Genomic DNA, 72,089 nt, shown 5'->3' with positions numbered 1-72,089 from the left:
TGAGAAGCACAGCTTTCCATTTACAAAATGCTTGTTATTGCAGTGTTTAAGGTACAAATCTTGCTTTTGTTGTTTCAGATCAAGAACCATGTTGTGTTACATGGCCTTCCATGTAGAAAAGAGCTTCATTCTCTGTCACTGTTATTACATACACATAAAATTGCCTCTTTCCATTTCTTGTTTCCATCACAGCTCCTGTGTCCTTTATAAGAACCGAAGTTTTTCCTGGCATAGAAATGGACAGATACGGTAAGTTTTGCTTGTTTAACTTTGATGCATTAGACAGAGACTAAAACAGCTATGACTACAACACCTACAAGAAGCATGTTCACAGCAGTAAGTGAGTGTGAGAGAAAATATTTGGTTGTTTTGCTCATGTGCGCTTGCAGCAAAGCTTGGGAAAAGCACTTTATTGATCTATAACCATGCCTCTCAAGGATTCCCAGTAGAAGTACCCAGTGATCTATCAACATGAGGTCAGTAAATCTCCTCTGGATTTCCCACCCTGCTCCCCATGCAGCTCCAAGTCAAAAGGAGACCTGATGCTAAACCTCTGATCCCAAAATAGCAGCAGGAGGAAAACTAGCAGCACAATCAAAAGCTGATTCTTCTACTAAACAAAGGAAGAATGGATTTTAAAACTTTTGAAATGGCTGAGATGGATAAATCGCCTTCTTTGATCAAAGAGAAATCTTTGGACAATTTTTGAAAAGATTAGGAACCATTGTTATCTTTTACAAAGAAGAAAGAAAAAAAAGACAACTCTCATGAGATTTGGAGGCTGAGTTTTGTTGTGTAATTTTTAAACACAAGTTGACATTCTACTTGAGTAGTAATGAGAAATTTATTGTAAAGCTAGTTTGTGGACCCGGCAATGCCCTGAACTACAATTCCCAAAATTGTGGGTCAATCCTCTCCAAAGCCTGCCAGTATTCAAAGTTGGCCATTTTGGATCTGTGTACCAAGTGTGGTCCAGATCTGTCGTTGGCTGGTCATTGCCTGGCTGCAGTGCTCTCTGGATTGGGGTGAACTACTACAACTCCCAGATTTCCGGGGCAATTGTCCCGAAACATTTGTCAGTATCCACAGCAGGCAATGTTGAGTCTATGTGCCAAGTTTGGTCCAGGTCCGTTGTTGGCTGGGGCCAATGCTCTTTGGATGCAGGTGAACTACAATTCCCAAAATCAAGGCCCATTCCCACAAACCCCTGCAATATGTTCAGTTGGTCATGAGGCTTCTCTGTGCAAAGTTTGGTCCTGGCCCATTGTTGGTGGGGGTCACTGTTTTTCTGGATGCTGGTGAACTACAACTCCCTTTCCCCCTACTTGTCTAATATGTTATGTTGGTTATGGGGGCTCTGTGTGCGAAGTTTGGTCCTGGTCCATCATTGGTGGGGTTTGAGGTGCTCATTCATTGCAGGTAAACTATAAATCCCAGTACCGACTAATCCGAAATGTCCAGGCCAATTCCCCTCAAAACCCACCAGTATTCAAACCTCGGCATATCAGGTATGCAGTGCAAGTTTGGTCCAGAACCATCATTGTTTGGGTTCATAGGTGTATAGGTGTAGGTGAACTACAACTCCTCTAAATTCCCCAGTAGGAGTCATAGTGCTCTGACTTGATGCAGGGTAAATTACAACTTCCACCATGTGGAGTAAATCCCTCAAACTCCTCCAGTAAATTTAGTTTGTGCTCAGTTCTGCTGTATTTGTTATGTAGACAGATTTGAAAGGGGAGGGCAGTAGGCAGAGTCATGCAAATTTCACAGCAATGGAGAACCCTGGGATGCCTGCCTGTGGTGGAGGATAAGGCACAATCTAGGATGAAATGGTCCCCAAACGAAAGCATTCCTTGGGTGGTGGGCCATAGTGTTTGGGGAGGACATTGGCAGGGGCTAGGCCACATGTTCATGGCGCTCGCTGTAACCTGCTATGTCAGTAGAAGGGAGTGACTTGGTGGCTCCTTAGCACTGGGAACTATAGCCTGTTTGTGGAGGCCGGAGGCTGTCTGTGTAAGCAAACACCTGTGCCACATACACACATACAGGTTTTCACTTGTATTATGAATATAGATATAGATATATAGATATAGATATAGAAGTAAAGGTAAAGATTTTCCCCTGACATTAAGTCTAATCGTGTCTGACTCTGGGGGTTGATGCTCACCTCCATTGCTAAGCCGAAGAGCCAGCGTTGTCTGTAGACACCTCCAAGGTCATGTGGCTGGCATGACTGCATGGAACATCATTACCTTCCCGCCGGAGCGGTACCTATTAATCTACTCACATATGCATGTTTTCGAACTGCTGGGTTGGCAGAAGCTGGAACTAACAGCGGGAGCTCACCCGGCTCCCCAGATTTGAACCGCCAACCATTCGGTCAGCAAGTGGTGGGTTGAACTGCTGACCTGGTAAACTTGCTGACCGAAAGGTCGGCGGTTCAAATCTGGGGAGTGGGGTGAGCTCCTGCTGTTAGCCCCAGCTTCTGCCAACATAGTAGTTCGAACACATGCAAATGTGAGTAGATCAATAGGTGCTGCTTTGGTGGGAAGGTAACAGCGCTCCATGCAGTCATGTCGGCCACATGACCTTGGAGGTGTCTATGGACAATGCTGGCTCTTTGGCTTAGTAATGGAGATGAGCACACCCCGCCCTCCCCAGAGTCGAATATGACTAGACTTAGAACTTCATCACATTAAGAAATTAGCTGCGTAGAGCTCCATTTTCCTATGAAATGAGAGAATTGCTTACCCTTATCACACTTCAATGCAACTCAGTATGTATCAGCATTCTTTGAGTTAATTTCTCATCACATTACAGTTCTGAGGCCCCGCCCACCATCCCTCCCCCACATTATTTGTTGAATAAAATTCTCTTCACTTTGAAATCTCAGCTTCCCTCCATACGAATGTGAGATGCTGCTGAGAAGAGAGAAGGGAGGGAGGAAGAAAGAAAGAGCCAGGCTTTGATGTTGCAAGGCTTTTCAAAGCTAATCAAGGTCACCAATTGCTTTGTTCCCACTTACCTCTGATAAGTGGGTGCCCCATCTATACTATCATATAATCCAGATTCTGAATCCCAAAGATCTGAATACTTGCATCATTGCATCATTGCAGCCAGGCTTTGACATTGCAAGACTATTCAATGCTAATCAAAGTCGCCAATTGCATTATTCCCACTTCCTCTACAGTGCCATATAATCCATCTTCTGAATCCCAAAGATCTGGATACTTACATCATTGCATAATTGCAACCAGGCTTTGAAGCTGCAAGGCTCTTCAGTGCTAATCAAAGTGGCCAATTGCTACATTCCCACTTCCCACAGAGGATGCCTGCCACAAATGTGGGAGAAACATCAGGGGGATAATGCTTCTGGAACATGGCCAGATAGCACCTAAAGGGCGCTAGAGTTGTATAACATTTTTTACTCTTAGTACTTGCTCGGTGAGGAAAAGGTAATGGCGGCGACAGAACTCTTCCTAACGGATGGGTTTTTTTAGCTCCTCCCACAACTTCCCCTCCCACATTTTAAACTGGGAGCAACAAATGCCATTACATTACAGGAAAGGCTAAACTTCCAAATGATTTCAAAAAATCAATTTCCCCGCCACCTCCTGAAACATTGTAAAAGACTGCTGGCCTCCATGCTTAAAACTTCACAAAGAATGCTCTTGCCTACACTTGAGGCCAAATTAATATGATGGGAACAGAGGCTTCCTGAATTTTAAATGTAGCACTCAGTGGAATTTAGTCAATGTGATGAAGTGGTTAATGTCAGGGGGAAACCTTTACCTTCACCTACCATCCTCATATTAGCTCTCCTTAAGGGTCTAATTCTGATCCAAAGCATTCCCTTCCCAAGGTTTTCACACTGTGAACCTACCCTTCTACATTAAATTAATATACTGCCTTCTTACTTCAGAGAGAGGAAAAGTTAAACCACACTGTGAATAAGCAACTGTCATGGAGATGGGAATATAACAACCAGAAACCATCATAGGGTTGTGCATCATGGCTTCAGTGTTTATGTGTTCTGACTCCCTGCCTGCCTCATCGTATCCCTAAACAGCCCTGTGTGCAGGGGATGGAGTTTTATAGCTCTTCAGCATACTATAAATTAGTTTTAAAAGGTCAGTATACTTTTTTAAAGTGTAAAGAAATGATGCATAAAATGGGGCTAACAATTCCTCCAATGACGCCTTTTGTTCCGATCTTGTAAAGGACTGTGGACTCAGATTAGATATTAAAGCCACAGTAAAGCTAAATGAGTGGATAATGTTAGTAGAGCAAATATCAGGGGAATAAGTGGTGATTAGACACTTAGCATAAAGCTTAAATAGGAATATTTATCAGTACATGACTGTTGAATCTTTTGTGACATGATGGAGAAGGAGGGGAAGCTACTCACATTTCTGCAGTAAATATATGGGGCTCTATGTAGGATTGCCAGTTCTCAGGTCTGGCCCTCAATTTCTAGTTTTTGTGAGTCATCTCTTGGTGGGAGACAAGCATGTAAATTCTCCAGTTTGGGGGAAATTGGCACCAGACAAAAAGAAGACTCTGAATACAAATTGCCACCTCAGCTAAAACATAAGCTTGCTTCGATTTGCAAGGCTTAATTGATTTCTTGCTAGAGCTTGGCACCACTGACCATCCATTTGTGCAAGAACTTGTGATGTTGTCAAAGAAGTGTGGGGTCATATATTATCATGATGTAACTGGAATTTATGCAGCTGTTTTGTGGTCTTTTCTTATGGATAGCTTCTCAAGATTTCCAGAATGATTTGATGTAGTGGTCACAGCTCATTGTTGTCCCATGCTTGAGGAAATCATGCAGCCTCTTGTTTTTCAAATCAGCTGCTAATTGATGAGGAAGCCATGTAGCACACACCTTCATGTATACAAGGTTGTGGATAATCTGTTTAGTACTGTGACCATAGCAAAGTTCCTCCACAATCCCTTGGGCAGTCATATACTGGTCTGTGCAAATCATGTCATCCACACTGTTTGGATTTTCATCGGTGACTGCTGTCGGTGGCCCACACTGGTTTTGCTCTCTTTAAACTTTTTCACCCATCTTCAGAAGTTATTGTACTTTTATCAATTGTCACTTTACCATGCACATATCTGAGCCTTCTGTGGATGTCAGCAAGAGTAGATCCTTTTTTTGGTTAAGAATTCATGACTGTGCTCCATTCCTGCTTCTTATCCAGAAATTATGTCAGTTGTGCAGTAAGTATTACTCTATCTGATGGTGTAAAAGCATCACATTTGGATTAATGGCACACAGGCATTATTTTCAGTATGACCCTCATATTTACTTAGCTAGATACCTGTAGTTACTATAATGCTTTTTGTTCACCTACTGACTAGAAACAAGTAGGCTAGATCAGGAGTCCCCAAACTAAGGCTCACAGACTGGGTGCAGCCCTCCAAGGTCATTTACCCATCCCCTGCCCTAAACTTTAGACTCTGGGTTGCCCTAAGTTTGGAATGACTTGAAGGCACCCAACAACAATCCCAATTCACTTGACTATCTCATCAGCCAAAAGCAGGCCCACACTTCCCATTGAAACACTGGTAAGTTTATGTTGTTATTTTAAATAATGTATTGTTCTTTCATGTTTTTGCACTACAAATAAGATATTGGAAGATTGCATTGGAATTTGTTCATTTTTTTAAAACCCTGTAGTCCAGCCCCCCAACAGTTTGAGGGACCGTGAACTATCCCTCTGTTTAAAATATTTGAAGACTCTGGGTTGAATCAAAGCTTCTCAAACTGTGGGTCACAACACCCTTTGGGAACCCATAACTAAATCTGGGGGTCAGGACTGGCACCTCACCTCTGCTTCTGATTTTCGTTTCACAAAGAAGACCTAAAAGCAGGTAAGCAAAGTGGTGGAGAGCCAAGCAGCCAGCCCACTAGCCAAGGAGGCCTTGTCTTCCAGCCTTTCCTTCTCTCCCTCTTGCCTCCCTTCCTCTTTTCCCTTTTCCTTATCAACAATTCAGATCACATGCAAATTTCCACGCTTCCCTTCCTTATCTTTAATTGTTCTTGTTTCAATATTTCCCCCCCCTCTCCTTCCCATTCTAGCTCCCCCCCCCCTTTTTTTTTGTAATGGGGAGATGGAACATGTATTCTTCTAGCTACTGTTAGACTACAGCTCCTTTTCCCTTCCATCATAGACTATTCTTCCTAGTGCTGGTTGGAACAGGAGTCCAATAATACCCTGAGAGCCATATATTGCCACTGCTGCTCCATGGGGCTGGTAGGTATCCTGTTTTACCAAAGGCAGTCTTATACTTAAAGACCTGCGTTGGTCAAATCTACTTTAAAATTTAGAATCCTAAGAATCACCCAAACAGTAGAATGAGAAAATGTAATTGTCATCTGGTCACAATCTCTCCCCCCGCCCCATGATAAATTGTCTTGCTTCTTAAATTACAATAACTGTGGCTAATTTTGATTGCAATCCTATTCTTCTTGATCAGTGTATCTAAAGCTATTGGTTGGAGTACATCAGGAGCCCTCTCTTCCTCCGCTATGCCAGGAACAGCTATGGTTGGTATTTGTGTCCATTGGCTGCTGGCACAGTTTATGGAACACTGCTGCTCGATCTTTCTCCTTCCTAGCCCTCCTGAAAGCCACCATAAAAGCCTGTCATGTGTTTGGAGTGAAAGAAGTGTGTGTGCTGCTACTGAATAGGGTGCTGTAGAATGGCATGACCAGCCCACTACCCACCAGGGAACAAGGCTGCAAGAAGCAGAAGCAAAGAACCCTTCAGGGACCTGGACCTGTCACAATCTTTCTTCACACAGTGTCACTTTCTGGCAGGACGGGGCTGATTCTGCAGCATCCTGCTCACCACCAGATGACCTCCGTCACTTTGGATGGATGATTAGCTTTCAAGGTGGATTTCAAGGGCTAGTCGGATTGGTAAAGCATAGCTACCGCATAGTGGCTGTATGTCTGATGCAAGGTCTCAACCATTCTGTTTTCCTGCAGAGAAACTTTCTAAACTCTGCTCCTTCCTTCGACCTGTCTGTATGCATTCTAGGATTCCCACACTTCCATTTACAACAGCCACAGGTCCACTGTATGAAACAAAAGCCATCCCTTTAGTAATATTTCTGAATAATTTCAACTACAAGCTTGTGTGGTTCCTTCCTGCTCTTTCTCTGCTGACATTGCTGAGGCCTGGCATTGCACCAGCACTGCTACTTCCTTAGCCTCTCCCACACACCTGAGATTGATGGTGGAATGAAATCTGTTTGCTTGCTGAGATGTTGCCTGTACCTCAACTTCTTGCTCTGAGGCAGCTAATTTCCCCAAGGAGAGAGATTGATTTCTCCAGACACAAGATGGTTGTAATACACAGCATCCATCAGCCAGACTGCCAGTCAAAGGCATTCAGTGTCTCTGTGAACACCTTAATGGGACATTCCTTGTTATCCATTAGGCAGCAGTGGGACCCTAGAAGTCAGTTTTTGAGTATTAATAAATAAAATGGTGATATAAATATTGTCCAGGCAGGTCTCTCCTATATTTAGCTGCTCCACCTCCTTGTGACTTTGGAGGGTTACAATACAAAAATACAATGTTCTAAGCTAGTGGTTCTCTCAACCTGGGGTCCCCAGATGTTTTTGGCCTACAACTCCCAGAAATCCCAGCCAGTTTACCAGCTGTTGGGATTTCTGGGAGTTGAAGGCCAAACCATCTGGGGACCCACACACTGAGAACCACTGTTCTAAGCAATGATTCAATGCCTTGATTCTTCAAAGGTTTCACCCTCATTGAGAAACTGCTATACTATAGTCTTGTAAGCTTACTAAAAGGTTTCTCACACATTGTAAAAATTACTTTCTCATTACATTTGCCAGGAAGCTCGGAGCATGGAAATGTAACTCTTGGGAAATATAGCTCCCTCAAGCTACATGACTATGGACTATGAGACATTTTCCTAGTTCCATGTTGCAGTCTAAAAAGTAACTTTTCTGAACCTTAAAATTTCTATAAATATGTTTTCAGTAGGTTCTCTCCAAATCTTAGAGTTATAACTTGCAAACTGCAGGTAGTCTTGGGAAAGATATGTGAATAATATCATTGGCAAACATGCCCAGAAAAGAATGGCGCAATCATACACACACAGTGGGGGAGGGGTCCAGATGGTGGATTATCTAACTTATTAGACTTTGTTTCTGAGTGAAGATTTTTTAGAATTATGCAGTGTCGTTTTTCTTTCCAAAAACCAAGAACAATGAATTATATTAACCTAGATGTTAATCTGTGGCATCTTCAAGTCAAAGAAATGTGATGTCTTAAAACATTTGTAAGCTATAGTCCACTCTATGTATCTGATGGCATGACCTCTGTGCGATGAAGGCTTTCTCCCCACAATAAACTGGCTTAATCTCTTAAATCCTAACAGATGCTTTGTGCCACTGTTGTATGGGCAGCTTATGCCTATCTTCGTGGCAATTGAGTCCTTTCGTCTTCTCCCTGCTTGATGGGACATCTGTGTAACTTGCTTCTTCACCAAGATCCCCTGTGCTGAAGATTTCATATCCCTTTCATAACTGAATGGTATGAGAGTCCATTTCCCCTTCCTTGACACTATATTCCTCTTTGCTGGGGGTCATGCAGGAGTTGAAAGGCAGCTGGAAGTCATTGAACATCCACTCAGTCTGGATGTGCTGAGAGCACAAAACTACTCTGTGGAAACCAGTCTTTCACTCCCATGGGATCCTGCAAACTGCCACCTCCTTCCTGAAGGCTTTTTTTATGGAACACTTGACAAAGTGACCTCATTAATTAATTAAATGGGCTAACGCTCTGGCCATATACTTTAGTTAATTGCTCTTCTGTCATCTGGGGAGAATACTTTATGCTTCATTGATTATTCTGGGTTTTGCCTGATCGATAGTGCAATAAAGCATGGTTGCTTTAAAAAGCGATTAAAAAGATAAATACACGGGGCACTCTGAAGGAACTGGGAGGTGGCTCAGAGGTTGAATCCAAACTGCCAGGAGTCACCTCTCAGCCCCTGAGACAGGGATCTGAACATGGGCTCCCAAAAAGCCCAGTCTTGTTCCAAAGGACCCAAGCTGACCAGAGAGCACACACGTTTCTGTCTTAGCAAAGACATCACAACACTTCCCTGCGTGACAAGGCACTGCCTCGTGACACAGGAACAGACTTAACGACTAAATGATGTAATGTCTGTGTATAATTTGCACATAGCCAAATGTGTCTGTCTGCTGATTAGAACTGACAATAAATGAAAAACTGTCCTTCCCTTTTTTCCCCCCAGGAGCTCATCATGCCAACAATCAGAAGCAAATTTGCAGCTCACAGTTGCTTCCGCACCTATCTCATAACAAGAGAGAAATCCATCTTTATGACTTTCTTGCTAGGCATTCTCGGCCTATTGAATTCTAGGAATCTATGGCCTATGGCAGCATTGTGCTGGGCACCCCGCAATCTCAGGAACATGGTTTGTTTTTCTGTGATACATGTACTGAAAGTCTATCACTATGCTGTCTCCTTCATTCACAGAATTCTACACCTGGTCCAGAGGACTTGGAAACCTTTACATTTGTGGATGACAGATTTCAGAAAATTCTATGGGCATGGCAACTGGGGGATTCTGGAAGATGTAATCTGAAAAGTAATTTGTCAAGTTCAGGCCCTGGTCCCAGCCTCTCGTAGCTGCTTGGGCCCACCCTAGAATCCCATCCATTGACATTTGAATCTCACCCAGGGCCGGCCGGAGATAATTTTTAATGGGAAGCGGGGGTGCTGAAAAGCGCCCCCGCCACCGGCCCCGCCTCCCGCGCCCTGGCCCCGCCTCCCACGCTGCGTGGGAGGCGGGGCCATGGCGATTAGTGAGGGGGCGGGGCCACAGTTGGCCCCGCCCCCGCCCAGCGTGCCCTGGCCCCGCCTCCCACGCTGCGTGGGAGGCGGGGCCAGGGCACGCTGGGTGGGGGGGCGGGGCCAGAGTTGGCCCCGCCTCCCACGCTACTCCCACTCGCCCGTCTGGCCTTCCTAGCAGGCCAGAAAGCAGCGGAGGTCCCTCCAGGCCGCGATTGCGGCCTGGAGGGACCTCCGCTGCTTTCTGGCCTGGTAGGAAAGGCCAGACGGGCGAGCGGGAGTAGCGGAGGCGGAGCCAGCTCTGACGCCGCTCCCCCCCCGCCCAGCGTGCCTTGGCCCCGCCTCCCACGCTGCGTGGGAGGCAGGGCCAAGGCACGCTGGGCGGGGGGGGAGCGGCGTCAGAGCTGGCTCCGCCTCCCACGCTACTCCCGCTCGCCCGTCTGGCCTTCCTAGAAGGCCAGAAAGCAGCGGAGGTCCCTCCAGGCCGCGATTGCGGCCTGGAGGGACCTCCGCTGCTTTCTGGCCTGGTAGGAAAGGCCAGACGGGCGAGCGGGAGTAGCGGAGGCGGAGCCAGCTCTGACGCCGCTCCCCCCCGCCCAGCGTGCCTTGGCCCTGGCAGGGCCAAGGCACGCTGGGCGGGGGGGAGCGGCGTCAGAGCTGGCTCCGCCTCCGCTACTCCCGCTCGCCCGTCTGGCCTTTCCTACCAGGCCAGAAAGCAGCGGAGGTCCCTCCAGGCCGCAATCGCGGCCTGGAGGGACCTCCGCTGCTTTCTGGCCTTCTAGGAAGGCCAGACGGGCGAGCGGGAGTAGCGTGGGAGGCGGAGCCAGCTCTGACGCCGCTCCCCCCCCGCCCAGCGTGCCTTGGCCCTGCCTCCCACGCAGCGTGGGAGGCGGGGCCAAGGCACGCTGGGCGGGGGGGAGCGGCGTCAGAGCTGGCCCCGCCTCCCACGCTACTCCCGCTCGCCCGTCTGGCCTTTTCAAGCAGGCCAGACGGGCCAGGGCGCACTGGGCGGGAGGCGGGGCACCGTCAGGGCGGTGCCCCGCCTCCCGCCCAGCCTGACGGCGCCCCCCCGGGCCTGCGCCCGAGGCGGCGGCGTCAGCTGCCGCATGAGTGGGGCCGGCCCTGATCTCACCCAATGGACTGGTACTGAAACGGGTTTAATTTTAAATGAATATGTTGTACTAATAGTAATTTTGTTGATGTTTTATTATGGCCATGTTGTATGTTATGCTAATAGTAATTGTGTTGATGCTTTTATTATGGTTGTTTTTTATGTTTCTTGTTCTGGTAATTGAATGTTTTACCTATGATGGAAACTGCTCTGAGTTCCCTCAGGCAGATAGAACGGTATACAAATAAAGTTGTTGTTGTTGTTGTTGTTGTTATATTATGACACAGCAAACAAGATAGATATGCTGGATTTCGTATCACAAAATCACAAGTCGAACACTTCCCAAGTGTCTAGGACTGTGTGATGTATTTTCGGATGATGCGTGCAGATCCCAGTAGGGTGGCCTTTTGCAGTTGGCAGATCGTGATTTTGTCAATGTCTATTGTTTCCAAATGCCGGCTGAGATCTTTTAGCACGGCACCCAATGTGCCGATCCATCATCATCATCATCATCATCATCATTATTATTATTGGAATTGCAGTCCAAAACACATGGAGGGCTGAAATTTGCCCATGCCTGGTCTAGATACTGCTGGTTTCAATTGGTAACTTTCCCATTTTCCCATCCCATATATTTACCTGAAAAAAACTGCTAAATAAGAAAATATGGAATGCATAATATCATTTGACTGATGATGCCATAAATCCACAGCCTGAAAACAGCCTAATTTAAGTACGGGTGGAGTAAGCCCCATACGAGCAGTGAAAAACATCAAAGCCATAGGAGGCAGGATAATGGCGAGATCTGCATCCCGCATTTCCAGTAGTAGCAACACTTCCTAATCAAGTCGGTGTATTGCTCTGCGTAGCTAAAGCCACCACTGCAGCTGATGGAAAATCCATCACTCTCACTTGAAAGATAAGGAGCCCACCATGTTTGGAGGCTGTCAGCCAAAAACGTTTTATCTACTCGCAACAGATCTCAAATCTCGCTCTGTGGCTTCACTCAGTGATGATGGAAGAGGTTAAACCCCACATTTCATAAATGCAGGAATGGCAACATAGACTCTAAAAGCAGGACTGTAGAAAGCTGGCTTATAGAAATCAGAATACTGCTTGATAAAATGCAGTATTGTCATTCCAGGGCTTCAGACAGCAATCCTTTGCAACAATAAAACCTTTATTCATTGAATGGACTAGGAATCTGGCCAGGTTTTTAATCTTATCACAAAAAAAAAAAAAAGATTTTATCCCTTTCGGATACTGGAAGAGATAATACAAGTGTAAGCAAGAAAATTGCACTTGCTTAAATTCTTCACAATTTTTAAAGTTAGATTCCTCACCACTATTTTTTGTTAGCTGTGGATGATGGGAGTTCATAGAATTGGAATCTCTTCATTCACAGACCTGGTTATTAACTTTGAATCTTTAAAATTCTGCCGTAGGTTACCAAAAGAACTGCCTTCACTCAATTGTCTTCTGGCATTAGCAAAAACTCTGCTCATATACCTGCCAATCAGAACAGCTGGACCAGCTGGATAAGACTTTCTAAAGCTGGATCTACACTGCCCTATATCCCAGGATTGGATCCCAGATTATATGGCAGTGCAGACTCATATACAGTTTAAAGCAGATAATCTGGGATCAGATACTGGGATATAGTGCAGAATAGATCCAGCCTAAGTAGTTGTAGTCCCTAAAATGTGGGATTTCTGCTGTTTCTTCTTAAACTGGCCTTTTTTTGAGCGGTACTCTGTGTTCCACCCACAACCACACTCAAGATGACTTTGTTTCCTCATAATGATGATAACACAATTCCTACATAAGCTGCTTTCTGAGGAAACGGAACTGAAAAGACCTAAATGTATTGAATGAATGAATGTTATGCATGCACTGATTTGGTCTGCTTAAGTGATAAATAGGATAACCTTAAAGAGCCGATGATGTTCTCCTGCACTCAGGTTCGTTCCCAGTGTGCCAGCTCTGATGGTTTCTAATCAAGACACACAGAGATGAGGCAGAATCAGAGGTTTATTGCTTCACTGATCAAAGAAGTATGTCAAGGGGGATTTCCCAGATCTGTCATGCGTCACCTTTATAGACATTGACATTTTATAGACATTTGAAAATAATAGACATTGCTGTGATTGGTACAAATTATGATCCACAATCTTATTTGTTCAAAATACATTCGTTGCAAGGTTTACAGTTTATGATTGGTGTACAATATGGCGGGAAATTTTTTAAAAGCCTTTCATTGGAAAAATTATTGAGTTCACCATGTGACCCTTTTCTGCCCACAGGAGCTCATCAACATAAAAAGTTATTGTTTCAGGGGAAACAATATTTGCTAATGGATATCAGGACTGGGAAGGGGAAAGACTCCTTGATTAAACAAGAGATAGTAATTGATACAATGATATTCCCTGTAGTAACCTATGGATGCAAGAGCTGGACCATAAGGAAGGCTGAGGGAAGGAAGATAGATGCTTTTGAACTCTGGTGCTGGAGGAAAATTCTGAGAGTGCTTAGGACCGCAGGAAGATCTAACCAGTCCATCCTCCAGGAAATAATGCCCGGCTGCTCACTGGAGGGAAGGATATTAGAGGCAAAGATGAAGTACTTTGACCACATAATGAGAAGACAGGAAAGCTTAGAGAAGAGAATGATGCTGGGGGGAAAGGAAGGAAAAGGGAAGAGGGGCTTACCAACGGCCAGGTGGATGGATGGTATCCTTGAGGTGACTGGCTTGACCTTGAAGGAGCTGGGGGTGGCCACGGCCAACAGGGAGCTCTGTCGTACAGTCATAGAATCATAGAATCGTAGAGTTGGAAGAAACCTCATGGGCCATCCAGTCCAACCCCCTGCCAAGAAGCAGGAAATCGCATTCAAAGCACCCCAGATAGATGGCCATCCAGCCTCTGCTTAAAAGCCTCCAAAGAAGGAGCCTCCACCATGGCCCGGGGGAGAGAGTTCCACTGTCGAACAGCTCTCACAGTGAGGAGGTTCTTCCTGATGTTCAGGTGGAACTTCCTTTCCTGCAGTTTGAAGCCATTGTTCCGTGTCCTAGTCTGCAGGGCAGCAGAAAACAAGCTTGCTCCCTCCTCCCTATGACTTCCCTTCACATATTTGTACATGGCTATCATGTCTCCTCTCAGCCTTCTCTTCTGCAGGCTAAACATGCCTAGTTCTTTAAGCCACTCCTCATAGGGCTTGTTCTCCAGGCCCTTGATCATTTTAGTTGCCCTCCTCTGGACGCTTTCCAGCTTGTCAACATTTCCCTTCAATTGCGGTTCCCAGAATTGGACACTGTATTCCAGGTGTGGCCTGACCAAGGCAGAATAGAGGGGTAGCATGACTTCCCTGGATCTAGATGCTATAGCCCTATTTATGCAGGCCAGAATCCCATTGGTTTTTTTCGCTGCCGCATCACATTGTAGGCTCATATTTAACTTGTTGTCCACGAGGACTCCAAGATCTTTTTCACACGTACTGCTGTCGAGCCAGGAGTACCCCATTCTGTATCTTTGCATTCTATATCTTGCATTTGTCCCTGTTGAATTTCATTTTGTTAGTTTCGGCTCATCTTGATAATCTGTTAAGATTGTTTTGAATGCTGCTTCTGTCTTCTGGAGTGTTAGCTATCCCTCCCAGTTTGGTGTCATCTGCAAACTTGATGATCGTGCCTTCTAACCCTTCGTCTAAGTCGTTAATAAAGATGTTAAACAAAACCGGGCCCAGGATGGAGCCCTGTGGCACTCCACTCGTCACTTCTTTCCATGATGAAGACGACGCATTGGTGAGCACCCTTTGGGTTCGTTCGTTTAGCCAATTACAGATCCACCTAACCGTAGTTTTGTCTAGCCCACATTTTACTAGTTTGTTTGCCAGAAGGTTGTGGGGGACTTTGTCGAAGGCCTTACTGAAATCCAGGTACGCTACATCCACAGCGTTCCCTGTATCGACCCAACTCAACTCTATTGAAAAAAGAGATCAGATTAGTCTGGCATGACTTGTTTTTGGTAAATCCATGTTGGCTATTAGCAATGACTGCATTTGTTTCTAGATGTTCGCAGATGTTACAGTGCTAAACTTCTTTGTTTTCTCCTTCGCCAGCTTGCTTGAGGTTTTGTCTGTATCCATGAGGCCACCTTACTCCAGATGAATCTAGGTTATGAATTTGTGATTATAATCTGAATCTTGGTAGTCTCTGGCAATGAAAGAAATTTATTTTCTGTGGTGAAGAAAATAACCTTTGGTATTAATTTATCTGGTCTTCTCATTGCACGATCTCTTCGTTCGTCGGGGGAGGCCCTCCTCTCACTCCCACCTCCGTCACAAGCACAGTTGGTGGGGACGAGAGAGAGGGCCTTCTCCGTGGTGGCCCCCCGGCTCTGGAACTCGCTCCCCAGGGAAATCAGGCAAGCCCCCACCCTGGTAGCATTCAGAAAGAGCTTGAAAACCTGGCTCTTTACTCAGGCCTTTAGATAAAGATTGCTAATCCAGAAGCAATCTGTATCTGTGACCATTCTTGTACTGGTTTGCACTTTTTACCTCTGTCAACTCGATATAGACACAGGGTCTATTCCCATGCCAATTTGCACTTCCAAGAATTTGCAGCACTTTATCAGTCACCTCGTGTTTAAAATATTTATATGGTGCACCTTACCCAGTCTACTTTTACAATCTCTCCGTTTTAATCCATGTTTTTATTCGTTCTTGTTTTTTATTGGCTAATGTTTAATTTTTTTTATTGTGCATGTTTTTGTCTATTGCTGTGTTTTATACTGCTACTGTTTTTATTCGGGCTTGGCCCCATGTAAGTTGCCCTGAGTCCCCTTTGGGGAGATAGAGGCGGGGTATAAAAATAAAGTTATTATTATTATTATTATTATTATTATTATTATTATTATTATTATCTCTGTGTGTTTCCTGTATACATAAAATATCACAGGAAATGTCCTCTGATGAGGGGCAAACCAAGAATGGGCAATTTGGAAGTCCCTGAACAGACTCAGAAGCAGTGTTGGAAGATCAAAAGATCAGAATCCTCCACCTTGTGTGACTGTGGAGCAGAACAAAACTCCGCATCTGTATGCTTGCCCACAATGCCCTGCCTCATGCACAGAAGAAGAACAGTTTAAAGCTACAGACAATGTGGTCGCTGTTGACCGTTTTTGGTCTAAAACTATTTAGCAGGTTGTGATCCCTTTATTTTATCAGTTTTAAATGTATCTATTTATGCAATGCTTTTGGCACAAAATAAAAATAAATATTTATTTATCCAAAACTATTTATTCGAGAATGGCAGCAGCTCTCTGGAGTCTCTGGCAAAACCATAGCCAATTGCCTCCGTATCTTTTCAATAGAAGATGCTGTAGATTGAATCTGGCCACATCTAAATGCAAATGAGCTGCACCAGGATAGGCTCAGTTCAGACCAGCAGTACCAGCATCAGGGCAGCCTACCCCTGGTGGCGCAATGGGTTAAACCCTTGTGCCAGAAGGATTGCTGACTTGAAGGTTGGGCTATTGATATGAAGGTTGCTGTTTTGAATCCAGGGAGAGCAGGGATGAGCTCCCTCTGTCAAGTCCAGCTCCATGCGGGGACATGAGAGAAGCCTCCCACATGGATGGTAAAACATCAAACGTCCAGGCGTTCCCTGGGCAACATCTTTGCAGTTGCCAATTCTGTTACACCAAAAAGCGACTTGCAATTTCTCAAGTCACTCCTGACACGCACACAAAAAAATCGTTATGGCTTGAGAAAGTCAGTTCTACCAGGCTGAACCTTAACTTGATCATAAACCTCCCAGTAGAGCAACACTGCCACCTAGTGGCTACATGAGGCATACATATTTCATAGTCTTGCTTTCCTTGTTCTCCTTTATTCAAGGGTCACTTCACATTTTATCAGAAATACAAAACTGCTGCTCTACTTGTTATCAAGCCATAAATTTTTGAATAGCTACTCCAATGTGAATAGCATGCCTTTCTGCTCACTGTTCTTCCAGATGGTTGTTTCTGTTTGCAGGTAGTATTTTGTATTTAATAGGAGAATGTATCTTGCAAAAGAATTGGATGGATCCCATCTGTGGTGCAGAACTTCCCAGATTCTTTCTTGATGATTCTGTCTCACTGTCATAACTGCTTTCAGATGGGAGTCACAAAAGCTTGTTCATGATTTTATTTCCCATAGTTGGCCTATCCATACTATAGAATTGTAATCCCACTATCATGATCAAGGTTCTACCTTATGGAATTCTGGGACTTATAGTTTAAAATAGCACTGATCATCCTCTGAAAAAGTACTCTTGTGCTGTAGTTCATGGGAGTGCCATGGAAAATTCTAAGTTTTTCAGCAAACTGCAGAATGCAGATGATTACACAAGAAATCAGTTTGAGACTTGGATGATGATGACACCATAGAGCATGAATGCACATTAAGGGCTTTCGTTTACATGCTTTTATGGGAGTTTGTTGTCTGGCTGCCGCAGTTTGAAACTAACTTTGAACTGCATTGAAGGGTCAGTCTAGGTTGGGCCTGAATGAGTAGAGAATTTACATATTTTTAGCTACAGTCACCTAACAGTCTTTCCAGCTATCATTTCAAAGTCAGATCTTTGGCAGTCTTCCAGCATTTAGCTAAGAATCCAGGAAGATCATGTAGTCAATACCTATAGTGAGGATGGAAAACATGAGAGGACAAGGATGAAGACATTAGCAGTCCTTTTATTACTCTGGTTTTTACTACTTTTTCTGTCCTCAGCAGACCCAGGTTCAATGGGGGCTGGGTTGGTGAGTCCAATTTCATAGATTTCTATCCTTCTTCTCAAACCATTGTAAGACAAGATGTAGACTAAAGTGTCTCTCCCCCTGCTTTCCCCTGCAAAAATCTTTGATGAATAAAGTAGAGCAGAGCAGAGCAAATCGGAAGTAAAAAAATCTGATGAAAAAAGGGTTGGACTTTGGAATTTGTTGATAGCATGGTTATCCCTGCATTGAGATGGCCTCAAAGGAGGACTGGGTGGCTTTGGGAACTACAGTAACAGTAAAATGTCATAAGAAACACTGCACTAAAAGATTTGCCACACGAGGCTCTTCTCCTGCTATAAACGTGTTGTCCATAGAAATCTTTTTTCATTTCTCTCCTTGCACCTTGATTCCCCTGAGGGGTGAGAAAGACAGGGTATAAATGAAGTAAGTAAATAAATAAATATTTTAATTAATATAAAAATACATCATAACATTTAAACAGCAACATATGACATATTACAGACCATACACACCCGAAACCCCTATCCCACACAAAATAAAACCTCTTCCCCACACCCGTGCACCCTTCACCATGACTGAAGCATTACTAAGCCTTTAAGCCAATTTATCTATCCTTGTGCATAGCCTAATGATAAATTCCTAAGGGAGCTCCTCTGTGTCATGACTCTCCGCTCAGATATGCCATGGATTACTTCCACTTTTCCAAAAAGTCCTCATTACTTTTGTTCCTCCTATTATTGGTTAATTTGGCCATTAGCATATATTCCCACATTCTTTCCCTTCAATCCTTTTTAGTTAAACCTTTTCCCCCTTTCCAATCTTTGGCTATGGTTAATCTTGCAACGGCAAAGCTATATTGGTATATTTCTTTGTCCTTTTGATTATTGATTATTGTTTACTCTATGTAAACCTAATAGACAATCCTGGCCTTTTTATCTTATCATGTAGCATTCTATTTGTCTCCTTAGGTATGTTATCCCAAAATACCTGCATGATCTCACGGGTCCACCACATATGTAAGAATGTCCCTTTCTGTTTCCTAAAGCTCCAGCAAATACCTTGTTGTGATTTATTTATTTTTGCCAATGTTGCTGGGGTGATATAGCATCTTTAAAACATTGTATAAAGATTCTCCCTAATTGATCCAGTTAGTGTAAATTTGAATCCTTTATTCCACAGGTATTCACAGTTGTCCAATTCTATTGGTCTACCTTGATCTTTGGCCCAGGATATCATTACTGTCTTGACTCTATTGTCTTCCATGTTATAACTTAATATGTATTTGTATAATCTGGAGATTAGCCCTTTGTTTCCCTTTTCCCGTATTCTTTCCAGTTCTGATGTTTTGATTGCGAATCCCACCCTAACATTTTTTATATCTTTGATACAGTTGGTGATAGCAAAACCTATTTCTCTCCTTGCACAACTTTGAAATCATCCTGTGACTTGGGAGGGGCTTTTAAACTGTCTAGGTGAAGAGATCCTGGGCCTCACTAAACTGCAAACTTCAGAATTCTTCAGGAGGCAGAAACTGGATTTAAATTTATTTATTTATTTCCAGAATTTATACCCCGCCCTTCTCACCCGGGTGGACTCAGGGCGGCTTACACAGTTGGCAACATTTAATGCCAAGAACATAATAATAAAACAAAAACAGTACATATAATCAATTAAAACTATAAAAATACATCATTAAAATACATTATAAAAATTAAATCATATGTAAATTAGATCCATTTGTCTAAAAACCTCATGCTTCAGCCTTTAATCGGACCATGTCGACGTTATCATATTACTCGTTAAAAGCTTGTGCACACAGCCATGTTTTCACAGCCTTTCTGAAACCCAGAAGAGTTGGGGCTTGTCAGATATTTGTGGGGAGGGTGTTCCACAGCTGGGGAGCCACCACCGAGAAGGCCCTGTCCCTTGTTCCCACCAGCCGCGCCTGCGAGGCAGGTGGGACCGAGAGCAGGGCCTCTCCAGATGATCTTAGGGATCTAGCTGGCTCATATGAGGAGATACATTAAAGTGTATCCATGCACTAGTGTGATGAGGCTGTCAGTCTTTGGGTGTGTCAGAATGCCAACCTGTTAGTGCCTTCAGGTTCATTTTTACCCTTTTGCATGATGCTCTAGCTGACCGCATGGGATTTCTCTCTTTTGTTTCGCCATGAGAGAGGAAATCCTATTTCATTCCTCATTTTATTAGACTTATATTTTCTACCCGAATCTGATCTACCTAAACAAGTTTTTGAGCCTGTGTGATGACTTACACAAGTTTCTGTAAGTAAAGTTCTTCTTTAAGTCTCATCAATTTGGTTGATGTTGTTTTATTTTGAACCTTGATACATTTACTAGTGAATGTTATTTGCTGTTGTTTTACCAATAGGAGGAAAGGGAGATGCTGGGACCTTTTAAAGCTTTTTCTATATAAAGTCAACCATTTTAACTTTGTGGTTCTCCACTACTCTGCTAATTTATGCCAAATGAAGAGGATGTTCTTAGATTCAAATGAATTAAAGGCAGTCTTGATCAAATAGCCAGAAATGTTTGCCCTAGGCATAAGTAAACTCCAATAACCCAAACCAAATTAACAATGACATCCCAGGCAACAATGAGCCACCGGTGGTGCAGTGGGTTAAACCCTTGTGCCAGCAAGACTGATGACTTGGGTTGGGTTGCTAACCTGAAGGTTGTCAGTTCAAATCCAACCCAGAGAGAGTGTGGATGAGCTCCCTATCAGCTCCATGCGGGGTCATGAGAGAAGCCTCCCAAAAGGATGGTAAAAACATCAAAACAAATGGGCGTCCCCTGGGCAATGTCCTTGCAGATGGCCAATTCTCTCACACCAGAAGTAACTTGCAGTTTCTCAAGTCACTCCTGACACATGAAAAAAATCCCAGGCAACAATCTACTGGCCATATCTTGGATATCATAACAGAAGTGATTTGTAATTTCTCAAGTTGCTTCTGACACACACACACACACACAAATCCCAGGCAACAACCTACTAAACTTATCTTGGAAGCAGAGCCGGCCCTAGGTATTTTTCAAGTGTAGGCGAACAGAATTTTGGTGCCCCCCCCCAAACCAATCACTGAAAAATAAAAGCGTTGGATAAGCGAAAATGTTGGATAATAAGGAGGGATTAAGAAAAAGCCTATTAAACATCAAATTACATTAAGATTTTACAAATGAAGCACCAAAACATCATGTTTAACAACAAATCAACAGAAAAAGCAGTCTCGACTGCGCCCCCGTATGTTTTGCGCCCGAAGCAACCGCTTAATTCGCCTCATTGTTGGACCGGCTCAGCTTGGAAGCCCCTCAAAGTGGGGAAGAGGGAGTGGCTCCAACCTCCCTTTCTTCCCTGCCTCTCCCCTCTACCTCCCCTCTACCCCCTCCCCCCCAAAGAATTAGCACAGAATGGTGTTGTACCATTATGGCAAAAGGAATACTAGAAAGGGTATGTAAAGTACACATTCATTGATCACCCAAAATCAGTGTAACAGTAAGGTTGAACGACATATAGGAAATCATGACAAAAGTGGGAAAGGAGGCCAATAACAGTTCTTTGTGTGTGTGTGTGTGTGTGTGTGTGTATGTTAGTAAAAAGAACTGCTTTTAATATGGCCCTCCAAAGCAACAAAAGAAGAGCAACAATGTCATGCCATAAACCACAACAAGAGATATTATCCTGGCACTATTGCACCCTACTGCCTTATGTTATAAAGCTGTATAGCTTTGTCCTGGCTAGCTCAGGAATATAACTGATGATCAATTACATAAAAACTGGGCAAAGGGAGTAAGGTGTTGCTTCATGCAGTTTGAACTGAAAAGCACAACATCATTATTTTTTCTCCTCTGAGTAATGAGCATATAGGGGATGTAGCAAGCTACAGAAGAGGACAGTGAAAGAAGCAGCAACCCAGACTTCTGAAGTTCAATATAAGAGTCTTCACTATAGAGTACATGTGTGTGTGTTTGTGTGTGCAAGACAGAGACAGAAGAAAGAATGGATCTTGGAGACTCTAGCCAACCAGTACCCCTTTCTAAAAAAAAAAAAACCCTCACTATTTAGTTAGTAAAACAAGCTGCAGGAATACAGAGCAGATTGGGTCAGAGGGCAGGAATGTGAAGACCAGCCTATCCGCTGCCAGCAAAACACTTCTGTGGTTTAGTACAATCTGAGCATATTGAATGACATGAATACATCAGAAAAAGGTTCACAATGCTAAAAATCTACTTTCTCAAAGCTCTATTTCTGCAAGAATACTGTTCATCACAATCAATGCTGCTACGTAGCCACTGCCACCTCCTCTTCCTATTCTACACCAAAGACCAAGCTCATTTGGGATGTGGGAATGAGAGTTCAGTGTAATCAGCTGTGAATGTCATAGGTTTCCCAGTCAATATCTAAGACATGTTGCTGCTGGAGTATGGATGCTCCCTTTCTGACCAGCAGAAGGGAGAAAAAAATAAATAGCAGGAAAAAGGAAATGCCTTGTTACCTAGTCTGTTTGTCTAACTGTCCATTGAGCCTTCCTTCTCTCTCTCTCTCTCTTTCTCTCTCTCTCTCTCTTTTTCCTTCTCTTCCCCTTCCCGTTTTTCCCATTTCCATTCCACAGTGTTTGCATTGCTATATTCACAGCTGTTTTTCACCTCAGGAGTGGGAAGCATGTGTCCCTTCAAATGTTCCTAAACTGAACTTCAGGCATTCCTCACGATTAGCTATGCTGGCTGGGGCTTTGGGGAGTCGCTGTCCAACCACAAGATTTCCTGTTGGTTGTTTTAAGCATCCTGGACTGGGTTTTCCAATTGCTAGCTATGAAGCTGTAACTTTACATAAAATTTGGATGTAATAGCCTAGGTGCAAGTGTAGCGCTCACATGTATTATTAAAAAGAACTACCATTTACATAGAAAAACCATTGTGGGGAAGACAGAGACTGGATGACCAATGTATAGCTGCTCGGTCTGCTGCTGTCCCAGTGACAAATGTTGAAGAGCAACATCAAGGCTCATCCTTTGAATACTAAACCAGATTTTCACTGAAGCCACATTAAAAGCTATAGCACTTTACTACCACTTGAAATTCCATTGCTATGTCCTGTGGCCTGGCAAAATGTACTAAGCATTTTCTATTATTGGATTCTTTATGCAATCCCCACAACTACTGCACTAGATCTCTCTAAACAAATATTTCTAACTAGTCCTCTGCAAACTACAAATGTCAAGGTAGCGCACAGCAGATGTGGTAGCAAAGTGAAGCTGCATTTTGTAGTAGGGGTGCAGTTCTTCACCACTTTCCTTCCCAAAGGAAGCTACAAGTAATTTCAGCAATTTTCCTCTTGCTCTGGTATAATCTTTGAAAACTTTTCAGTTTCTGGTTGGTCTTTGCGTTTTGAGGTTTATTCTTCACAAAATGTGCATGTGGTTTTTATGCCGGGAAAGCAGCATATCTCTGTGGAAAATAACATTTTCTGTCATGAAAATCTTTTCTACAGAGAAATTTATTTTTTCTTTGCAAATAGTCAAATAGAGTAAGGTTGCTTCCACACAGATATCATACTGCAGTTCAAAGCCATCTCGAGGGTGAGGTGTCTACAAAATGCATTAAGCCAGAAACAGCACAGTAAAATTTAAGTAAAAAAACATGTATTTTCTTTTTTTAAAAAAAACTCACCACAAAGTCTGGAAAAAAGCCAAAAAGCACTGAAGTCAGAGTATATACCATGCAAAACTTGAATCCAAGACCAAGAATATGCAGAGCACTTGTCATGACACAGCTAGTCCTGAAGCACTAAAATTGTGAAACACAGTTGGCAGAAGGTAAACAATTACTCCTTTGGGATATGAAACCACAGTATTCTCATGGGAATGCTTGCTTTCCTTCCCTTTGTCCTCATTTCTTGTGCTCAACCACAGCTTAGTGCTTATCTTGAATGGACATGGATCTTGGTGTCACTGAAAAAAGAACCTCACATTTTCTAGTAGCTGTCTAGCCGTGGATAATGTAGTTTTTAGGTCCAGTTCCAATCCATATTCAGGGGATATTATAACCCCTGTCCCAGCCCCAAACTAGTTCCTAGAGTCTTTGTGTAGGTTCTGCACAGCAAAACCGGTTTAATTTGATTCACCTCCAAATTGCAATACAATTTCTGTGTAGAAGCAGCTTAGGTTCTGAACTGCAAACCATACAGGAACAAATGCTCAGTCTCTAATCAGAGCCTATTCAATTTCCATGTTCTTTCATGTTGTTTCATTTCTCACCACGAGATGGTAGCAGCAGTCCAAACCAGCCACAGGAAGAAACTATGTGACTAAGGTGCTGCATGGCATGGCCATCATGAGGCAGTAAATTGTCAAAGGCTCTTCTTTCTCTGACACTGCTTGAATGGTTGAAGCTTTCTGTCTTGGAAGTCAAGAATGATTTATTGCCATAGTCGTGGAGTGTCCAGAGGAGCAGGAGAAAGCTCTTGCCCTCAAGTCTTGCTTATGGTGCTAGCTGGCATCGCCTATATCAATGGGGCAGTGAATCTACTCTGGAATTTAGTTTGAGGTGTTCAAGGTGCTGAACTCTGTTTGTGGCTAGGATTAATCTTATTGAATAGCTCCTTTCACTTCTGAGCTAAGATCTGCTGAAGGCACCAACCCCCTATTTGCTTGTAGGCTTCCTAATAGCATTTGACCAGCTGCTGTGGGAAATACGATAGTGGATTAGATGAGACACCCAACATGAGCCAAACAGGGATGATTTTCATATTAGTTGAACAGATAGATTTAACAAGGAAATATATGCAAAACACATTGCAATATATATTGCAAGCCCTGGATCTGGTTCGGGGGCCAGGTGGTGTTTACAGGTACTGCAGAGGCTGACCTTGAACTGATTCCAGGATACACAGTATCTGTAGCTTGATATACATGGAAAACACAGTGTTGTTTTTCAACTCCCCTGCTATAATACACATGTGTGGATCACCAGGGTGTTTTGGATATCCACATATCAATTCTCATTCTGTGGAATTGCTTTTGCCATGGTTAGAACACACAGATGCACACTAAGAGCTCAGTTTAGGAGTATCCTGACTTTCCTTATCCTAATTTAAAGATGCTGCAGTGCGTGTTCTCAGTGTGCTTTGTATAACCACTGCGCTGTCAATCTTCTTTCAAACTGCATTAAATGGTCAATGTAGAGGTGCCCCCTGTGATACATAAGAGGATGAGAACACTTATCTGGTCAAAAATCCTATTTCCATCATGGTCCACCAGCTGCCTACTGGAAGTTCACAAACACAACAGCACCTCTGGCTCGTGTCATCTGGCAGCTAGTATTCAGGAGCAAATCACCTCTCTGATATTAGAAATAATGTAAAGCTAGAAAAAAAATAACAGCCACTTATAGTAGAAGGAGAAACATGGGTAAAAATAAAGGAGGTACAAAAAAAATTAATGTTATTTTCCATCAATATACATAAGCATTGTACTTTTACTTATAGGTCAAAAAACAAAAAAATCTTGAAAGAACTGGCTTTGTTTAGCTCAGAGGGGAAGTTTTGGGTGGAGATGTATGCAAGCATCTTGTTATAATCCCCCAGTTCCAAGTCACCTATTTGAAATTCAGAGAAGGGAGGGAGATGCAAAGAGAGCAGAGTGCAGTCTCTTCTTTCATTCTTGTCCATACCTCCCAGACTTCTTTGTAAGCAGAACACCATTGGAGTTGTTGATCTCTCTCTCCCTTCCCCCCCCCTCTCTCTTTCTCCCTTTACCCCCACAATGAGGAAAGGTGACATGTGAGTCTCCAGCCTTTATTAGACTACAGCATCCATCATCCCTGACTAATAGCCATGATAGCTGGTGCTGAAGGGATTAATGATGTTTGGAAAGCCACATGTTTCTCACCTCTGCTATAGAAACAAGTAGAATGCTGAACCTCAACGTTCTTTGTTGCTTATAGAGGATGGATTAAGTTTGTATAAAGCAAAATTAAAAAAGAGAGGAGTGAATATCACCAGAAGCATTTGCAATACTAACTGTTCATTGTATTAGGGAAGGCAGCCAAATGTCCACTGTCTCCTATGTCTGCTGTCCCCCATTCAGTTCCAAATCCCTCCTTGATTCTAAAGAATGTGCTGCTAAATTGTGTACCCTAAACCACCCACTATTTGGGTTCTTGTAAAGGACATCCTTTGCTTATCCCCTCACATAATTTGGGGAAGGGGGGAGAGAGATGGAAGAAAAAATAAAAAGGTTGCCCCATCCTGATGTCTAAGAGATTATTCTCTAACTGTCAATCATTGAGATCTTTTTAACTCAGCACATTAACACCATAGAACTATTTTACTATAATGCATTAGGACCTTTTTGGGCCCATCCAGACAGGGCCCAAAATGTGTGAGCTCTTGCACTTTTACCAGAGACATCCAAATGATGTTTCTGGTAAAAGCAAATTAATTCAAGACAAAGCAGGAAAACCCATTTTGTCCCACATTGCTGTCTGCATGGATGCCCAAAAGACATGGGCCATGCACTGTCCCCATTGTAGCGCAGTAACAACTCAAATCCCCTCCTAAAACTTTTAAAATAACAAAAAAGGAAAAGTTTCATGAAAACTACCATTCCTCTAAATGTTCCTCCAGCAACAGCAAGAATATCCCCGTGGGCAGCAAAATGAGGCAATCCAACTGGATCCCCCCCCTCCGCATGTGGGTCTTTCTCCAGGGGTAAACAAGAATGGGCAACTTAGAAGTCCCTGAACAGACTCATAAGTGGAGTGGGCAGATCAAAAGACAACCTGGCAAAATGGCACAACCTAGAAGAATCCTCCACCTTGTGTGACAGTGGAGCAGAACAGACAACTCAGCATCTGTATGTTTACCCACAATGGTTCCAGCATTTGACAATGATTCTGGAAAGCAGGATTCAAATCACTGCTCAGCCGTGGAAACTATGTGGGTAATTTTGAGCAAGTTTTACTCTCACCGTCTCAGAAGAAGGTAAAGGAAACCTTCATCCGGATAACCCTGTGACAGGTTTCATTCAAGGTGCAATAAGTTGAAAACACTTTGAAGACACACAACAACAACAATAACAGTAACAACAGCAACAACAGCAGCAGCAGCAGCAGCAAGAAGATATGTATTTCTTTGATGCTCTAGATTATTTGGGCTACAACTCCCATTGTCCTGTTTCAGGCTGATTATTATTATATTTATTTATTTATACCCCACTTTATTTCTCCTGAAGAAGACTCAAAACAGCTAAAGATTTCCTCCTCTGTATTAAGACATTTGTGGGAAAGTTGCTCCCCATAGATGCTTTTAGAAAGAAACAAAAAAGAAGATGCACTATTAGGAGACATACATATTTCTGACATCAGGTCTAATTTTGCCCTAACAGGAGAAGCAATGAGCTTAAATTTCAGGTAAATGGCTGCCCATAAAAATGGTTGGATAAAACAACACATTACTTAAAGGAGCATATCATGTTCTCCTCTCTTGATCGCAAGATATGTTTACTTGATACAGCACCTAATTGTCCAGAGAGAGTGCTGAACACCAGTGCAACTGGCCAAATTATGGAAAACACATTTACTGCACAGTGGGAAGCAAAGAGGAAGCAAAATTACATTGTTACAGTCTTTTCCAGTAACAGAACCTAATGGCAGGAGGTAATTAAGCATATTAATCTTTTTTTGTGCTTCATTTGTACCTTTTTATCTCTGTACATCGTATCAGCTAATTTCCCAAAATTTAGATTTTTGGAAAATAGAAGGAACCTGCATGTGTCATGCACATCTAATGCATAGCATGTGTCCAGGAATTACAATGTGTCCTGAACATAAGCCTAGGTGACTTAGGTCTTCACATGAAGGACCGAATCTGGGCCGTTTACATATTTCGTATTCTATGTTGTAACCCGCCTTGAGTCACAAAAAGAGGTGGGTAAGAAAGAAAAGTATAATAATAATAATAATAATAATAATAATAATAATAATAATAATAATAATCCAAGCATTTTTAATTTCTGGTTTCTCTCAATCTTTCTATGTATAACCGGGGGGGGGGGGGGGGGGGCTGACGGAGACACAAAGAAATTTTTTTTTAAAATAATTTTATTGAGTTTCCAGATAATATTTTTAGTGAGTCATTGAAAGCATAAGTGCAGAGGGGGAAGGGGGGAAAGGGGAAAAAGGGGACGAAAGAAAGGAAGGAGAAAAAGATAATACCAAAAAAAAAAAATTTATAAAATGAAATAAAAGAAATAAAAAGTAAAATTTGTCACTTCCATTCCTTTACACAGATACTTGAAGTAATTACAGTCCTTAGTCCATTTCTTTAACCCTCTATTCATATTGTCTAAGTCAATATCAGCCTATTCTCTATCTTTTCTCATTGTCGATTCCTTTTCTTTAAGGGTTAAATTAACACCGTCATTTGTCTCTCCTTCAAATACTTTTTTATCGCGTCCCAGTTTGTTTGATTTTTCGGAATGCCGTAATTATTTTTTAGTAAATATGTCAATTTGTCCATATTCATTATTTCCAAAACCTTATTTAGCCAACAACTCAATTTCGGTGTTTCTTTCTTTTTCCAGTAACTGGCATATACTATTCTTGCCGCCGTAGTGAGATAACTGAAAAGGATTTCTTTATTTTTGTCACTTTTTATGTCCAGCATCCCCAAAAGAAAATATTTGGGATTCAATTCTATATTAATTTGCAACATCTTTTGTATTTCTTGCTGAATTTTCTTCCAGTAGCTTTTCGCCTCCTTGCAAGTCCACCAGCAGTGGAAAAAGGTTCCCACTTGGTCCTTGCATTTCCAGCACTTATTTGAATTTTTATTATTAAAATTTGCTAATCTTTGGGGAGTCAGATACCAGCGATGAAACATTTTAATCCAGTTTTCTTTCAATTCTATTGCATAGGTGAGTTTTAATCTGGAGTTCCAGGCCTTTTCCCATTCCCCTAAGTATATTGTTTCCCCTAGGTTTTGGGCCCACTTAATCATGTTTTCTTTTATTGGTACCGTTTCGGTTTCCCATTCAAGTAATTTTGTGTAAATTATGGATATTTGTTTTTTTTCCAATTTCATTATCTTGTCCCAAAAGGTCTCTTTTTCTTCGAATCCTAGTATTTTATCTTTATTGTAATATTCTTTTAGTTGCATGTATTGGAACCATCCCACCTTACCGAATTTGTTATTAATCTCTTCTTGACTTTTCAGGGTGTACCTCCCATTTTCCTTAATTAAGATTTCGTTATATCTGGGCCAAATTTCTCCACCTGTTTCCCTCCTTTGGCATGCCTCCAAAGGGGAGATCCATCTTGGAGTTTTCTGGTATAGTTTATTTTTATATTTTTCCCAAATTTTTAGAAGCGAGGATCGAATGAAATGATTGCCAAAAAAATTTTCCGTCAGTTTTTTCCCATACCACAAATATGCGTGCCATCCTGCCCTTAGACCTATTCCTTCTAATGTTATAATTCTATTATTTCCCAGTGTCGACCAATCTTTCACCCATACAAGGCCACATGCATCATGGTACAGTTTCAGGTCTGGGAGGCCTAATCCTCCTCTTTTCTTATCATCTATCATATAAATTCTTTTAATTCTGGGTTTCCCCCCCCCCCCCCCCCAGATAAATTTGGTAATTTCCTTGTTCCAATTTCTAAATCTTTGTGTACTTCTGATAATAGGGATGTTTTGAAAAAGGAATAATAATTTGGGCAAGATAGTCATTTTTATTACCGATATTCTGCCTAATAGTGATAAATTCGCATATTTCCATCTTTCCAAGTCCTTTTTTTATATCTTTCCATTTATCATCGTAGTTGTTCTCTAGTAGTTGGGAGTTCCTTGCCGTTAAGATTATACCTAAATATTTTATTTTTTTCCTAACCTGTATCACTGAAACCTTTACCAATTCTTCCTGTCTTGATTTTGTCAAGTTTTTTGGTAATAGCATAGTCTTTTCCGAATTTATCCTTAGTCCCGAGACTTCCCCAAATTCTTTTATTTTAGTTAACCAAAATTGTATTGTATTAATAGGATCGTCTATTATGCAAATGAGGTCGTCCGCGAAGGCCCTGAATTTATAATTGTACTTTCTTATTTTTGCTCCTTTCAACCTGGGATCCTCTCTGATATTTCTTAAGAGGATTTCCAATGAAAAGATGAACAGCAGAGGGGATAAGGGGCATCCCTGTCTAGTTCCTTTACATATTTTAAAATTCTGTGATTCCAGTGAATTTATTTTTATTTTTGCTTCTTGTTTGTCATAAATTTGGTTAATCGCATTCTTAAATTTGTAGCCCATATCCAATTCACTAATTAACAGTTTAAAAAAGTCCCAATTCAAATTATCAAAGGCTTTTTCCATATCTATGGTGAGTAGAGCCAATTCATCTTTTTTGTAAATTCATAGTATTCAATTATGTTTATTATTTCTCTTACATTGTCTTTCATTTGTCTTTTTGCCAGGAAGCCCGTTTGCTCCTCTCCTATCCAATCATTGAGAAATTCTTTCATTCGCTCCGCTAGTATGGCTGTAAAGATTTTATAGTCCGAATTCAGTAGAGATATCGGCCTATAATTTTTAACATTTTTGGGATCTTGTCCTTCCTTCGGAATTATCGTTATTATTGCTTTGCGCCACGAGTCTGGGACTTCTTGGTCTTCTAAAATTTTGTTCATAACTTTTTTAAGATATGGTGTCAGTTCCTCAGCAAATACTTTATAATAAATACCATTTAGGCCATCAGGCCCTGGGGCCTTATTCCCATTCAACTTACTTATTGCTGTCTTGATTTCCTTGTCTGTTATCTCTTTATTTAATATCTCTCTTTGTTTTTCTGAAATCTTCCCCAGCCTTTGGTTACAAATATATTGGGATACGTTGTCTATTCCGATTTGATCCTTTGAGTATAAGTTACCGTAAAAGTTTTTAAATTGAGACATTATACTTTGTTCAGTCGTATAGCTTACACCATCTGCGATGATTTCTGTGATGGTATGGGCTTGCTTCTTCTTTCTTATTTTCCAGGCTAGCCATTTTCCTGGTTTGTTAGCATTCTGGAATTCTTGTTGTTTTATAAACTTTAATCTTTTTGCTGTTTCTTCTAGTTCCATATGGATTTTTTGTGCTTTCAAATTTCCCAATTCTTGCTTGATTTTTTTATTGTTTGGTTCAGATTTTAGTTTTTTTTCGTTTGAACTAATTTCTTCATTAATTTCAGTTATCAATCTGTTTTTCGTTCTATGTTTTTGGGCACTTTGCTGAATAAAATGGCCCCGCATGACCGCCTTACTTGCATCCCAGATTGTTTGTATGGTGGTTTCTCCATTATCGTTCAGTTCGAAATATTCCCTCAAAATTTCTTTATTTTTTTGTATATCCTCTTCTGATTTTATTAGGTTCCCATTTAATCTCCAATTGGTGTTTCTTTGTGTTTTATTTAATGTAAATTCCAATGGACAATGGTCCGAAATATACCTAGGAGAAATTTCAATTTTGGTCACTTTTAGGATTAGTGAGGGGGTCATCCAGGCCATATCTATTCTTGACCATGAATTGTGCCTATTTGAAAAGTATGTATAATCTTTTTCTCTCGCATGTTGCATTCTCCAAGCGTCCCTAAGTTCCAAATCTTGTAAAAATTTGATGAAGCCTACTGGTAATTTACCCAGGTTACCATTTCTTTTTTCCCTAGGTCTATTCCCTTTCTTATCCCACTCCGGGTCTGGAACTCCATTAAAGTCACCTAGGATTATTAGTTCGTCAAATTCTTGTTCCGCAATTTTACCTTTTAGTTTTTTTAGAAAAACTGTTTTAGGCCCATTTGGCGCATAAATGTTGCAAATTAATATTGTTTGGTTGCCCACCTTTATTTTTGCTTCTACCATTCTTCCCTCCTCATCCTTGAATGCAAGTTCTGGGTTTAATTTTGGATTTATATATAAAACCACGCCTTTTTTTTCTCCGCAGCAGATGCTATAAACTCTTTCCCTAACTTCCCTTGAATTAAATATGAGGTGTGTTTGTGACAAATGTGCGTTTCCTGGAGTGCTATTAAATCAAATTTCAATTTTTGCAAATGGTTAAATAAATTTTTCCTTTTATTTGGTGCATTCAAACCGTTAACATTGTTGGAGTGACATTTTACTTGCATCTTTTAGTGTTGAGAGGGGCCTCCTCTTTCTTCTTCTTCTTCTTCTTCTTCTTCTAAGTTTATTAGGTTTGGGGTTTGTGGAGCGATTACTTTGTAGCTTTTTTCCGGGGAGATGGTTCTGGCTCTCTTTCTTTCTCTTTCCGAAGCTAAGTCCGGTGGGATTGGTTCGTTTTCCTTCTTCACTAAGTTCTTATAAAATTCCTTTGCTTTTTCTTCCGATGTTAGCCATACTCTTTCTTGCTTGTAGGTTACCATAATTCCTTCTTTCCTTTCCCATCGGAAGCGGACACAAAGAAATTATCAGAAACTAGTTGAAATATATTTTCCATATTTAACACAGCAGGATAGTCCTAGAGGTAAAATGGAGGTTTCATAAGGAATGGGCATAATAGATTGGTTCTGTTCTGACAATGTTCTGCTGTACTATAACTTTGCTAAACCATAACTATGGTATTTTAGTTATACAAACTGAGTATTCCTTATCTGAAATGTTTGGGACCAGAAATGTTTTGGATTTTGGATTTGTTAAAATTGCAATGCCTGTATTACATATACATACATAATGAAGATATAATAGAAATGGGATCCAAGCCTAAACATGAAAATAATTTATTTACACTTAGCCTGAAAATAATTTTATACAATATTTTAAAATAATTTTGAAGCAATTTTGTATATAGTGGATCACTGAAGAGCAGAGGTGTTAATATCTCAGCAACCCATATAGGTGGTTTTAGATTTTGGAATAGTTGGAATATTTCAGATTTCTGAATTCTGGATAGAGGATGCTCTATTTGTATGTTCATACCCCTGAAAGGCTGCAAAGACTTTTAGAATTGCTCACTTATCAATTGATAGTCTGAATCTTAGACCTTAAGTTCTAACACTTGACAGATAGGAGAAAGGAAATTGGGAGGGAAGGAAAGGGAGAGGAAGAAAATCCAAATATATGTTCTTAATGTTACGCAGTTCCTGACTCCTGCAGAATGGTTTCTGAATGAACACTGTGGAAACACAAAACCCAGTGAAAACAGCTTCTTAGAATGCCTTCCAGGGCCAGCCAGAGCACTTTTACTGTTTTAGTTTTGGAATACTATCTGTGTACAAACTGAAACATTTTATTAGCATGGAAGGTAAGCATTGGGTGAAAGTCGCTGTCAAAGAACACAAAAAATCATGCTCCCATGCTCCTGAATTGACAGAACCCCTTTATGGGTTGCCAATGCTTGTCCAAGGTAGCCCTAGCACCACCACTCTTGCTTGCCCTCCTCTGCAGTGCAGGCCCACAACATAGTTTGCTTTGCTGAATGAAAACAACTAACAGCCCTACCAGGGAAGGGTTAAGGCAATCCATTGGCGGCTGCCTGAACGAGTGAGCTCATCTGAGCTGGAGCAGGCTCCTTGGTTTATGAGCCACTCAGCGCAGATGATATCAGAGAGGGATAGCTGAGGCTGGCAGCAAAGCTACTTAGGAAATCAGCAACATCCACTTAGGACACATTCCATGCCTGTACAAAGCAGTGAGCCAACTGCAAGGAGCCTCTGGGCATCGTGTGAGTAGAAATGCTGGCTGTTGTATCTGGGGGCTGGAGGGGGGTCATGGAATCATGGGTAGCAAGAACTGAGGGATCCTAACAGATCCCTTCCTCTAAACTCGTATTGTAGACCTTCAAGGAATTCAGGTGCCTTCCATCATCCCCACCACCCTGGAATAGATCTTATTTTGTTCAGAGCTAGTCATTGAACCTTGAAGTTGGCATAACATCACCTGGATGGAGCTGGGCATCATGGGGAGGTGCTCAGTGCTGAGAAAATCCATATGGAAATAAAGTCACTTGAATCCCTTGCATGGATGTGACCTTCCCTTGCATGGATGTGATCTGCAGGGTGAATCCCAAGCCCCAACTAGAGCAAAATTGAGTGTTATTACTAGGGCTATCCCACAGATCAGGGCTGAGTTATAGCAACAAAGAAGTATGGGAAGTTTTCCAGGATGCTTTCTCCTGTGACACTTGCTCCCCAAAAGCAGATTTGGCAGATGAGTTAGTAACAACAACAAAAGCAGTGTTGTGACTGCTGAGATGAGTAGCAAACTTCAGGCTGGTGGGTTTTTTGTTTTTGAAAAACTAAAACCTTGAAATTATCACCACTGTTATCATTATGGGTTTCACAGTTTATCGTGTGTTACCAACTGGAATCTTGGACCCTTCAGAATTTGGGTTGTATTCTAGAATCTAAAAAAACAGAGTGTTGCCACCAAAGAATGTGGCCCATTATCAAAATCACTTTTTGTAGTTGTGCTGTTGTGAACCTATCTATGACAATTTCATTCAGATGGTTTGTCAGTCAAGCTGAAATTATTTGTTGTTCTCACTGTCATGTTTGTTATTACTATTATCACTCTTGTTTCACAGTCTACCAATGATTATAAGTGGAATCTAGGAATGATAATAATAACAATACTTCTAAAGATCTAGGATTGCAGCTGTTGTTACTATTCTGAACACAACAAAAAATCAAACAGAAATCTCTGCCAAAGTGTATGATGTAGTAGAAACTGAATATGAGGGAAGAAAGGGATTAATACAAGTACAAAAACAACCAGTCCAACTAATCTGAATATACAAAATTGTAAAGGAAAAAATTAAACTGGAGCTCTTAAGACTTCAGGCATTTTAAACTGAATTTTTAAAATAGTTATTGATGGGAAAGCCCACACCAGGGCCAGGCAGAAAAGACAAATACCTAACATTACAGAATTTGGATCCCAGACATTTTTTTTGAACACCAGAACTGTACTAAGCTCTCAGTCCTTCCACACAAAAGCCCGTGTCTGGTTCTCTTTAGCAGTATCATTTAGGGTGTGGAAGGCATCCTTTTGTTGCTGTGCTTATTAAACAAACAGAAACCAGAAATCATTGACAGTCTAATGCAAATCACCCAGGAGACCTACCAGTCAATTCAGATTAATGCTCTGTACATACAGTATACTCTAATTTTGTGGAACATGAGGATCTGTTTTGAAATGTGCGGGGGCTGTTTTAATGGAGTTTGGGCAATTCAGCGGTAATTTTCCACTCAATTTCTCTTAATATGAGGAAAGATTTAAAGAGCTGAAAGTGTCTGAGGACTGCAAAAGGGGACAGGGTCCATCTGTAGACCACAGACCACTCTGTCTCCATCTCTGAACTTTGGGGCCATTGCCAATGCACACTCTGCCTATCTGAATTGTCAAAACAGGACTCATGAGCACCCAAATTGGAGTTTTATGGACAAACCTTTCAGGTCACCACCAACTGCTAGGTTGGGACTGATGAATTGGGGTAGTCCTGACCAGCATCTGCTTCCATCAGTGAAATCTCAGAATATATTGAGATCAGTTAGCAGCCTGATTTAGAGAACAGGAGATAGATATAAGTATCTGCTCTCATTGTAATGGGCCGTTAAGATTCCGTGGAATATCAATATGTAGCTTAGTATACCCCCCTTTGGGAGTTTCCCAACTGACAGGAGAGTCTCTGGGTCATGCAGGAGAAGTATAGATGGGCACAGTTTTCATTTCAGTTTGTTCTAGAGAAGAATATATGAATATTCATTTCTATTTATATCAGGATCGAACCCAAGATTTGTTTCTAAAAATTAATGTAGAAGAAGCTGGAACTGACAGATTTGACCATTCAGAGTTTTGAATATGTAATCTTTAAAAGTTTGGAAGTGAATCCCTTTAGTATTTGTTAGTGCTGTATGAGAGTGGCTATCTTCTTTGTTCTGAGAAGTCCCATGTCTTTAGGAGACAACGGGTATAACATGGCCCTTTCCATGCTGAGCATGTTTAGAACTATGTGCACATGGAAGCAAATTTTGTTTCCGATCGGGTTTTTTTTAAAGAACTGAGCAAAATGTACAAATGTCTTCACATTTGTGAAAGAAATAACTTGTGCTTTAAAAAGCCTGGATACAGTTTTGAAATAAAAATTGATAGATAATCCCATCAGGGTTTTTCAGGATTCTGGGTAGCTTTCAGTCCTGATAGCCTTTATGCAGTCCAAGGCCTCTTCCCTTTGAACTAAGGCTGGATCTACATTGCCCTATATCCAAGGATCTGATCCCAGATTATCTGCTTTAAACTGGATTATATGAGTCTACGCTGCCAGATAATCTGGGATAAAATGATAATCTGGGATTAAATCCTGGGATATAGGGCAGTGTAGATCCAGCCTTTGATGTCTCTTTCTTCACATTTGCTAGGGAGTCCTGTGGCCTTCCTGACACTACTAGACTGTAGGTGCCAGCATGCTTCATCAATATAAAACAAAGATGCAAATTCTCCAGTTGTGATGGTCCAATTCTGAACAAGTGGAAAGAGTTGTGAGCAGGTCTCAAACCCAACAAGTATACCAGCAGCTTGCTCCAATTTGCAAGTCTTGATTTGTTGTTGCAACCAGCAAAGATTCTGTAGATGATCTATGTACTTAGGTTCCTCCAACTGTTAAACTATGGTAGCTGTTCTGAAAGGTGGTTTATTTCCCAGTGTTTTAGTCTCTGTTCTGGCATGCAATGGTTTTATGTGCACCCACACAAACACTCACAGAGGAAAAGACATACCTCTTCAACCATGGGATTGTAACTAGCAAGAAAATGAGGCATCAGGTTTGTAAACAAGATGCCTTCAAGCAGCGTATTTCCACAATCACAACATTGCCCATAAGATCAAGCCAAGCCTTAGAACTTCCAAGGCTTACCTTGTGACACGAAAGATTGAGAGAGAGAAAAAGAGAGAGAGAGGAGGGGGGAGAAGAAAAAAGAGAAAGAGAAAGAGATATAATTTCCCCCATCCAAAAACAAAAACAAATAAAACCCTAGGAGACATTTTCTAGGGAACCATGAGACACCAGTAGTGGAATATTCTTTTAAACATATTCCTCTTTTCTGCCCACCTTGCCTTGAAATCAGAATGGACAGATACAGCCCTCCCGTTGTTACTGGATTGCAATTCTGTTAATCTAGCCAGTTTAGCCAATGATGTGGGATGAAAGGAACTACAGTTCAACAGAAAAGGTGGTTCTAAAGACCTCATCATACCGCCAGCAGGCGGTAGCGGTGGCGCTATTCTTCATGGCAAGGCATGAAGGCGGTTGTCTCGCCTCACTTTGTCTTGGGTTGCTTCGATGGCTGGCTGGCGATCCCATGGAGGGAAGTGAGGGGCACATGTAGTACGTGAGGATTCCCCTATGGAGCTGGCAACACAGGAAGCTTCCCGTGTTGTCTGGGCGGTGGAGGGAAGCCACATGCACTGCACGTGCACCTAGCTTCCCTCCATGGGATTACCTGCCAGCCGGCGAAGCAACCTGACACAAAGCAAACTGCTGGCTGCTGGCCGTGTGATGAGTTCCTTACTCTTGCTTCAAGGAAAGGCAGATAGAGGGACTGAAACTGAACATTTCAGAGAATGCTCCTAGTTGCTCCTACCAATGGATGCTCTTCTGTTGAACAATAAAGGCAGAATCTCCACTTACTGTACATACTTAGAAGGTTCTCTGTGTGCACACACTTCATTCTGTTCCCTCCATGCAGTGAGTCTGAGGCCTGTGTCTAAACCAGGTGAATTACTCCAGAGTAGTCTGAAGCTGCCCTGGATACAACATAGGAAGTCAATACATACTGGCATGGAAGTGTTACAAAGGGTGTCCAGCAAGGCTTTGCTAGGGAGCTGCTTCTGACCGATGAAGCAGCAGCGGGTCTTTTTTGTTGTGCGGATATGAGATTGCCTCAGATCCAGTTTGATCTGGTTGTGCATATGTCAGAAATACTAGTTTCACTTTGGGGTTTCCTGGAAGCTCTAGAGCAAGCCTGCACAACCTGTGGTTCCTCCAGGTGTTTGGGACTCCCAGAAGCCCTAGCCAGCTTGTCTGATGATCAGGAATTCTGGGAGCAGAAGCCCAAAACATCTGGAGGCCACAGATTATACAGGCCTGTTCTACAGTAATCTGAGGTTCTTCATATGCTGGAAGAAGTGTTTCTACTGTGGAAGTGAGGCACCTTCTATTACACTGTGCTTATATCCCAGGATCTGATCCCAGATTATCTGTTTTGAACTGGATTATATGAGTCTTCACTGCAATATAATCAGGGATGAGCAGATAATCTGGGATCAGATCCTGGGATATAAGGACTGTGTAGAAGGGGTCTGGATGTACATTCAAGATAAGTATGTCTTATTTGGCCCATGTGGACATGGAGTAAATAGTCAAATGTTCAATAGTGTCCCCTCCCCTTTCCTGACCCTTACAATTGGCCCATAAGCCATTCTTCTAAAGCATGTGCTTCTTGATATCATTTTAAGGACTGATTTTGAATATTTGTGTTTATTTTGATTTTTTTTTTAAAAAAAAGTATCTGCACAGCAAGTGGATTAGAGCATTACCTTTCACTGGTTACTGTGAGACAATACCTCTAGACTTCTTTAAAAATCAGTTTTCAAAAGAAGAGTGGAAGACTTCAGGAAGTCTTGATGATATCCTCAATCTGCTTTTATTTCCCCTATATCTGAAGCACCCCTAAACACAATGGTTAATCTGGCACTGCCCATAAGAATATTGTAGGCTTACAACCAGATCCTACATATGTTTATTCAAAAGCCACTATTCCTGGCTTCAGTGTGACCTCTCCCTGCTTTGTAAGATCAGAGAAGTTTCAGGAAAGTTTTATGTACTCTAAAGGACCTGAAATAGTTCTAGAAATAGAAAGGCACAGCTTGTGATAGGAAAGAGAGGGGCATCCCTAACACGTCCTCCACCTTCCCTAAGAACAGCTGCTCTCACTCTGAATCAACTGAACACATTCCTGTCCATGTCTCATGAAAAAAATAATCTTTACTGTCTTGTTTTTTCTCTCCTTGTGGCATTTTCTGAGGGCAAGATACCAAACAAGCAAAAGGAAAATACAAAGCAATTATACATTGAGAGCAATAACAATTGCCCCAGATGCTGAATACAATTCTGTGAATGAACCAAAAGGGATTGCAGGATAAAAACTTAGTGGGAACTATTCCAGAACTCCACCCTGGATGATACAGCTAGATCTGTTTCTTTCTATTCCAAAGCAAGATTGCGATCCAGCACCTGATACTTCTTTTACGCTGCAATATAATGCAGATTATCAAAACAGATAATCCACATTATCTACTCTCAACTGGATTATATCCGTCTACACTGCCATATAATACAGTTCAAAGAAGATAATCTGGATTGTATCTGGCAATGTAGAAAGGGGCTGGGAGAAGGATAACTGAAAACTCAGGGTAAAGTGGCAGGACGGAAGGAAAGTGTTAGAATAGTCTATATTTGGGAGTGGGTGCAGGTCGGTAAGGGAAGTTCTCCATCCATGCACAACTTGTATATGTAAGGAAATAAGTAAGAAACTGCAGGTTAGTGAATGTGCTAATGTTCTTTTAATTGTTGTTTTACTCCTCCAAAATTTCTGAAGGCGATGCAAATTGGCTCTGAATCTTTAAAGCTCAGGCCGCATCTACACTGCCAGATAAAATCCAGATTATCTGCTTTGAACTAGATTATATGGCAGTGTAGACTTATTTATTTATTTATTTATTTATCATGTCAGAAGCCAAATGAGGGTACAAGTTGTAATGTATTTGGAAACACAAAGTAAAACAAAAACAAACAACAAACAACAACAACAACAACAACAACTTGGCCAATTTACCTGTCTGAACGCATCTCCTCCTACAAGCCCACGAGAACCTTAAGATCATCCGGGGAGGCTCTGCTCTCAATCCCACCTGCCTCACAAGCGCGGCTGGTGGGGACGAGAGACAGGGCCTTCTCGGTGGTGGCTCCTTGTCTGTGGAACTCCCTCAAGCAGGCTCCATCCCTTCTAGGATTTAGAAAGAAGTTGAAGACCTGGCTATGCGCGCAAGTGTTTAATGAATGAACTCAGTTAGCATTGACATGGATTGGATTAAGGCTTTTGCACAAGGTCTGATGGATGATTGGCATATATATTTGGTGTTGCACTGTGTTAAATCTTTTATATATTGTATTTTACTATGTTATTTAACTATTTTAACTGTTTTATTCTTATTTTATTGTATTATGATGTACTGGTAGTGATTCTACCAGTTGTGTAAGCCACCCTGAGTCCCCTCGGGGAGAAGGGCAGGGTAGAAATACCAGAAATAAATAAATTGGCATTATACTAAATGTCCCTTGACCAATATCTGGCCACTTGGAGTGCCTCTGGTGTTGCTGTAAGAAGGTCTTCCATAGTGCATGTGGCAGGGCTCAGGCTGCATTGTAATAGCTGGTCTGTGGTTTTCTCTTCTCCATACTCTCATGTCGTGGACTCCACTTTGTAGCCCATTTCTTACGGTTGCTCTGAATCTCATGTAGACTAATATAATCCAGTTCAAAGCAGATAATCTTGATTTTATCTGGCAGTGTAGATGGGGCCTCAGATGCTGAAGCTATTTGAGATTTGAGTTCAACATCCATGATAGCTGCTTTAAAACCTAGACTAAAAACCTGGAACAGAGCAATTCCCTCATTATCAGAGGCCAGAGATTGAATTCCTACTCAGTTATGGAAACACAGTGGGTGATCTTGGGCCAGAGGCAGTTCAACCACCAGGCCAACTAGGCAGTTGCCTGTGGCGCCATCTTGTTGGGGGCGCCATTGAGGCAACTCCTGTCTCCTGCGGCCTGCCTCGCAAGGTATTGAACTGCTTTTTCTGTTGATTTGTTGTAAAACATGATGTTTTAGTGCTTAATTTGTAAAATCTTAATGTAATTTGATGTTTAATAGGCTTTTCCTTAATCCCTCCTTATTATCAAACATTTTCGCTTATCCAACACTTTTATTTTTCAGTGATTGGTTTGGGAGGGGGTGCCAAAATTCTGTTTGCCTACACTTGAAAAATACCTAGGGCCGGCTCTGTCTTGGACAAATTGCACTCTCAGCTCCAGAGGAAATCAAACCATGTCAAGAAAACCCTGTTACAGTTTGCTTTAAATTCACCAGAATTGGCTTGGAGGAATACAACAATTTAGGGCCACAAATCATGTGGCCCTCCAGATGTTGTTGAACTGTACCTCCCGGGGTGCTAGCAAGCCTGGCCAAGGGTGAGGGATTCTGGGGATTTCATTTCAATAACATTGTAAGGACTGCACAGTTCTCACCCCTGACGTATATTAATGTTCATCCTAAAAGGTAAGGTCAAAAAGAAAGCCAACAAAAGACAGTTTAAGGGAATGCCAATGTTCAATTGGTCTTTTGACCTATGCTTGGGATGTCACTGAAATGAGTCAGTGCTAGTCATGTCATAAGCATCAGTTATATAGAAACTGACTTGAACTGTTCTCTTCTTCCCCACACTAGAAATTTTAACGTGACTCTAAAGCTGATAGTCATGGAAATCCAACCAAGAGAAAACCAAGAGGATGGAGAAAAGTCCCCCGAATCCAAGGACCTGCTGACCAGCCAGACAGCCAGTACCTTGTGCATCAGCTCACGCAGTGAATCTGGATGGAGCACTCCACCACTGAACAAGTGGGATGTTTACCATAAGCCAGTCATTGTCTTGTCAGTGGGTGGAGCTGTCTTCCTCTTTGGTGTGGCTATCACCAGCCTAACCTGCCTCACTGTGGACAAAAATATCACCATAGCAAACAACACAATAACGAAAAACACAACCAAAGAGGTATTTAAATTGTGTGGACCAGCCTTCCTGTCCCTTGGCCTCATGTTGCTCGTTTGTGGGCTTGTCTGGATCCCTATCATCCGCAAAAAACTGAGACAGAAGCAAAAGTACCACATTCTTCAGAGCATTAAGTCTTTCTTCCTTAACCGCTGAAGGCAAGTTTGGCTGCAAGGAGGAAGAGAACTGTGTGTGATCAGGACAAGGCCCAGTGTCCATTCTATCAATCTACAAATCTGAAAGGGTGTTACTCCTAATCCCCTACTCTTCGCTCTCTTTATAAGGGATTAATCCACCGCTTGGCAAAGGAACTACTGAATGGTTTGTATTAGTTCAGTAAATAAACTACACATTCTCCACAAGACTATCCCATGTTAGTGACACCGGGACTAAAACTGCAAAACAGATGCCACACCAATTGTTTCAACTAATTGGTACCTTGTCACACAGAATTTTGTTTAAAGGACACTTAAGTTTTTATTACTATACAAGGTTTGGATAGCAGGAACCTGTGCCTATGACCAATATTGCCCCCAATGTGACTAATAGAGATTGCTTCTCTGAGAAAGCAGTAAGGTATTTCTTATATGAAATGGCATCAGGTTTTAAAAACAAATGCACAAAAAATTGCTCACAGAAATGGTGCTAAGTTTACAAGACAGTTTCATTGGCTACTTTTTGTTTCATTCTGTTTTCCTTCATGAAAGGAAGCCATTCTACAAGCTGACAGTTTTGTGAGAGCAAAATGATCTATCATGAAAATTTCTCTGATTATCCACAGGAGAATGTCTGATGTTTCCCAGCAGGTATAGGCTTACTTATCAGACCCTGGATTCCCAAATCAGAATCAAATGCTCTCAAAAGAAGAGACAATAGTAGTCAACATTGTAAAAGAAAGGGTCTGGCAGTTATGTTATTACAGCAGAAATGGCTGGTTGTTTGGTAAGGAAATTGGCTTTGTGTACAAAATATGCTTTCTCCACCTAATCTAATGATGGCCATGAGTTACAGATTCCTCACATTTGTATTCACCATCCCATCACCAATCCTATGACGATCTTCAGGACAAGGAGGAATTATGACAGGGGCTTCACTTCTCATTGTTGCACCGGATATTGCTCACAGGAGGGTTGTGGGAACATCAATGTACTGCATCCAAATTGAGAAAACAAACCACTGTTGTTTGCTGCAGATGATACCCAATAAGGCAGGATTAGACCAGGAGACACTACTTAATCAATTATACTTAACTAATCTAGGATTTTGGTGAGAGTTTCCAGCAATGATGCAACACAAACCTACAGTGAACCAAAACAGATCCAAGGACAACTACCGGTAGGAAGAAACATGAATCTGTCAAGTTTATTCACTTATCCCAGACTCATAATGAAAATCATGACTGTGAAGTCAATTTTCCATGAATATCTGGAAAGGTTGAAAGACTCGGAAGTTTAGAATGCTTTCTTCACCAATTCGAACACCTTCTCTTCATTCTTTGAAAGAATATCATGGTCAATGTCTTGCAATCCCATGAGAAACATTCCTCATTACAATCCAAAATCGAGTAGAGCTACATGGCCCTTGAAAACTCCACTGTACACAGAGAACAAATGCAAAGGGGGAGAGTGGAAAGAAGAAAGAAAGAGACACAGAGAGAAAAATAGAAAGGTAGGGGTAGAGAGAAGTGCTTTGGACTTGGCAAGCACAAAGGAAATTTAAACGACTTGGGCACTGGAGAGTAGGCAGGAGTGGTGAGAGATCTGTGCAGAGGTCGCACTCACATTGTCACTGGGGATTATCTCAAAAATTGTTTCAAAGGCTATTGAACTGTGCTGTTTGATGAAGCATTAGGATATTTATTTAGAACAAATCAGAAGTACAACCCAGAGATGTTATTCCTTAAAGAAGCCGTAATGTTGCAAGATTTTCCTGTAGCTGCCTTTTAGATATCATTCAGGCTTCTGGATTATACCAAAGTGCATCCTTTAAGTGCTGCTTCACATATTCTTTGCCTTCCTTCCAAAATGCATTTCTTAGGTGTCCCCACTTGCACTTATAGACAAAATGTGATTTCCTAGCACTATGAAAGCTGATCCCAACCAACTGTTCTATGTTTGCAACCTATGTTAGACCGTGCATAAGGAACAGAAAGGGTATTCTCTTATGGCTTTTTTCTGTCCCATATCCACCGCACAACCCAGAGTTAAGTATTAATTTTCTTCAAGACCTAGTGAGATTGGGTGGTCCTACAAATGCATCAGCTTGGACAATGACTATGAGATTAGAGGCTATGATTTTAAATCAGTTATTTAAATGTATGTATTGGGTTTTATTTATGATTTTAATGTTTAATGTGCTGTATATTTACTTGCTTTTATGTTTATGGCATTGAATTGCCAAACTGGAAGCCGCTCTGAGTTCCCTTCAGTGTGAGATAGAGTGGGGTAAAATGCAGTAAATAAATAAATAGTAATACTGTTTGGATAGATGAGACACTGCCCCTCTAACTGCCATACCTTCACCCACCAGCAAGTGGGCGTGACATCTGTTTAGAGCCTACAAGTGAGGACATTAGGTGGCAAATCAGAATTGGTCCTAACTCTGACAATCAATTTACTTTGCCTCTGGTGATCCTTGCCTTCTAGGTCTACTTGCCCAGGTGAGAATCAGTTGGTATTCTGTCCTATTCCATCCATCAGAGGAAAAAAAAAAGTAGCTTCTCTGACTCAATAGCACTCTTTCTCTTATGTCTTCTGCTCCCCCATCCCTCTCATCTCTCTTCTGTCAGGGTTGAAGTCAAATGGTGGAGAATGAGATGCCGATTTCCTAATTCTCATTCTCTGGCCATGTCTAAGTCTCTATTTTCTGTTAACATTATCTCTTTCAATATTCTGAAATCTTGAGCATCTAACAGATTCCAGGGGCTATTCCATGCAACTGAAAAACATTTTTAAACAAAATCCCTCTCTTTATATTTTATGCTTCCCATGAAATTCCTATAAACCCAAATTCAGCACCAATTCTGGCCACCCTGAACATGGGAATATGACTTGAGCATTGAACTATGATTATGGAGACCAGCGTTGGAATCCCTGTTCAGCCGTGAAAACCTTCTGGATGATCTTGGCAAGCTACATTCTCTCACTCTCAGAGGAAAGCAATAGCCAGCGTCCTCTGAATAAACCTCGACAAGAAAATCCTAAGATAGGTTTGCCTTAGGTTTGCCATAAGTCAGAAATGGTTTGAAGGCAAACAATGGTAAGAAAGTGTATGCACAGGCCAACAGGATAGTCCTTTAAGGATTATGTGCATTATTATGCCCCATTGCAAGCTATGGAAAGCCATAGCTAGTCAATGTATGAACAAGTACACAAAACGGCCTTGTGGTCAGTCTGTGCTGCTGGCAATGATCCATGTATCCAAGACTAAGACCAACAGAACCTCATGGCTCTCATAGATCCACAAGAAAATATCACAGTCACTATGCATATGTCATTTGGAGGTAGAATTAAAGTGTCCAGAATTGGGGAAATGTAGCATCTTCCTAACAGGATCATAACAACAAATGATAAAGTTTATAACTTGCAGGACAGAAGAACAGAAATTAGTATATAGCATCAGGAATTACCATCAAAATGAACTAAAGAGTTGGGATCATTTCTAGCGAACAGGGAAAACCAAAGTTCCTTGCTTCCATATTTTGGCACTGTCAGTAATTTCACGCAAGATGTATAGCAATCTACATCAAAGCCAAAATAGCAGTCAGTAAGACTTAGAAATATGAAAATATTTAAGTACAACCCTATGTATGAATGTATGAATGTCTACCCAATGTCACTCTCCAATAAGTGCACATAGGATTACAATACATCCTTCAATGGTTCCAATTTGGCAAGGATAGTCCCATGAATCCTATACAGTCCTCCTTCTTTTTTGAAAAAATGCTCCAGTTTCTGTCTCCTCCTCCTCTTTCCCCCCCTTTGTCCTCAGTTTATTCCAATTGCTGCAAATTCAATAGTCTGTACTCAATTAGCTCAGCAGAGGAAGGGGAGAAAGTAAGGCAGATGTTCCCCTCACAACAGTCAGGCAAAAGCAAACTGCTGAAGTCCCTACTAGAATGTGTATTCTTCTTTCTTAATAACTTTTGTCATATTGACTACATTCCAGTTCTGTTTGTCTATTTATGTCTCAATTTCTGTCTATGAAATATTCAAGGGTATATCATTTCAGAGCTTGACGACTGCAACAGAGCTTGTGGTCAGTTCTCCCACCCAGACATTGTGGGCTGAACAAGTGCATTAGGAACATCAGGTCAGCCAACTGTGACTGGAAAGTGACAGACAATATATTCTGGTTTATATTTCAGTTATTCTTGTGTATTGGGGGCCTGCTTGTGGTTACATTGCAAATTGCTGCTCCAAGAACTGAGGTTTATCATCCTTTCTTCCCCCTCCTTCCCAAAATTGGGTTTCTGGCCACTTTGGGGTGCCAGAACCTCAGGGGTACAAAAGTGCTTTGATGTCTGCATGCAACCCTCAGACCACAAATCTTTGGATTACAGCCTCAACTACAGACAGGCTTTAAATTCCAGACTTACAGGATAAAGAGGAATTTGACAATTGACTTGATTTATGTGCTCAATTTGCCACAATGCCTTAATGTAGTCTTTTGTCTTTTCTCAAAAAGTGATTCCATAATTGTGCATCATTCTCTTCTGCTGCTATTAGGCTGGGCCCTGCTGGCAGAATCTCCCTTTAAAAGAGCTGATCAGAGTGGGAAAGGGTGGGGAACGCTAATGGGAGTATGCAGTGCACTTTCTGTAACTCTCTGGGAAAACATGAGGGAATCTGGCAGTCAGAGACAGTAAAATTTCCATTCAGGAGGCCAGCAGCTGCTGAAATCTGAGCACACTAAGTGTTTCCTGATGCTTACCACCACACTGGCATTGCTACCACTCTCCTGGGAATCAATGCTTTCAAATTACTGTGCTGCTACAGACTTTCTGATTGGCAGTTGAATCAAGCTCAGAAAACCACTGCCCTTTTGGAAGGGGTTCAGAAATAGGTGGGTGAACAGAACAGTGTAATAGTGAGGGAACCAACTATTTCTTCACACACAGATATATCAAGAATCCCAAACATAGAGGACTCTGAACAGAGGACCCACCCACAGTATTTTGCTTCCTGAGACAAATAAAAGATGGTTCCCCCAGCATTTCATGAACAGAAGCTGGAAGTTGAACCTCACATTTTACACCAGCACCTGAGGTCAACAAGCCTCCTTTGATGGGTACTGGGCAGGCACGCCAATAGCCTTCATAATTGGGAATGGCCAGGGAAATCCATGAAAGGAACAGCTAAGTCACTGATTTTCCACTTCACCTCCCAGCATCTGCCACCTGAAGTGGCTGCCTTGCTCTATCACAAATAGTTATCTGAATGATTGATTTATTGTTAATGATTGAAAGAATAACTTATGGGATAATCTGTCCCATATCTCACAGTAATGGCTAGCCTTGACTGGCACCAAAATTTGGGGAAGTGAGCAACCTTAGGCAATATAACCTTGCTTTGGTCACGATTCTGCCCAGAAGCAGCACTTACAATGAGCTGGTAATCCCTCTTCCTTCTCTGTTCCACTGTAAACTCCCAAAACACTCGACAACTCAGTGCCTAGAAGTGAACCAAACAGCGAATAAAGATTTTCATCTTGTTCTTCTTCAAAGGAGTTCAATGTGCCTTGTCAGTTCTTCCCCTACCAATACTATCTCCAGGACCACTTTGTAAGGTAGGTTAAGGTGGAAAATACCAACTGTCCAAAAGTAATCCAAACATCTTGATGGCTTTCAGAGATTTGAATCTGGTTCTCTCCAGTCCTAACCTGACACACTAAAATACTGCTGTGTCACAATGTCTCAAGCAAGATTCCTCTTCCTGCAGAGGAGATGGTTGGGAAAACCCTGAATTTGGGACAATTGCACCACATATCATGAGATATTCTAAGCTCTGCTGTTATAAACTTCCATATTGTTCCCAACTGGAAATGCAAAAACCTGAAATATGCTGTCCTTTTCTAAACGTATTTTAGTTTATGCTTCTGCTGAAAATGCGTGTTTTGTATCTATGGCAGGACTTGTTCTGAGAAGCGAATAAATCCTTTGTTAATGAACCTTGTACACTTGATGCCCACTTAGTTGTCTTATTGCATCATTATCTTCACAGGTCACAGTTCCAGTCATTGGTTTGATCTGTTTCACAGCCCTGCACCACACAAAGAAAGGATTTGAGAGACATAAGCTTTATTAGAGTCAGTCATGCTGATTCCTGGAGCCCTGGCACACCTGTTTTAATATTATTCTCTGTCACTAATACTTCAGATGCCTTTCCATGAGAATGGGCCTAAGATTTAAATATTTAACTCATAACTCATAACAGTTCCTCCTCCTCCTTCAAAAGTCCATACATATAGTCAAGGTTGTCAGTGCAAGCTATAAGGTCCCTTTGTTATCAAGCCACAGTAACTGCTACCCCCCCCCCCCAAATATATATATATAGTTATAGTTCATCAAGGGACTACTGTTGCACTATGGCCCTGAAGCTTCTTTCCACTACAAACCACATACTGTCCAGGTGATCCAGTAAAGTAAGAGCTTATTAAAAGCAGAGCATAATAAAAGCTGAATATATGAAAAACAAGCAAATATAAAAAGAATAAAAGTTCAAAGGTTATTTCCACAAAAGCCAAGAGTCCAAAAATCCATATAAAGAGTCTCCAAAGTAATTCCCCTGAGATATCCAAAGACAGGGTAACATGAATCCAAAGCAGGCAAACTATGCCTCACAGCACCAGGAACAGTTTAGAAACTTGAATTCATGAATTCCAGGTCCATAAAACCGAGAGCGCTTTACCTGAATGCAGCGTTGCTGTCACAAAAATTGTATCAGCAGGAACCACTTTAAAAGTCCCAAAACCTCCCATGACATCATGTCTCACACACCTGCTTCTCTGCTTCTTATCTCGAGTTCTCTGGGAACAGTGGGTCTGCCTTAATTGGATGCCCTGTTTCCAAAATTCCAATGTCGTGACCTAGACAAACATTCATCTCCCACAATTCTCTGAGCTTGCACTTCTGGCAGGTTCTCATGGGAATGGATTTCATTGTCTCCAGTCTCTTGGGAACTGCCAGGAGAAGATTCCAAAACAACTCTCTCTGGGCCACTTCAATTCTCCTCTAGGACCTCTGAATATCTCCCATCATTCCCTTCCTCCTCATCTGAACACTCAGAATCTGACCAGACTACAACAACTACAAGCAAATACTTTATTTTTTCTTTTTATTAAAAACCTTTTCTGGAGGTCTGGAGTTGCGAAATTCTGAAGCTTGAGGGGATCCGGAGCAGACCTAGCAGCAGTTGTATCCTACAAACTCTTTCAGTTTTGAACCCTTCAATAAAATGTGCCTGTCTGATGATTTCTGTGTAACGTATATTTCTTAAAGTGTACTGTATCAATATTTATATGAAGTGTATAAACTGTTTCTTATATGTATCAAAATGTAACTTGAAGGCAATCACCTCTTCATGCCCCCTGCTTGCATCATCTCTTGAGAAGGATAACATTGGTCAAATCCCTCCAGCTATTTCCCAAGCCAGATAACTATCAGAAGCATTCTGTGTATATATAGATAGATGATGTTCTTTATCAACAAGAAATGTTCAGAATATTTGTCCACTTAACCTGAGGCTTAGCATCTGCCACTCCCTCAGAAGAGGGGGCTTAGTAGATGTGCATTCATTAACTTTCTATACTGACAACCAAGTCCTTGATTGTTTAAGATCATCACCTTTGCCTTTTGAGCTCCACACTTTTCTTTCGTATGGAGTTTTGCATGATTTTTTATTTCATTTGAGTTCATCAAAAATCAGCATATATGTGCCATTGTTTTCCAGGGGACATCTCTGCAGTTGATTGACTCCTTGCATAGACCAATCCCCAGCTGCCATTTTTCCCACCATGAGAATATCTACCTTTAGGCTGTGATGTTAAGGAAACCCCCAATCAATTCTGGTGAAGATCCTGGCCAGCCTCTTTCTCAGCCAATGAGGAGAAGAAGCAGGAATCCTGAATAGCGGTCTGTACTGTGAAAGATATCTTGCATTTCTCTGTATGTTTATGCTTGTACCTGTTGCTTGTACAGTAGAGTCTCACTTATCCAAGCCTCGCTTATCCAAGCTTCTGGATAATCCAAGCCATTTTTGTCATCAATGTTTTCAATATATCATGATATTTTGGTGCTAAATTCGTAAATACAGTAATTACAATATAATATTACTGCATATTGAACTACTTTTTCTGTCAAATGTGTTGTCTAACATGATGTTTTGGTGCTTAATTTGTAAAATCATAACCTAATTTGATGTTTAATAGGCTTTTCCTTAATCCCTCCTTATTATCCAAGTTATTCGCTTATCCAAGCTTCTGCTGGCCCGTTTAGCTTGGATAAGTGAGACTCTACTGTACTTGCATCCTTTTTGGCTGAATAGAATAGTAATAAACCTCTGTGGCTTGTCTTCAATCTGATGAGTTTGTTTCTCTGTCCTAATCTGTCTGGTTTAGCTTACACTCACCAGGCATGGAGCCTTTAACAGTGGTCCTAGCTGAAATCACTACACCTTTCCTTAAACCATAATTCAGTATCAGATCATCTGCTTGGCATCTGAAAGATCTTAGGTCCACTTCTGGTATCTCCAGGTAAGGGTGAGGAAGACTCCCACTAGAAAGCTACTGCTAGGCAGTTCAGTCAGCATTGACATAGAAAGATAAAGAGCCTGACTGAAAGTAAACAACTTCTCATGTTCATTTCCCTCCGCTGACTCCTGAACTCAGGTAAATGACTCACAACAGCCACAGCCCAGCTAGGCAAGGTGATATGGCCTCCTTTCATATTTATTTTGACTGTTTTTGGTGCACAATCGCTCTGACTGAAAAGGCAGGTTCAGATACAGACTCCTTAGGTAAATGTGTATGTATGTGCCTCCAAGTAACCTCTTGACTCTTAGATGAGGAATACCTAGGAGTGGTTTTGTCAGTTTCTTCCTCTGAATTATAGCCTACAGCACCTGGTATTCATTAGCGGTATCCTATCCAAGTACTAACAAGGGCTCATCCTGCTTAGCTTTCAAGTTTGGATGGGATCTTGTGCCGTTAGGTTAGTTACACCACAAGTTAGCAATTACAGAAGTTAAAATTAGTACCAATGACAAGGCAGATAAAAAGACCTGGGAAAAGATATTTTCCAGCTATACACCTGCCCAGTTTCAAGCCAAAACTGAAACTGCAATTAAGAGTCAACTGAAGAAAAAGGTGGTCCTGCCAGAACTCATTCAGAAATAAATGTTAAAAGCTCTAGGAAAAAAGACAAGGGCTCTTTAAGGCACTGTTCTTGAGGCAGAGAGAAAGACAAGAGAACAGAAAAGGGCAAAGACATTGCTGTTAACCATTTAAGAAGTTAAAAGGCAAGGAAAATAGAAGCTCTCAAGAACCTTTTGGGTATTATGTATAGCCCAGGACAATACCAGGTACAATTCGATTTGAAAACAAGACATAGATCTATAAGGTATTGCTACTAAGGTTTCTGAGGCTGGATAAAAAGGTGAAAAAGCAGGAGAAGACCCCATTTTTTAAAAGCTTGGAAATGGTATTGGGATGTCTGAGCCCCTGCTGGTAAAATTCCTGACATTAGGAACCTTTTGGGGGTATTAGGTAATGGGCTGGGGTTGCTTCAGCTAGTATTTAAATAAAAGCTTCTTACTGTGGTAGAATCTGAATGGATTGTTGTTTAAGCCCTGAAAACAGCATGGGTAATTTCCTTTCTTCATTTACTTCAACAGGCTCCAGAAAAGCTTGTTCTTCGTGTTTTCTTGCTGAATGTTAGGGACAAGCTGCAGTCAGTTCAAGGCCCTTGAGGCAAGAAAAAAAAAGAAAAAAAAGGGGGGGGGGGGGGTAAAAGGTGAAATGGCTGTGAGCAGAGGAAAAGGTGACGTTGCACACACAGGTTGCATTGCATAGGGGCACACACACCATGGTGGAAAATGCTCACTACCAGGACCAAGTTGCTACATCGGAAGATCAGATTGCATATTTCAGATGTAAACAAGCCTGTCCTAGCTAAACACAAACCAGCTCTGCAAACCCATTAGCAGGGAAGCCATGGAGAGCAATAATTTCCCCTAGGAAAGCAAATGCCCTTTGTAAGTCTACAAAGGGGACAGAGGTCTAACATGTCCCTGACACTTCTCTCAGCTTATCTGTTTGCACGCAATCCTTGTCTGTCTGGAATTTGGCCAGGGGATGAGAGGGTGTCACCTGAACTGTCCTTTTCCAGCACTTGCCAGTGACATCTGGTCAAAGTCAGTCTTCAGTAACTCACCAGGAATGAACTCTAGCCAAGTTATTTTGAGATCCTGGAAAAAACAGATTGCGAAATCTTCAAAGTTGAAGAATAGGGGACAATATTTATCAGGGTATTACCCAGTAATCTGCATTTTAAAAACACACACATGTGTTGCTGTTGTGTGTGATGAAGTCATTTGCAATGTATAGTATCCATAGGGCAAACTTATAAGATTTTCATGGCAAGATTTCTTCAGAGAGGGTTTCCCTTTACCTTCATCTAAGACTGAGAGAGTGTGACTTGTCCAAAGTCACTCAGTGGATTTCCATAACTGAGCAGGAACACTAGCTTCATACATACCCTCAAGGCACCAGATTGCACCTAATCTTGGATAATATGAATTTTAAAATAATTTTTTAAAAAACTGATGAACTGATAGGACTTTATAAATTTCTAAAAATAAAACTTTCAGGCTATTACTGGGTAGAGTGCATTTTAAAATAATACAACTCTATGTAATTGTATATGCCTTTATAAATATAGGTAAAGGTAAAGGTTTCCCCTGACTTTAAATCCAGTCATGTCTGACTCGGGGTTGGTGCTCATCTCCATTTCTAAGCCAAAGAGCCGGGGTTGTCCGTAGACACCTCCAAGGTCATGTGGCAGGCATGACTGCATGGAGTGCCATTACCTTTCCGCCGGAGCGGTACCTATTGATCTACTCACATTGGCATGTTTTCAAACTGCTAGGTTGGCAGAAGCTGGAGCTAACAGCGGCCGCTCACACCGCTCCCGGGGTTTGAACCTGGGACCTTTCGGTCTGCAAGTTCAGCAGCTCAGTGCTTTAACACTCTTTGCCACCGGGGCTCCTTTTTTTAATCTATATATATAAAAGAGTGATGGCATCACGGCAATTCACAAAACAACAAAAGTACAGGCCCCCCAACCTCGAAATTTGACAACACAACCCATCATCCACGCCTCAAGGTTGATACAACAAAAAGAAAAGAAAAATAAAGTCCTAATTAGAGGGAGAGCAATAATTTTTTTATCCAATTGCTGCCAGTTTAGAGGGCTAATCTCTGCCCACTTGGTTGCCTAGCAACCAAGGGACAGCCAGGTTTCAGTTAGGGGACAGGCAGATTTAGGCCTCACTTAGGCTTCTTCCACAGATTATCTAATTTGCACTGGATTATATGGCAGTGTAGACTCAAGGCCCTTCCACACAGCTATATAACCCATTTATAATCTTATATTATCTGCTTTGCACTGGATTATCTTGACTCCGCACTACCATATAATCCACTTCAGTGTGCATTTTATACAGCTGTGAAGAAGAGGCCTCAGATAATCCAGTTCTGAGCAGATAATATAAGATTATTAATATACAGTAGAGTCTCACTTATCCAACGTAAACAGGCCGGCAGGATAAGTGAATATGTTGGATAATAAGAAGGGATTCAGGAAAAGCCAATTAAACATCAAATTAGGTAATCGTTATACAAATTAAGCACCAAAACATCATATTATACAACAAATTTGACAGAAAAAGTAGTTCCATGCGCAGTAATGCTATGTAGTATTTACAGTAGAGTCTCACTTATCCAACACTCGCTTATCCAACGTTCTTGATTATCCAACGCATTTTTGTAGTCAATGCTTTCAATATATCGTGATATTTTGGTGCTAAATTCATAAATACAGTAATTACTATATAGCATTACTGTGTAGTGAACTACTTTTCTGACAAATTTGTTGTCTAACACGATGTTTTGGTGCTTAATTTGTAAAATCATAACTTAATTTGATGTTTAATAGGGTTATCCTTAATTCCTCATTATCCAACATATTCGCTTATCCAACGTTCTGCCGGCCCGTTTATGTTGGATAAGTGAGACTCTACTGTACTGTATTTACAAATTTACCACTAAAATATCACAATGAATTTAAAACACTGACTACAAAAACATTGATTATGAAAAGGCAGACTGCGTTGGATAATCCAGAACATTGTATAAGCGAATGTTGGATAAGTGAGATTCTTCTTTAATATGAAATAATTACTGGGATAGAATAATGCAGAACAATATAATCTCTAAAACCAGGACAGTAAATAAACAGGGGAATTCCACACAGGAAACAATCAGGGCCAGCTAACACCTCCCAACAAAGTATTCCCATCATCAAAGTCTGGCAAATCCTGTTTTCTCAGGGCCACAGACAGTAGAAGCACATAAAATATCGCAAACAACACCACTCTGAAAACAAGGGTATTCCACACAGGAAACAATCAGGGCCAGCTAACACCTCCCAACAAAGTATTCCCATCATCAAAGTCTGGAAAATCCTCTGTTTTCTCAGGGCCACAGACAGTAGAAGCACATAAAATATCGCAAACAACACCACTCTGAAAACAAGGGAATTCCAGACAGGAAACAATCAGGGCCAGCTAACACCTCCCAACAAAAAATTCACTCAGGGAGGAAACAGCCAGGCTTTAAAGCTGCAAGGCCATTACATCCTAATCATTTTTCCTAATTGCAGCATTCATACTTGCCTCCAACAAACAAAAAAAACCAATCAGAAATATTGTATATTCACAACCTTTAGGAAATAATATCCCCTGATGGCGCAGCGTGTTAAAGCGCTGAGCTGCTGAACTTCTGGACTGAAAGGCCACAGGTTTGAATTGGGGGAGCGGAGAGAGCCCCCACTGTTAGCTCCAGCTTCTGCCAACCCAGAAGTTCGAAAACATGCAAATGTGAGTGCATCAATAGGTACTGCTCCGGCGGGAAGGTAACGCCGCTCCATGTAGTCATCCCACATGACCTTGGAGGAGTCTACGGACAACGCCGGCTCTTCGGCTTAGAAATGGAGATGAGCACCAACCTCCAGAGTCAGACACGACTGGACTTAATCTCTGGGGAAAACCTTTACCCTTGACCTTAACTACCACCAATTCCTCAATACTTTATTCCCCATACCACCAGACTTCGGCACAGCAACGCGTGGCCGGGCACAGCTAGTAAATATATAAAAATGTAAATGAATAATAGACATGTTTTATCTGAGTTCAGCAGCTCAGTGCTTTAACACACTTCGCCACCAGGGCTCCTTTTTTTAAAATAAATATATAAAAATGTAAATGAATAATAGACATGTTTTATAAAGTTAGTTTTCATCTCTGAAAGGAACTTCCTATTGCTCTCTGTCCTGAGAAAACACCAGCTTCAAGAAAGGAAAAGCCATTTTCTTTGGGAATGTGGTTATTTATTTTGATCATGTCAGAAGCAAACCGAGGGTACAAGTTGTAATGTATTTGAGAACACAAAGTTAAGAAATGTGGGAACTTGATGACATTGGAATGTTTTATTTTTCCCTGTCTATGTAGCACAGTTTTGTTCTTAATTCATCTATGTCACCTCAAGACTAGAAGCCGAGGTAGTGCAATGGGTTAAACCCTTGTGCCGGCTGGACAGCTGACCTGAAGATTGGGTTGCTGACCTGAAGGTTGCTGGTTCAAATCCATAAGACAGGGTGAGCTCCCGTCTGTCAGTTCTAGCTTGCGTGGACATGAGAGAAGCCTCCCAGCAGGATGGTAACACTTTCGAGCATCCTCTGGGCAACTCCTCTATAGACAACAATTCTCTCACACCAGAAGAAACTTGCAGTTTGTTCTCAAGTCATTTCTGACACAATAAAAAAACCCTCAAGACTGATAATTTTTTAAAAAGCTGATACATTTATTAGAATCATACAAACAACATAATAGCTAGTTTAGAGCAAACACAAGCTCAAAATATGTCAATTATAAGTAAACCTCTGAGTACATATGGACAGCTTTTAAAAATCATCATGAGGCATCTAGCAGGGCTAATTCTTCCAGGTACTTTGGTGATGAGGCACAAGAAGAGCAAGTAGTGTTATATACAGTAGAGTCTCACTTATCCAACATTTACTTATCCAACGTTCTGGATTATCCAACGCAGTTTGCCTCCCGCCCGGATCCACAGCTGTTTCTCTAGGCAGCAAGAATTGAACTTTTTATGGATTTAATTACCGGTAATGTTGTCTGTAAGTTCATTTTATGCAATTCTATCTTTATTCGTAGTCAATTTGTTGGTAGCCATTTTTTTAAGTCAATGTTTTCAATATATTGCAATGTTTTGGTGTTAAATTCATAAATACAGTAATTACTACGTAGCGTTACCTTGTATTGAACTGCTTTTTCTGTCGATTTGTTGTAAAACATGATGTTTTTGGTGCTTAATTTGTAAAATCATAACGTAATTTGACGTTCAATAGGCTTTTCCTTAATCCCTCCTTATTATCCAACATTTTCACTTCTCCAACATTCTACTGGCCTGTTTATGTTGGATAAGTGAGACTCTATTCTACTCAGTTTGCTAGAGCCCTCAACCCAATCTCTGATATTTGAATTTTTGAATTGTTTAATGAATAGTTGCATAATTAGCCACAGCCTTTGATATCTCCAGATAATTGAGGAAAGTGGCAGATATTTAAAAAAAGAGGAAGGAAACAGGCAGTGGCAATTATCTGTCTACACTTTTTAATTTGACTCATCAAAGAGGGTGGTTAAGGAATGACAAAGGGATGTGTTCTACGACCCTCTGGCTGCATGTTGACAAGGGACTATGAGGTTCTGACCTGTGTTTGAAAATCTTAACACTGAAATGGCAGGGATTCTAGATTCATGACTAGGGAGGACAATGAAGGTGTGGCCCTGTGTTGGTGTGACAGAAGCCAATGCATAAAGGATGCTCCCTGTGGGTTTGCTCTGAATAGGGTGTGCCTGTCAATTAATAATCTGTTCATACCCATTAACCAGCCAGTTGTATTCATAATCATGATAGTTAGGCATGACAAAAGCACCATTTACTTTTTTTTATTCTCCTTGTTTCTGCCAATTCTTCCGAGGTAATGAGACAGTAACTAAAGATTCTATTCAAGGTTAACTGGCCTTGTGTAAAAGAGACTTGGCTCTAAAGGTTCCTTCTCCCCCCCCCCTCTGCATCTACACTGTAGAATTAATGCAGTTTGATAGCATTTTAACTGCCATGGCATCCTTGGAGTTGAAGTTTTACCTTTAGCCTTCTCTGCCAAAGAGTGCTGGTGCCTCACCAAACTACCTCTCACAGGATTCCATAGCATTGGACATGGCAGTGAAAGTGGTGTCAAACTGCATTCATTCTACAGTGTGGATGCATCCTCTTTCTTTCTCATACACACAAGCAGAAAACTATTCCAAGTACATCATTCCATGTATTCCATTATTTGAAGGAATCTACAAGCCTGCCCTTCCTTATGGTCGGGCCATAAGGAAGGCTGAGCAAAGGAAGATAGGTGCTTTTGAACTGTGATGTTGGAGGAAAATCCTGAGAGTGCCTTGGACTGCAAGAAGATCCAACCAGTGCACACTCCAGGAAATAATGCCCGGCTGCTCACTGGGGAGAAGGATATTAGAGGCAAAGATGAAGTATTTTGGCCACATAATGGGAAGACAGGAAAGCTTGGAAAAGATCATGATGCTGGGAGAAATTGAAGGAAAAAGGAAGAGGGGCTGACCAAGGGCAAGATAGATGGATGGTATCCTTGAGGTGACTGGCTTGACCTTGAAGGAGCTGGGGGTGGCCACGGCCGAAAGGAAGCTCTGGCATGGGCTGGTCCATGAGGTCACAAAGAGTTGGAATCAACTGAATGAATAAACAACAAACCTGCCCATGTTTACAGAATGTTTAGAGAAGTCCTTCTCTTTCACCCTTATGGGTACATTTGTGGGAGAACACTGGAAAAGGTGTTCTCAATGGTCCCCAAGCTCTGGAATTTCTTTCCCAGAGAAGTTAAACTGGCAACCTCAATACTTTTTCCCACTAGTACCTTCTTTTATTTTTTGAGAATGTGTGTTTGTGGGGGGGGGGGGGGGTAGTTAGGTCTTGAATAATGTGTTAGACCTTTATTTGTTGTTGCTTTAATTTATTTTAACTGGTTTCACTTTTATAATGGTTTAATTCCTAGCCAATGTGTGTATGCTATTGATTTTTAGTTAGGTTTGTATTCACTGTTGTAAGTAGTCAAACTGAAAAAAAAGGGTAGGGCAGAAAATAAATATTTTAATAACAACAATATGCCAAACACCTAACTTAGATAAGAGTAGCTTTATCAGGTTTGGCCAAAGACCAGCATCCTGCTTTGCACCTGTTCCCTCTAAGAAAGCCACAAACATAGCATAAAGGCAATATGGGTTGCCGCTCCCTGCTTCTGTCTGTTCTGATGGCCTGAAAGAACCTCACGAGTGCCATGTTTGTTGCTTTTTCAAAGCAGGCATGAAACAAGGAGCAGATGGGGAAAACCCCACAGAGCCCTCATGGCAACTAGCCTTTGATTGCTGGTTCCTCTCAGAATAATCTCTTTCCAAATGTAGGCATCTAAACTTGTGGCCTTCCCTTGGCTATATATTGTGGTGGAAAATGCCATACATTGTGGGCTGTGTGAAGAAATATTTCCTTGTTTTGTCTGTTTCACCCTGGGTTTCCTGCAGTTCCACTTGATCAGCTGATCCTCTTGCCTAAGGCTTGAGAGAGTGAGAAACACATCTCATATTTACTACATCATGCATAAGTTTGTAATTCTCTTTCACAGGGATAGAGAAAGCTTGGGTCTAGATTTGGTGGAACTAGAACTCCCACAGTCCTTGACTGACAGCTATGCTGAAAGAGCTGACACGATTTGTAAGCTACAGTATCTGGAAGAAAAGAACTATATATGAGCTTTGGATAACATAGGGAAGGGCTAACCCCCCCTGTGGTGTTTGTTTTGCTGTTTGTGCCCCTGTTCAGAAGATTTCCCCTCACTTTCTGTCCCTGTAACAACTACATCTGGGTTGTTGTGGAAACAAGGATTTGTAAGAAAGCTTCAGTGGAGGCACCTTTTCCCCATGACAACTCTCCCAGAAGTGTAACTAAAAGCTGGATGTAAGTCAAATGTTTGTAACTTGGGGGCTGCCTGTACTCCAGAACATCTGGTATTGATTGGCAGTCTCCCATCCAAGACCTGACCAAGGCTGGTTCTGCTTCGCATCTAAGATCAGAGAACACCTGATGCCTTTAGGGTACCACCCATGAGTCCCTCCCTTGAAACAAAGGTGAGATCAGAACGTGACAGATGCTTGTGCCTCTATGAAACTCATCAGTGCCAGCCGTGACTCAAAGTCATACAGTTTGAGGCCACTTGAACTGCGATGACACAATACTCTGTAATTTTGCGGGGGTGTCATTTGATGAGGCCCCAACACTCTTTGGCAAAGAAGACTGAAGACAAAAGTACAACTCCCGTGATTCCTGAGCATTGAGCTGGAGCAATTACACTATGTAACAAATTTTGGGGAAAAATTGTTCCTATTTTGAAAGTGTTATTTCCTATTTAATTGTGTAATACTTACTTTGAAAGTAGTTGCTATATAAAGTAGTTGCTATATTCCAGAAACTTCATCTTTGTGGCTGTCACAAACTATATGGAATTGGTTGAGACACAATGAGATATTCACTGAGAAAATCTAGCAAAACTTGCTACAGGATGTCTCATGAAAACAACAGGGTTTTTTTGGTAGTTTAATAAACTTTTCCCATGTTTTTATGATAGAACCAATTAGGAAATAACATTGATAACCAAAGAACAAAAATCGTGTTAAATAGTGGTGTCTGTTGGAGGAAGCAACCTTCTCAAGCCTCCTCTATTTGATGTTTGTCTGCTTTATATAGTGTAGTTTATACCCTGAAGTATATGTCTATTTAGTTTGCAGTTACCTCATCTCTATATACTTAAAGCAGTGGGAGGGGCTGCAGGTCGTGTGAATGACTTAGTGACAGTTTAGAATGTTCAGTTTTAAAAGGATAACAATTAGAATTACCAGTTGAGCCTTGAGCCTGTTAGAAATCAGTGTTGAGTCTTGGTCAGCTTGAGTATAGAAGTCTGTTAGAGTACAGAAGGCAGTGTAAGAAGTTAGAAAACCGTTGAGACTTGTGTTTTCTTAGGAAATAAACTCTTTATTTCATGTCAGGAGTGACTTCAGAAACTGCTAGATCAGTTCTGGTGTGAAAGAATTGCCGTCTGCAAGGACGTTGCCCAGGGACACCCGGATGTTTGATGTTTTTACCATCCTTTTTGGAGACTTCTTTCATGTCCCCGCATGGGGAACTGGAGCTGACAGAGGGAGCTCACCTGCTCTCCCCACACCTGAACCACTTTCTTATTAAAGAGAGCTATATGAAGCAATATCGTTTATGATCAGACTGTTAAAGTTTATAAGCTTAAGATACAAACTCTCTAAATGTTTTGCAAGTTTTTAACCTTGACAAGAAATGTGCCTTTATTTTTAAATACATGAAGTTATCAGTAAACAAACTTGTTATCTTTAAAAGAAGTCTGCTTGCATCATTGTCTGTTGAAAGCATCAAATAGAAACAAAATATCTACGTGCCCAGTAATCATCCATTACCAAACAAACTCTGCTATCCCATTAGGTTGTGATGCTAACAGGTCTCAACTAGCCAATTCCCAATACTTTCAGGATGCATCCCTTCTGCAGCCTTGGGTTTGTCTTCCCCACCTTGGTCGGGTCTAAAAGACTGTTGAACAGTGGTTCCCAATCTTTTTTAGACCAGGGACCACTTTGACCAGGGACCACTTTGGCCAGGGACCACTTTGACCAGGGACCACCTGACCAGGGACTGCTTGACCAGGGAAAACTTTGACCAGGGACCATCTGAGCAGGGACCACTTTGACCAGGGGCCACCTGACCAGGGGCTACTTGACCAGGGACCACTTGAACAAAGACCAGGGACCACTCTCCAACATTAGTACCAAAGGGGTTAGGAATCAGTTTTTGGTCAACTTTAGATTCGGAATGGTTATTTGGGGTGCTGATTCAGAAAATGGCATTGGACAGATCACATCAGCCCTAGTTTCTGATACAGAACATATGCCGTCCGGTCGTTATTTATTTGTTTATTTAGTTGCCATCTGCTGTCTTAATAATCTAGAGCTGATTTTCCCCGCATGTCTCGCGGACCTTATTTCAGGTCTCGCGGCCCAGTGCTGTAGGATGACTGCCCTGGGACCCCGCTCGAACTGCCCTGAATGCTCAACGCTACGGACTCGTGGGAGGGCAGTTTGGGGAGGCAGGAAACTTCTGGGCAGGGAAGGCTGAAGACTTCGGGAAAGCAGGCCTAACTCTCAGGATGCCCTGCGGTGGAGCGGCGGCAGTTCAGAGGCGCCCTTGGGTTGGGGAGGCGGGCGGCGGGGCGTGGCGTGGGCGTGGCGCGGCGCGGCGTGGGGGACTTTGCCTGCCCGGATGCCGGCGCGGCCAGAGAGCGGCGGGCATGGTCCCATGCCGGGATTGCGGGCGCTGTCCGATCTTCCTGGCGCTGGCGCTGCTGCTGGACGCGGTGGGGCTGGCGCTGGTGCTGGCGGGCGCGGCGGGGCAGCCGACGCTGGACGGGCAGCCCTTCCAGGACTTCCTGGTGCTGTCTGGGGCGCTGCTGCTCTTCTTGTCGCTCCTCTGCTGGCTCTTCTGGTACTCGGGCAACCTGCGCGGGGTCCCGGCCGAGGAGCTGCCCCTCGGGGCGCGGGCCCCCGCCGCCCCCGCACACCGCCGCCCCAAGGCCCGGGACAGCCTCCTCCGCCTGGCCGCCAAGCTCTCGATCCGCCTCTCCCAGCGCCGATCCGCGTCCTCCGCTCCCGCCCCCTCCAGCGCCGGGCCCCTAGAGATGGGCCGCCTCCGCCCGGCCGCGCAGACCCAGACCGGGGCCCCCGCCGAGCGCCTCGTCTGACGCCGCTGCAAAGGAACCGGGTAAGGCGCCGCTCTGAGCCGCGGGGCTGGGACCGGGGTCGCTTCCACTGGGCCATATACCAGGCACGGGCAAAGTTGGGCCCTCTTTCCAGGTGTTTTGGACTTCAACTCCCACCATTCTTGGCCTCAGGCCCTTTCCTTTTTCTCCTCAGCCGCTTAAGCCAGGAATGGTAGGAGTTGAAGTCCAAAACACCGGGAAAGAGGGCCCAAGTTTGCCCATGCGTGCTCTAATCTGTAACATCAAGTCCCACAAAGGCTTGTTAGACCCAAGGACTTCCCTGGCACCGCCGAGCAGTGAAAACGCGTTGGACTGCGTTCATTCTGCACTCAGTCACTTGGCTGGACGAAGGTCCTGAGAACAGCTCCAGGACGAGCTCCAGCCATCAGGTCTTCTTCGATAGATGGCAGTCTGCCCTCCATGTCAGTGGATTCTGTATCCGTGGATTCCACCATCTGTGGCTTGAAAATATCCTCCTCTACCCCCCTCCCCCTCCAGAAAAAAATCCAAAACCTTCCTGTAAGGGACCGACCTCATTTGGCAACACAACTGTCTATAATAGGATTTGGGCATCCACAAATGTTGGTGAAACCAAACCTCAGTGAATGTCAAGGGCCTATTGTATTGTGCCTCCTATCCATTGTTTGCAGACCCTTTTCAGGCCCCTTCTACACTGCCATATAAAATCCAGATTATCTGATCTGAACTGAATTATATGGCAGTGCAGACTCAGAATGCAGAACAACGGCTTTAAACTACAGGAAGGAGATTCCACCTGAACATTAGAAAGAACTTCCTCACTGTGAGAGCTGTTCAGCAGTGGAACTCTCTGCCCCAGTGTGTGGTGGAGGCTCCTTCATTGGAGGCTTTTAAACAGAGGTTAGATGGCCATCTGTCAGGGGTGCTTTGAATGCAATTTACCTGCTTCTTGGCTGAATGGGGTTGGACTGGATGGCCTACGAGGTCTCTTCCAACTCTAGGATTCTCTGATTCATATAATCCAGTTCAAATCAGATGTGGACTGCCTATTTTGATAATCTGGATTATATAGCAGTGTAGAAGGGGCCTCAGCGGAACATAATAACATCATTTCATTCTCCTTCTCACTGAATTCAGCAGAATTGAGCCAGCCCAAGAATACCTTCATCCTTTTGCCTGATTTCAGAAACTACTTTGGGTTGGATTTAGTTTAGTATTTGGACAGAGATTTTAGACCCCTTCGATACTGCCATATAATCAAAATTATCAAAGCAGATAATCCACATTATCTGCTTTGTACTGGATTATATGAGTCTGCACTGCCATATAATCCAGTTTAAATCAGATAATCTGGATTTTATATGGCAGTGTAGAAGGGGCCTTAGTAGGGTGAGGAAAGAATCTTTCTTGGAAGCTCCAAGAGCTACTGCCAGTCAGTGTTGACACTGAATCCAGGACTCCAGCACTGAACCCCAGAAAACAAGAAATGCCCCCCAAACATTGTAGCAGGTGTCTTTCCTCTCCTACTGAATCACCAGAGCTATTCCTTGTGCAACTTTAAGATTAGAAGCAAGAGATGGAGGTTTGAGGGGGGGGGGGGCTGGACTGTCTGTAAGCAAATGAAGTCAATCCCATCATGCCAATGCTTCTACCTTAAAACAAAGAAAACCCAAGTGCTATGTCTATTCAACCTTTTAAGCTGCCCCAATAGCCAGTGAGTTTTGTCTCAACAGGAAGCTTGGGGGTCTTGTGATTGTGTAGGCTTTATACCTTGGATTTATTCATTCTTTTTAGCATTAATAAATCAATATCCTTTATACCCATTTTATGAAATAAGAAATCAAGTTTTCATGTCAGCATGGATTGTACTTTCTGCTCCATTTTCTATGACTCATAATAATCCTGTGTGATAAGTTAGACTGAGCAGTTAGTTCAGCAATGGAACTCTCTGCCCTGGAGTGTGGTGGAGGCTCCTTCTTTGGCAACTTTGAAACAGAGTCTGGATGGCCATCTGTCGGGGGTGCTTTGAATGCAGTTTTCCTGCTTCTTGGCAGGGGGTTGGACTGGATGGCCCACGAGGTCTCTTCCAACTTTATGACTCTATGGTTCTATGATCATGGCTGACCTGGGTCCATGGCTTGAGTGGAAACTGGAGCCTGAGATTCCTCAAGCTGTAGCAGAACAGTTCTTGGTGTCATGGCAACTTTGCCTCTTGCTTCTCCGGGGATTTAGAGTTCCCTTTGCTGTGTTATTTCTCCTGCTTATGTTATCCCCCTTCAAGCTAGTAGTTAGTAGGTGACACGCTACAAACGCTGCAATAAGAAATTATTATGGACCCTGCCTAGCTTGGGGTTTCCTATTCCCTTATTGGGTTCCTGATTAAGACTGGTCTCATCTGGGCCGGCTATCTTTGCAGATTTAGATATGCTGAGCAAGGGCGGAAAATTCTTAATTATTTAATTTGTTCATTTTAATTTCACAAAAGGAAGGAAGAGTACTGGTCAAATGTTGCATATGCAGTTAGCTGCTAGGTATCAAGTGGCAAAATATCTTAGGCAATCTTTGCTGTTGGTCAGTTTGTCTGCCTTGCCATGTTGCTGGCAAATACCACTAGCCTGGCTCATTAGGAAGACACAGCTTCTATTTCTCTCAAGTAACATCAGCTCAGTTCCTGAAAGATTCCATTGCCTCTGGGAAGAAAGCGTTAAGCACCTGTTAGCTGTACATCGTAAATTGCGTCTTTCCTTGGGCATTCGTTTCCAGCTTCTGAATAAGTCTGTCTTCCTGCCTTGACTTTCCTGTTCCTCAGCTGGGTGCTGATTGGCATAATGGATAATGGATGTCACACTTCACTTAATCAGATGTTTCCTTCAAGTCACTCTCACATCAATGACCCCTGGCATGGAATGGCCCAAGTGTCAGAGGCAGAAATTCCGGGAGCTACTCTGAGAATCCGCAAAAGGGAAAACAGAAAAACTACACAAAGAAATCAAGAATCTTCCCTTGAGTAAAGATAATCCTGCACTTTTTGATTGCAGTGAGATCTTAGAACAGTGATTCTCAACCTGGGATCCCCAGATGTTTTTGACCTACAACCCCCAGAAATCCCAGCCAGTTTACCAAAACATCTGGGGACCCACAGGTTGAGAACCACTGTCTTAGAATATAATTTTGTTAGAATTATATTTAGAAAAATGCTTTGGGGTTGAAGGGCTGGGATAAAAATGAGCGTGAACAAAATCAAGGTTACTACACTATAGAATCTGTGCAGTTTGACACAATTTTAACCATCATGACTCAGTGCTATGGAATCATGGGAGTTGTAGTTTTACATAGTCTTTAGCCTTCCCTGCCAAAGGAGCCTTACCAAACTACAATCCCCATGACTCCATAGCACTGAGAAACAACAGTTAAAGTGATGCCAAACTGCATTAATTCTACAGTGTAAATGCATGTTGGGTCTGTGCCAGCTCCAGATCTTTGATGGTTTTTGCTGAAGTCCTCATGCCTATGTTCTACAGATGTATCTCAATTAACAAAGCATCTGACAAAGAAACTCTGTTTTACAAACCCTTTTTATAGCTGCCCAGGTGCCTTTCCTCCTTGTTCTCTGTGTAACTATACATTTTTTGGCATTGTTAGCACTAAGGATAATGAAAGAGGGATGAATAAGTAGTTTTGATGCCAGGTTGCAGCAGTGTATCTGCAGTGAACAAAGCAGTATATCTTTAACTGGGAAAGTATGGAATTCTACTCTGGTCAATCGACTAGATCTGTAGGAACAGAAAATCAGAGAAAAAAGGGGAGAATGAATACACCTGCTTCATCATCTCCTCTTAACAGTTTTTTTAAAAAACAATTTTTAAAGTGTGGCCACCAAAATGGAAATCATAAGAAAAGTGGAATCTAGTGAAAGAAAAAAACATACCTACCCTCTGTGTCCCCAAAAATAAGACAGGGTCTTATATTATTTTTTGCTCCAAAAGATGCTTTTGAGCTTGTTTTCAGGGGCAGCCTTGTTTTTCCAAATTGACTTTTAAAATGAACTATATCTAGGGCTTATTCTTGAAACAGGGCTCATATTTCAAGCATCTTCAGAAATGCTGAAAAATCATGATAGGTCCTATTTTCGGGGTAGGTCTTAATTTGGGGGGGGGGGGGGAACAGGGTAGTTGTGTTTTAGAAGACATTTTGATTGGTCTGTGGAAGATTTTTGCTTTTTTTTTTACCCGACTTGGATGTTTGCTTGACTTGTTTATTTTGTTTCACTGGTGCATTTTGTTAGTTTTGAATTTTTAAAATTACTGAAAGATTCTGAAGTTTTTCTTTTCTTTTCTTTTTTTTTGTGATGCATGAACTTGTTATTTTTCTTATCTTATTTCTGTCTCTAATATCAAATTCACTCTCATGGAAGAAAAACCTAGGAACACATCCGCCTTGCATGTCTTACTTACATTTTTGTTTCCTTCATTTCTCTTCTTTCTCTTTCATTTCTGTTAATTTTTCAATTTGTTGTATGGTGTCAATAATACACTGATGAAACCAAACAAAAGGTCTATTGAAGCATGGTTCCTTTTATCATTTGTTGTCTCTAGATAGTCAGGGTTTGGCAGTACCACCCCACAGATTAAACATTGTGCAAGGGAGTCTGTTGTGTTTGTTGCGTGTTACTTTCATGTTCTCCATTTTTCTTTCTTCCCATCCAAGTACACTAATGCCTGAAATAATGGGATTGACATAAATGTTCAACTATTAATTTGGTGGATCTTTTGAAGTTCAGAAATTCAGCGGATTTGTTTTTGAGTCACAAATACCATTTTCCATGTCCTTAGCAGTATTATTATGGTCATGATTCAATGTTGACACCATGGAAAAAGAGAGAGTTCTGAGGCAAAATTGTAATTAAGCTGTAGTTCAAAACCCAAATGTCTTATTACTTTTTCATTTGGCTAAACTGTGGTCTCCATGTGTTCTGTACAATCACTGTCATAATGAACGGCATTACTGGGGAGAAACCTCTTTTTTGGCTTAGATCTTTATTCTGAGTAAGGGGAGGTGCTGCTTAATAGTGCAGCAATCCTCCCGGTATTGTAGGCACTCTCCTTTTTTTGTGAATAGCAAGCTCCTTAAAATTCCCAAGGGAACTAAATATATAGAGGGTGGGCAGATGGACTTCTTCCTTGCAGAGAGTATATGTATTTCTCCTCCTTTTGTACAAGTTTCACAGTACACAACCAGAAAATCAAGTCTTTTTTTTCAATGATGGATTTTAGTAAAGTATTGATGGATTTTAGTAAAGTATTTTCAATGGCTTTGTGGAGAACTGGAGTACTATTTTCAGTTTACTGTTAAATGTAATAGCTAATAATTGAGGCTGTACCTTCCCAAAAAATCCTGAATATCCCTTCCTCCTGATCTCTTGAAAGAGTTATCTTTCTCCCCAGTGGCACTCCAAAATGTTGCCTTTACTAGAGAGATGGCTTTCTTCTCCTTTGTAGGCACAATCACATGCCTATAATTCAGGGGACTTGAACAAATTATGCATCCCACAATTTGAACAACTCAACAAGACCTCATTTTGCTCTTTTCACTTTTTCCCCTTCCTGTCATTATGTGTTAAAAATAAGGAAATCTGAGAACATATTGTTGTCTGTCACATCAGTGTTGGGAGGCTTTTTGCAGTCCTAAGATAAGGTGACATTTACACAAGAGCGCTGAGGTTAACTTCCTCTGAGGGAAGGAACATAGACACGGATGGACTGATAAGCATTTTGCCTAGATAGTTGCTCAATGTATTACATGCCCCCCTGAACAGAATCATAACTTCTTCACAGCTTCTCCTATTATTACCCAGCCTCTTCTATGACAAAGACCTGAACTTCTTTTATGCCTCTTTCTGGGCCATTTTAACACTAGTGTAGGTTGTGCAAAGCTGAGGGTGAGAGAAAAGAAACCAAACTATGTGTTGTGTAAGTGCTTGTGTTTTAATCTGTCTGAGGCAAGAGTCAATACCCGAAGATGGTGTAAATATTTTAGGTTGTCTGCCTATAATTTATTGCTCACATACTTTGTACTTAGGGCGAGATAAACTTCTCTAGTTTGTATCAGAAGGACTCTCTCTTTGGACTTGGCAGTTTGTGGTGACTCTTGAAACACCTCACTCAGGCCAGGCCGTAAAGCAAAAAAAAAAGAAGCCTGTTGACTGAAACAGTGGCTTCTGTGCTACATGGAGGAAAGTGGATGTACTCTATTCTAATATTGAGAGGAAGGACACTATACTGCTAATAATTCTCACCTACTAACATGAGTGGCTCATGGATGGAGTAGTAGAGGTATAATGTATTGAGTGTTTCAGACAGATGGCTGGATCCCTGAGTTGTCACTATCTATTACGCCCTGGTCCAAGTGGGTGCTCATCTTCATTAAAGGTTCTAGATGTGGATGTATTACAAGCTGATGGTGCTTTCTTCTTCCTCCTAGGTCAATGTGTGGCACTTCCCATCTTATAACATACCACGTGGCCATGCAGCAGTGGAGTTCCTGCCTTCTGCCAATGGCTTCTAGAAGAACCTGTTATCCTGTACCTCAGAGATTTCCTCTGTTTCACCAAAGATTATTCCACCAATATATCGAACAACCACCTCTTTGAATGACATTTACACAGATCTCACCATCAACAACTTTGGAACTTGTCTGTGCAATTGAGTCAGTTACCCCTTGAACTGTGCAATGACTCCTTGGTGCCGATTTTTCATTCAAGATTATCCTCAGGAACTTGTCTGCTGCGTTTTCTACAGCACTTCAGGAAGTTTTTTCTGCCCAATGGAACTTTGTATTTAAAATCTATTAAGTTGATTAAGACTATTGTTGGCCTAGACCTTTTAAGCTATGGGACTGAACTGTCATCCCCTTCGGCACTTCTTCTGTACAACTCTTCGGGCATGGCTGGTTTGTGCAAATGTGTGCTTGTTTACAAGAAGATTAAGAGTTTTCTTTTATAATAAATATATATATTTTATTTTTTAACAAAGGTGTATTCTGCCTACTCTTGGGTGGTGTATTTGGCTACATTGGGAAACACACATTTGTTTTGATGCAATGCTTTATCATTAAGCTCCAGACTTGACATGGACTTTCTTCAACACAGGAAGTTTTCAAGACTTGCTTTATTGTTCTTATTACTATATTTATTTATATTCCCTTTATCTCCCCCAAAGGGGACTCAAAGTGGCTTTTTGCTTCCTCGTCCTATGTATCTTCTATGACTCCATTGCTATGGCATGCATTATTCTTTATTCTTTTGTGGTTTGAGTTGATCAGAGTGCATAACAATTGCTGCCTAACCATTCTTTTTTCTTTTCTCCAACCAATCTTTAATGTGAATACTGACTTAGAATGCTCAAACATATTTTTCCCCGATGTATTACTAATGATCAAACATGGCACATAGACAATTCTTACATTCATATTTGAAAATGATCACAGTCCAAGTATTCCACCTCTGATCCAAAACGTATTCATTGTTTTACCTGAATGGCACTGATCATTTTGATTTCATTTAATATCTATTGCTGTCTCCCTGATGTGATGATCCATAAAGTCTGTGTTCAGATGCATCTGAAACTGCAAAGGCAGAGGTCTGTATGTAAGGCTGACATATATCCTTTCTGCTTTCCTAGTACACATTTCTTCCTTGTGTCTTAAGCAGAGTAAGGGAGTAGTTGCACTAAAATTGTTCAAAAGAATGGCATCTAGTCAGGGCCGGTCCAACGTTGAAGCGGCTGAAGCCGCGGCTTCGGGCGCATGTGGAAGGGGGCGCTGTTGAGGCCTAATTCTAGTGCACTGTGCTGCGCGGGGGATAGAAACCCCGCACCAACGTGCACGCACAGCACCATCGCCCCAAAGCGCCCTCCCTCTTCTCCCTCTTTTCCCTCCCTCCTTCCTCTTTTACCTGCTCTCCCTTTCTGCCTTGCAGCCAGGCTTTGAGGCTGCGGAGGGGGCGGGGCTGGGGCCTAAGGGCACGGAGGGCACGCCCCTCCCAGGAGACCACGCCCCCTACTTCCAAAGGAGTGCCTTGGAAGTGCCCTTCGGCCCCGCCCCCTCCTTAGCCAGCGCTTGGCCCAATCAAGATGGCGGCTCATGGGCTATCTGGCCATGTTCCAGAAGCATTCTCTTCTGACGTTTCGCCTGCGTCTATGGCAGGCACTCTCAGTGGTTGCGAGGTCTGTTGGAAACAAAGCAAGTGGGGTTTATATATCTGTGGAATGTTAAGGGTGGGGAAAAGAACTCTTGTCTGAGGCACGTGTGAATGTTGCAAATGGCCACCATTATTAGCATTAAATAGCCTTGGAGCTTCAAAGCCTGGCTGCTTTTTGCCTGGGGTAATCCTTTGTTGGGAGGTGTTAGCTTGCCCTGATTGAGGATCCCCCTCTTCTTTCTCCCTCCCTCTCTCCCTCCTTCTTCTCTCAGTGGTTGTGAGGTCTCTTGGAAACTAGGCAAATGGGGTTTATATATCTGTGGAATGTTCAGGGTTGGAAAAAGAACTCTTGTCTGAGGTACCTTGATTAGCATTAAATAGCCTTGCGGCTTCAAAGCCTGGCTGCTTTCTGCCTGGGATAATCTTTTGTTGGGCGGTGTTAGCTGGCCCTGATTGTCTCCTGTCTGGAATTCCTTTGTTTTCTGAGTGGTGTTCTTTATTTACTGTCCTGATTTTAGAATTTTTAAAATACTGACGTTTCGTCCACATCTACTAAGTTTGTCCTCACTTCAAGTAAATCACCCCAGCTTTGCCATCAGAATTGTCAGAGGTTGAAAAGAAGGTCTGCTCATCATTCTCATGCTCAGCAGAGGACAAGCACCATAGTTATCATGCTGAGTATATTCTCTAAAATGCCAAACCCTAGTTACTGTAGCCCTATTGAAGCTTCTATCTGAGTAAGAAGGCTAAAATTACCATATTACATCAATCTCAGCCACACCTTTTTTGCCTAAATGACTATTCCAAAAGTGAGGTGCACATTACATTTGTGTAATACAGTAAAGACAAGTGGGTTGCTGTGAGCTTTTTGGGCTGTATGGCCATGTTCCAGAAGCATTCTCTCCTGACATCTATGGCAGGCATCCTTAGAGGTTGGAAACTAATTAAGTGGGGTTTATATATCTGCAGAATGTCCAGGATGGGAGAAAGAAAGAACTCTTGTCTGTTTGAGGCAGGTATAAATGTTTCAGTTGTTTGGCTGCTTCCTGCCTGGGGGAATCCTTTGTTGGGATGATTTATTAATATTATTATTATTAGGCCTTGCTCCAGGGAGGGTTCTTCTGTCGTGGCTCCCTACCTATCTATCTACCTTGCCACATATTTTCCACATTGTGTGTATGTGTATGTATATATAAGATACATACACACACACACATACAAACACATATGCAGGGACCATATGTGCCGTGTGTGTGTTCTATTCACCTCTACCTTCTACCTTTTATTTTTCAGTGATTGGTTTGTCGGGGGGGGGGCTCCAAAAATACTGCTTGCTTACACTTGAAAATTTCCTAGGGCTGGCCCTGCTTCTAGTGACACAAGGTGTTTCAAAGCAGATAGCTTATAGTGCTGCCCATCAAACGATATCATGAAGCTGTTCCATATTTAATCAGTGTGTGTGTTTCCAGCAAAAAAGGTAAATGAAGCTGAAAGATATGGAATGGCTCCAAGTAGAAAATGATATCATCTAGAACAGTGCCTCCCAAGCCATTTGATGTGGAGAACCAGCACTTATTTCCCCCCTAATGTGCCAGGGACCTGCACCGTATTTGTACCCATTGAGTACAATAGTTGTTTCTGTTTTTTTTTTCCTCCTCCTCCTCCTCCTCCTCCTCCTCCTCCTCCTCCTCCTCCTCCTCCTCCTCCTCCTCCTCCTCCTCCTCCTCTCCCTCTCGTTGTTGTTGTTGTTGTTGTTGTTACAAACCCTCCAGGGATGGCAGGCAGTGGCTTGGGGACCATCATTGATCCAGACTGCCATTTTGAGAAGCACTGAGCAAAGATCACCCAAGATTTCTCCCCTTGCCCTAACTTACTGGAATTTGCTAGACTTATTGCTCATTGCCTGATAATTATATGACTTCTAAAATATGGTATTTGGAATGGATTGCTGCTATCAATAGACCCAGGCTTGTTGGCAGAATCTAGACAGAATCCAGCACTTTTAAGCCT

The 72,089-nt window shown here is 42.0% G+C and overlaps 2 protein-coding genes and 1 long non-coding RNA gene across 3 annotated transcripts in view; all 3 read left to right on the top strand.

Moving 5' to 3' along the window:
* LOC107982406 (uncharacterized) overlaps positions 1-9,754 on the top strand; it is a 15,371-nt gene extending 5,617 nt beyond the window's left edge. Inside the window, exons 2-3 of the long non-coding RNA XR_010002938.1 lie at positions 193-249; positions 9,557-9,754. This is a non-coding gene — a long non-coding RNA (uncharacterized LOC107982406). The remainder of the gene's footprint in view (positions 1-192; positions 250-9,556) is intronic.
* Positions 9,755-33,346: 23,592 nt separating this feature from the next.
* Positions 33,347-47,818, top strand: pirt (phosphoinositide interacting regulator of transient receptor potential channels). The gene is made up of 2 exons (XM_008104264.2): positions 33,347-33,485; positions 41,325-47,818. The coding sequence occupies exon 2, from the start codon at positions 41,356-41,358 to the stop codon at positions 41,797-41,799; it is 444 nt and encodes a 147-aa protein (XP_008102471.1). The 5' UTR covers positions 33,347-33,485; positions 41,325-41,355; the 3' UTR covers positions 41,800-47,818.
* Positions 47,819-61,386: 13,568 nt separating this feature from the next.
* tmem238l (transmembrane protein 238 like) lies at positions 61,387-71,756 on the top strand. The gene is made up of 2 exons (XM_008104266.2): positions 61,387-61,905; positions 68,363-71,756. Exon 1 carries the CDS (start codon positions 61,436-61,438, stop codon positions 61,883-61,885), a length of 450 nt encoding a protein of 149 aa, XP_008102473.2. The 5' UTR covers positions 61,387-61,435; the 3' UTR covers positions 61,886-61,905; positions 68,363-71,756.
* Positions 71,757-72,089: the final 333 nt, after the last annotated feature.

The sequence above is a fragment of the Anolis carolinensis genome, chromosome 2 (assembly GCF_035594765.1).
Source record: "Anolis carolinensis isolate JA03-04 chromosome 2, rAnoCar3.1.pri, whole genome shotgun sequence".
Taxonomy (NCBI): Eukaryota; Metazoa; Chordata; class Lepidosauria; order Squamata; family Dactyloidae; genus Anolis; species Anolis carolinensis.
Note: the sequence above shows the minus strand (reverse complement) of the source record. Positions and strands in the feature narration are given on the sequence as shown.

What these genes read in the sequence shown, in the direction of transcription:
- pirt (XM_008104264.2), top strand. Translation starts at nt 41,356, where the DNA reads ATGGAAATCCAACCAAGAGAAAACCAAGAGGATGGAGAAAAGTCCCCC.
- tmem238l (XM_008104266.2), top strand. Translation starts at nt 61,436, where the DNA reads ATGGTCCCATGCCGGGATTGCGGGCGCTGTCCGATCTTCCTGGCGCTG.